Source organism: Schistocerca americana, chromosome 7 (assembly GCF_021461395.2).
Source record: "Schistocerca americana isolate TAMUIC-IGC-003095 chromosome 7, iqSchAmer2.1, whole genome shotgun sequence".
Classification (NCBI taxonomy): domain Eukaryota; kingdom Metazoa; phylum Arthropoda; class Insecta; order Orthoptera; family Acrididae; genus Schistocerca; species Schistocerca americana.
In genome coordinates this window covers 420,785,797-420,857,885 of record NC_060125.1, presented here as the reverse complement: position 1 = coordinate 420,857,885, position 72,089 = coordinate 420,785,797, and positions in this window count along the sequence as shown.

Here is a 72,089-nt window from a genome sequence, read left to right as displayed (position 1 = left end):
TAAACATCGAGAACAACTTATGTACAAACGTGATGAAAATCCCTTGTTCAATTTTTTGTGAGATCTAGCAAGACAGAAAGAAATGAGATGGGCAAATTTCTGTTGCCGTCAAAGAACCACAAAATGTTAATTTCTTGTCTAGCTAATCCCACACAGTTTGTCAGTTCTAAAAGCATAAAAATGTTTCTTATTTCTTTTTCCTTTAGTTTCTCCTCATCTAATTGCTGATGTAATGAGATAGAAAATGAGAAAAAAATAATTTCCTTTATAAAAAGGGAAACTACCTTGTGATCTTGTGAGAGACACTAATAGCCTAAGATCTAAAGAATATATCTGATACATCGATAGTTCCAGAAACTTTATAGCTGCTGAATATAACACCACAAAATGTGAAGGTCTTCCATTCATTAGTAATCTTCTTGTTAACTTGTCTATTGTTCGTGGGAGCTCAATCTGAGCAGATGTAAGTTAGTTAACCTCATAACTGTTTGCTGCATAAATATTATTTATATGTTTATAATCTGTGGAGTCCAGTATTAATCCGAGCCACCACCTTATCTTCTTGTAATTTATTCAATTTACTTTGTTTTTTGTACTATGTATCAGGGAAAAGCAGGCGAGGTTAGCGATGGATTGTTTGGATACGAACGACCAGGCACTGTTGGTGTTCTTTCGTTAATCGCTTTTCAGTTAAGGTCCAGAACCTCCCTGAGATACATCATGTGATCATTTCCCAGCTGTACACAATATTTTATAACGACATTTACTCTAGCCTCTTCGGTTTACATTTACGAACAATGAAACCTTCCAGCCTACACAATGTACTGAAATAATGTGAAGATGGGCTACAGCGAAATAACCTGTGAAATAAATCCAAAGAAACTTCTATGAGCTCTGTTGCGTCATGCTACATATTCATAAATTATCCACCCTCATTGTGGGTTGCCTCCATGTCGCGACTTAATATACTGAGTTGCATGACTTGCAGATTGCTAAACTAATGTCACACCTCTGACAAACCTATGCAGTAATCGTCTCATTGTGAGACAGGAGGTGCCGACACAGAGTGCTAGACCTTGGTACAAAATCTTTTCTGTCATCTATTCTCCCAACGAATAATATTTTGTATTGTTTATAACGGAATTTTTAATTGATATTTGCACAGCATATTGGACACACTTACCAGTTAAAGACACCTAAACTTGGATAAGTATAAAAGTTTGTATAGTTTCGAAGGCATTTATTGTGATGTAAATTGATGTTCCTAAATTTCGATGTAGAAAAAAAACGGCATTTAATCATTGAATGGTGAAGTAATGGAAATGGGGAGCAGGTTACGATGAATTGTGATCGTTACTGTTGTCCTGCAATGGCACCGCTGAATGCAATTAAGACTTCGCCCTTTAGTGTTGCAAGAATCCAGAGAGCATGTTACTCTGTACCGCATGTTGATGCAACACGAACTGCTGCCTAGACACCGAGGCAGTTACTTCATGTTTTCGCCACGCTGGGCAACCTGAACCGTGGAAACACTCACCCAGCAGACAGAGCGATCACGGCGTGAGTGGCCAGGTTACCTTATACCAAGGTCGAGGTTCTGATATGTATGACAGTGGAAGTAGCCAATGTCGTAGCAAAACAAGCACAGGCCAGTCCCGTATAAATATTCCTGACTTTCAGTTGGCAGTATCTCAGTCTGCTGACATCCAGTATTGAGCAGGGGCCTATGGGCAGCCTGCAGTCTTCGCAGCCACTGATCTACAAGTTCCCTAGCTCTACATTTCTTCTCATGTGGACTAGCCACAGCACTGTGCTCATGCAGAGTACAATGCTGTGGAATTGGGGCTCTACACCAGAGGGCTTCTTGGTGGCTGTAGTTCGAGACTGGGGACGCGCAGCCACTGATCCACTTCCATTTGTGTGGGCAAGCGTCCTGCTGACTGTCTGCTGCTGCTGGTTGCTCCTCCGCAAGCAGTCTACATCGATATCGTTCTCGCCATGGATGCTTACTTCAGAGGCTGTTAGTGGCCAACGGTCAGCGTGGATGTCACAGCAAGTCGGGCCTCTGAAGCTGGTGGCGTTGTGGCGTCGTCAGTGCTGACGCCACTGCTTCCCCCTCTTCCATCTGCTGCGGTTGCGAGCACGTGCTGATCAGCGTTTACCTCAGAAGGCGTCTTCTATCGGCGCACTGCGAATGCTCGCTATCTAGAGTGATGTCGCACCTACTAATGTATACTGATTAATAAATAAAAGGTGACACATGGAAGATTGATGGTTTTGAACAATTTATTACTGACAGAATGCTGGTTGTGAAGATCGTGGTCAGGTTTGTTCCTCTACTTACAAGACCATTTCAGTTACAATGGGTGCAGTGGGACTTGCAAAACAGTTTGTCCGTCTACGATAGTTTCATTAGAAATAGTGAGTCTCTTGCAGCTACGCAACGAACGTTTCGTGTAGAATTCAATCTCGGTTGACACGCATTTGTTCGAATTCGTTACACAATCCTTAGATGAGTGGAACACTTCAGATATTGGGGACGTAATTGATAAGACGCGTACAGGCCCAAATGCTGTGTAGCGATGCCAGTTTGAGGGAAGAGATAGCCGGAAGACCACAACAATCAGCTAGACATCATGCTAATAAGCTAGCAATCAACGGAGAATCTTGCATACATTAAAATTCCACATGTACAGGCTTCTTATTGTGCAACAACTAAAGCCAAATGATTTTGCTACGTTGTGAAAAAGCAATAGTCTGGAGTGCTCCTAACTCTTTCTACGTTATTATACCGAATTTATTCGAGAAAATGGGGCTGTTAATTCTGCTCGATACATTCATGTGCTTGAAACGTTTTTGAAACAAGTACTTAGAAGACGAATAATGGCTATAAAAAGTGTTTCGTTCCAGCAGGATGATGTTATGTAACATAACTGGAAAGCCTTAATGCCAGTTATTCGACACATGTTTCCTGGACAGGGTATCGTACGTTTTGGCTGTGTTCCTTGGCCTCACAGATCTACAGGCCTCTGGGTGTTACTCATCACCTGTGTCTATAACCACACACGAAATTAGGACCAGTTAAAGAAAGCAATCATTCAAGAAATTGCTGTCATCACTTCAGAGACGATTCATGTTTTGGGCGTGGGGATTTGGAAAAGAGACGTGAATCATGCACAGGAAATAACGGACGTACTTTCGAAGACATTACTTTTCACAAATATGTGTTACCTACATTAAAAGGCTATTAATGAGTTTTCATTTAATGTCAATGAAAAGCATTAATTATAAAACTGATCTAGTATTCATTATTTAAAAATCACCTGTCTCCCACTTGTCACATGTTGTATAATTAGTTTATGCTGTTTCAGTGATGTATCAAGTGTCTAGGAGGCTCCCACTCACTACACCCTTGCTTAACTCACGCTCTGGGTTGTTGAACCGCCGACACCCTGACCTCAATCTAGCAGGCACTCACTCACCACACCACTGCGGACTCAATTGTTGGACTGCCGACACCCTGACCTCAATCTAGCTGGCACTTCCGACCTCAATCTAGCTGGCATCCACTCACCACACCATCTATGACCACCAACATCCTGACGTCAATCTACCAGGCACCCACTCACCACACCAGTTCTGACTCACGCTCTGTGTTGGACCACCGACATCTCATTCTCAATCTAGCAGGCACTCTCTCACCACACCATTGCTGACTCACGCTCTTGGTTGTTGGACAACCGACCTCCTGACCTCAATCTAACAGGCACCCACTCACCACACCACTGCTGACTGGGTTGTTGGACTGCCGACATCCCGACCTCAGTCCAGGAGGTACCCACTCGCCACAACACTGCTGTCTCACGCTCTAGGTTTTTGGACCATCAACATCCCATTCTCAATGTAGCAGGCACCCTCTCACCACACCACTGCTGACTCGCGATCTGGGTTGTTGATCGGCCAAAATCCTGACGTTAACCTACCCATCTCCACCACCCACCATAAAGACGAGCCAGCCTGGTTGTTACATTACTTTCTCTGCGGAAAATCGTCATCCTTACCATAGTACATGTACATCATGACATGAGTGTTGTTACACAATGTCCTGAACGTTACAAGAAGAAAGTAATTTGAAAGTAATTGGATACTCATACGCTTTATATGTCTGGTTATCCTACAAGCTGTCCGACATGCTACAACAGTCAAAATTATAGTGCCTGGCCATGCTGGATCCTGAGCTGCTATTCTGTTTCCCAGTGATACATTCAAAGAGTGTTTAATTCGATGCAATGTCACGTAGAGGATCAAATGATAGAATGTATTGGTTTCTCTAAATCTGAATTTTTGTATGTAATTGAAATTTACTCTCATTTAACATCTTCATGATATTTAATTAGGTATCAGATACAGTACTAAACGAAGACCTCACACAAATAGTAACTATCTGATAATAAAAGTGTTGTTCTATTGTTCTGTAATCACTCCAGTATATCACTATCTTCTTTTCTATACACCTGTGCATTCTGAAAACCAGTGTGAAGTGAGTTATAAAGTGTACATTTTATTAGATGGTATACTGAAGTTCCTGTTTCATCCATTGCGGGAGTATAGGAATATGGAGGGCTTTGCGAGCTGTTGATATTTTGAACTCAATGTACTTACCGTATTAGCATAGAGGGGGCTAAAGGCTATTCATAGCGTCCCACATGAAATCCAGATTAACAGTTCTATGTCTAGTTTTGCTGCAATAAAGTACTTTACCGCTTTCGGATAGAAGTGTTCACAGAATGAGTACATCTAAACTTTCCGATCACGTTGCCTACAAAAACACCTGTATATTTTTCTTTTTCTCATTTTTTGGGAGGGGGGGGCAATTGTTTTTAACTTTAAACGAAAGGGTAAATTCAAAATAAGAACTGTTCTTGATAAAAAACAGCTTGTTCAGGGCATCAACAATAATGAGCCATTGACAGTTAGCGCTAAATTTAATTTATCGTTCATTCTTAGGTTTTTCATTATCTCACTGTCTCACGGAAATAAAATGAGTTCGCGATCGTTGTAATAATTGTGCCTCATTCCTTTAACCTAAAACGATAATCTCTGGTAATGAAAATAGATGTTAGAGTAATTTAATTATAATCCTTTTATCACATGGATCTATGAGTGATAAATGAAAATAGATGTTATAGTAATTTGATTAAAATCCTGTAAACCCGATGACTTGTGACGTTTAATAGTTAACGCACAGCGTATATGGTGCATCTTTCCTATAAAGCTTCGTGCTTCAGTCACTGCTCACAGAAATCTTCGGTATTGTTGGCTAACGCTTTCTTGAAAGTTCAAGAAAGGGATGCGTAAGGGTTTGGCTGTCGTCAGTTCATCTAATTTATCAAGTAAATTAACGCGAAATATGGACGAAATGTGATACACATTTCTTAGAGTATATGCAAGCCGAGGCTTTTTTACCCCATCATGCTGTCTTGCGTTGCGAGTCAGACAGACCGGCGACGTACCACACTGCCGTTGCGTGCGCTTCTTGCTCCTGGTCTAAATGTAGCAATTTCCAGTATATTTCATAAGAGTGTGACGTTTACGATAAAACAGTATTTTTATAGACAAAATCCACTTACTCACTTCCTTGCCAATGATTTGTGGGCTGTCGTATTACTTTGTTGTTGGTGTGGTCTTCAGTCCAGAGACTGGTTTTATGCAGCTCCCCATGCTACTCTATCCTGTGCAAGATTCTTCATCTCCCAGTACCTACTGCAACCTACATCCTTCTGAATCATTTTAGTGTATTCATCTCTTGGTCTCCCTCTACTGTTGCCCCTGAAACTATTGAAAAGGCTGCTGTCCCTCTTCAGGAACAACACGTTTGTCTGGCCTCTCAACAGATACCCCTCCGTTGTGGTTGCACCTACGGTACGGCTATCTGTATCGCTGAGGCACGCAAGCCTCCCCACCAACGGCAAGGTGCATGGTTATTGGGGGGGGGGGGGTGATTCTTAGTTTATAGTAACATAATTAGTTTCATTAGTGAAGAAGAGACCCAAAATTCGTATCTCACCCACTTTGCTCAGCATTTGCCTACGTGCTACTGAATCGAAAGCGTACTGGAACTGCTGAAAACCACAGTCAGTCCTAAAAGTATTTTCAGAATGTGGTGCATCGTAGCTCCTCAGTGTTTTGTGAAACTCCTATTGAACCAGCTATTATGAAGTACTGCATATGAACTACTAGTTTCAGTAGTGACAAATCATCATTCGGCCTGAGAGATTTTTATCACCTCACCACTCTGACGCAGGTTGCACAAATGGTATAATTCCTCATATAACTATCGGTAGTCCTCAAGTTATCCCTACTCAGAGATTTTAGTGTATTTCATTGAGTCCTGAATATTCCCTTATACGACTCAAATTTTCCGGAGCACCAGTGTAAAATGAGGAAAGACAATGAGTCGTGCTGCGGCTCGCGTTGGTGCTGTTTGTAGGTTTCCGCCCTATGTTGGAGACCAGACGGTATCGTTTAGTTGGCATGGTTGCGGTTGTTTGTCTTTTTCACGTGTTGACTGGCGCGACTCGGTTTCGCAAGCGTTGCCTGTCCGCTAGTGGCAGCAGCGGCGGTTATCGGTATGTAGTTACTGTTGCCCTATCTTTGAGGCGACGTCGTTTTTCCGGGTCGTGTGAATGGACCAGTTCCGTTGTGGACTTAACAGTAACCAGGTCCGCGCAGTGCCATTACACGCCGGGACCGCAAGACTGCCGGTCGGAAGGGCTGTGGTCACAAGGATGCACGACCTCGTCGTAAACCAGATCCAGTAAGCTTTAAGGTGAGTGCATATCAATCCAAATACAAAAACCTCCACCATTGTGACATATCGTGACTTGGCTTCGTGTTGCTGCTCGTGGTGTCGCCGAGGCGAAGAGAAGCGGAGTGCTTGGGGAAGGCGGATCTGATTAGCTTTCCTCGACTTGTTATTTCTATTTACTGCGTTCAACGTGTTATAATTTGTTAGGTTCAACCAGCGGTAATGTTTCTTGCCTGGTGGCCGCTAACTCCCCAGTTAACTGCCCTGGGGGTTTGTGTATGTAACAGCAGTGTACGTTTCCTCGCCTTGCCGCTGCTGTCCGGTAAGGCGTGTAGGTTTTGACAGCTTTCTTGGTTGTAGGCTGGTTCGTGATTCTTCTACTTTGGTGATAGTGATTACTTTCTCCTTCCGGGTGCTCTAAACATAGTATTCTGTGCACGTAGTGCAGACCGCCAGTTCCAGCTTTGGAGTATTGTTCCATCGTATTTGGTGCCGGACCTTCTCACAGGACGATTCCTGGAGCACCGTCTGTGGCCCCTTGGTTCTTGTAAGACGTGTGTGTTCTAAAAGGATGACTGATGGCCAATAGTTCAGTGTAACGCTCCTTCAGACCACGCCTTCTGTGGGTATAATCTGCCTCAGTACTCTTTAAGGAACTTATGTACTGGTCCTTGTGTTTTATTATTGTATTTTTTATTACAATACGTTGTATGCCTACATTAAAGGTTATATATGTCTAGGTAATGGTTCTGGTCGCCTTCTGGAATAAATCTAGCAGTATAGTGCTCAGTGGATGTTAAGGGTTATGTTAAAAAGTTTACCATCTTATTTGATCCGTTTGGTGATCAGTTGCTTGTTTTTTAATTAAGCTTTGCTTTTGTATTTGCTGTTTTACAGCTGGTTTCTAAATTTCTTATAATATTGCCGTTCCTGACATGTAAGGCCTTCAGCCGTGATAGTGGTCATTTGTCTTAAAATTCTTATTTGGTATTTGTATTTTAGCAGTAAACTTTAAAGCCTTATTTACTGCCATTCCTGGCGTCTGATGCCTTCTGCTGTGTTTGTGGCGACTTACCTTTAATATTTGAGTACCTTTAAATTGTAAATTGAATCGAGTTCTTAAACAATTCTTAATTTATTGCCATTCCTGGCGTATAAGGACTTCTGCCCAGATCACAGTGGCTTCCTTTTAAAACAGTATCTGCTGTATGTGTATTTAATGGTGATTTGCTGAATTGTAACTCTCTGAAAACACTATTATTTACACAGTTGTTTATTCATTCATTAATAACGAGTGGTATTTTTATTTATTGTCGAGTCTGGAATTACTGGTTTACAATAAATTGTGTGTTACTGTAAAAGGCAACCGACAGTAACTGATTACGGCCCTGTCCACATTCGTAATTGAATCATGCCTTCCCTTAACTACCAGCTTTCAAACAATATTATTCGCAATAGACATTATACTGCATTTAAAGGCCAAATGCCACTAAATTCTCATTAAAACCAAATTGCAGTGGAATATTACAGGCTATAAATTTGCAGGACTACTTCATAAAAAAAAGTTATTTGCCAAAATTTGTGCGGCTACGGTTTCTATCTTGATATTCTCTCTGGCTCCGCTCCGCCCCTGTAGTGTCTTTCTTTTCTGGTTTTATGTACCGCCATAAATCAGGCAGATAACGCCCTCTTGACAGAAACAGTTCTTTATTACAATCCGCGACTGTTGCCTCTTATCGAACTAATTCTTCCCTCTCTTTTTCTCTCCAAATTCTTCAGGCTGAATTAATTTTGTCTTTGTAGGGATTTTATTTTCTCCGATTTTCCACCATTTAACAGTCCGACAACCGTTTTAATATTAACTGCTACGCAGAGTTTCACGAACAATTTTGGGAGCATCACTACGATAACTGTTGTAAGGTTACTACCTTATTTTTCGGTATTCAGTGAAAGTAGCATTATTTCTATTTCTGTTCGATGTGTCATATTTCGTATTTGTACACTAAATGTTTTTCAAACAAAATTGTTTAAGAGTCGATATGTTACCGCGCAGAGGTTTTGATAAAATAATGTGATCTTAGGTGGTCTGTAGCATTGTCCTGGACAGGGTCATTCAGTGAGAAATAAGTGAAGGAGTCAGGTGTTGCTCACGCTACTGAGCGGTCTGCAAATACGTAGCAGAGCACAAACATACAAATGCATAGGATATTGAATTTTGGAAATATGACTTGCTTAACATTGCTTTGAAAAGTATGAAGACTTTCAGGTAATGTTGTCGCTGCATAGCTTGCTCGTGCGTAATTTACAATGATGTTGAGAAAGAAAATATTTAACAATGTACTCATTAACATATGTTTTTGGGTGGGGTCCGCCTTGAGCAAAACACAGTCTTGTTTTTTTGTCCCAGACAACAGGAAAACTACACAATATGGTAAGAAGCCATAATAATAAAAAACCCACTGATGATGCTGCAACTGCCGTGAAACATGCTGGGACAAAAAACTAAATTGTGTTTCGCTAAAGGCGGACCGCACCCAAAATCATATGTTATTGTTAAAGCAAAAACAGACAAAAGAGTTTCCACCGTAAGATGAATTTTCTCTTTATTGGTTCAGTTTAGTTTGGCTGATATCCCAGACGAGATCAAATAAAATTACTTGTTCTCGTGGCTTGTACTCAGAAATACAGATGCACTACCCCTTTACCATTCCAGTTATTAATCTCATGGAAGAGTCATATTTTTAATAAGAAGCTATTTTTGTAAATATGATTGTAGTTGTCAAGAAATGAATTTCATTACTCACAATGCAGTTTTGAAATGGGAGTGTCTTTCAATCATTTAGTAAGTCGAGTTTCTATTACTGCCTCCTCACGTAAGCTTTACTTTCTAATTTCGTGTCGCCGCACTGCACTGAGCGGAAGACAGTCATTCGAACCACGAACACCTGGAATGGGAAGCCCCAAGTTCAGTTTCAGGTAAGGCTCACTTGAAAGTGTTAACGGTTATGACAGGAAAAATATTAGCTGCTAATGACCAACCATGCGCATCAGGAGGCCGACAGAGAATGAGTGTCCTGGATGTGCAGATATCAGCCTCCTATGGGATGAATGTATCACACTTCACGGAATGGACAACGTCGACATTCAAATGATATTAGAAACAAACCATTAATTTGCACCATGAACACCGATTGAAAAATGCCGCGTCACAGTGATCACAAAGGTTCGCACCATCAAGATCGAAAGCGTAATCCTAGGCAGTTACAAACCGTGCACGACGTTCAGCTAGGTATCCACTCCTAAGGTATGCATGTAGAATCATATGAAGACTTTCAGGTAATGTTGTCGCTGCATAGCTTGCTCGTGCGTAATTTACAATGATGCTGAGAAAGAGAAATCATGGGAACTGATGGAATGTGATGGCATGGTATCGAATGCGAAACATCCTGTTCTGTAGATTACTGTGAAACTGGCTATCCTTTAAGGCGTAGCCGCAGGTAGTGCGATAACATGTTTTATAGGCACGGAAAAAACAAATAACAAGAGCCTGACTTTGCCTAGTGGTACCAGGGGGTATGCACTGCAATGTCACATACTTTTCAGGTGGGACTGTTTACTCTAGCGGAGTGTGAGTTTCATACACAGACCAGCTATTGACCAAAAGCACTACTCATGCAATAGGGGCAGTTCTCTTTCGTTTTCCCACTCTTGCTTGCAGTGACGTAAATATACCGTATTGCCCTTGCAATATCACGCACACTAGAAGGAATCGTAGGGGTAGAGCACCAACAACTTCTCTCAGCACAAAAAGTAACCTTCCAGCAAATTTTCATCCAGACTAACAGTCAACATAATAGTACACAATTGTGGTAATTTATTGACGTTAGTTGATATCGGTAACACGCTCATGGTACCTCTAATTTTCAGGGTTGCTTTAATATGCATTTGCTCTTCCAATCCCGACTCGTCGGAACAGGAAACCAGTTCCTTAGTTTGTTTATCTCATCTGCAAATTCTCGGGCAGATTCCGCAGTTTGCTGTGCATCGTCAAGTTGACACTGTGTTTGAAATTTGGTTATCTCACGTCTTCCATTTCCGTAGCACTGTTCTAAATTACACAACCATCCACTGCTTCCCTTGAAATCAATGTGACCTGTGTCACGTGTCATTTGATGTGGATAGCGTAGTAGGTCACTATCATTCACCGTATAAACTGTATCAAATTGTATTGCCACTCGCAAATACAAGGTCTGGTAACAAGTGCGCCTTATCGTACTTTGAATAGCTGTAGTTTTTCTTATGCACTACACGGTCATATTTCAATGGACTTATTCCAAATTTGTTCATAATTGTTTTCTTACTTTTCTGGTGATGATCTTCCATGTACGTAAGTATCTACATCTACAAAATGGTTCAAATGGTTCTGAGGACTATGGGACTTGACTTCTGAGGTCATCAGTCCCCTAGAACTTAGAACTACTTAAACTTAACTAACCGAAGGACATCACACACATCCATGCCCGAGGCAGGTTTCGAACCTGCGACCGTAGCGGTCGCGCGGTTCCAGACTGTAGTGCCTAGAACCGCTCGGCCACCCTGGCCGGCTCGACATCTACATCTACGTGATTACTCTTCTATTCACAATAAAGTGCCTGGCAGAGGGTTCAATGAAGCTGTCTCTCTACCTCTCCACTCTCGAACGGCACTTAAATTTTTGTCTGCGAGCCCCGATTTCTCTTATTTTATCATGATCATTTCTCCCTGTGTAGGTGGATGCCAACAAAATGTTTTCGCAATCGTAGGAGAAACTGGTTATTGAAATTTCATGAGAAGATCCCGTCGCAAGAAAAACGCCTTTTATTTAATGATTGCCACTCCAATACACGTATCATGTATGTAACACTATCTCCACTATTTCGTGATAATTCAAAACGAGCTGCCCTTCTTTGAACTTTTTCGATGTCATCCGTAAGTCCCTCCTGATGCCGATCCCACACCGCACAGCAGTAGGGCGGACAGGCGTGGTGTAAGCAGTCTCTTTAGGAGACCTGTTGCACCTTCTAAGTGTTCTGTCAATGAATCGCAGTCATCGGTTTGCTCCACCCAAAACATTATCTATGTTATCGTTGCACTTCAGGTTATTGCGACTGTAATCCCTAATTATTTAGTTGAATTTACAGCGTTCAGATTTGTGCAACTTATTGCGTAATCGAAATTTAGCGAAGTTCTTTTAGTACTCAATTTTCTTTATTCAGGGTCAACTGCCACTGTTCGCACCATACAAATATCTTATCTAAATCATTTTGAAAATCGCTTTGGTCATCTAATGACTTTACAAGACGGTAAATGAAAACATCATCTGCAAAAAATTAAGACGGCTACTCATACTGTCTACAACGTCGTTAATATAGATCAGGAACAACAAAGCACCTATAACACTTCCTTCGGGAACGCCGGATATTACTTCTGTTTTACTTGACCACTTTCTGTCTATTACTACGATCGATATGCAACAGATTTCTGTGCGTAACAATTGGATTAACGTTTCCAGTTTTATGGCACCATTCGATAAGGTTGTTAATACGATAATAGCGTATGGGGCCTGAAGGTGGAAATAGTGAGTTTCCCAATGTGGTAGCATTTGAGATGTAACATAAAATAAACCAAAACCCACGGCTGTTAATAAACTTTTTTGAATCAAGTAATCCTTCGATAGAGTTGAAGCCTGGGAGTTGACGTTAGATGATAGGGGAGAGTTTTGTGCGGCGAGAGTAGAGTACCTAGAAAAACGCGATGTTTTTCAAAAAATGTTCAAATGTGTGTGAATTCTTATGGGACTTAACTGCTAAGGTAATCAGTCCCTAAGCTTACACACTACTTAACCTAAATTATCCTAAGGATAAACACACACACACACACCAATGCCCGAGGGAGGACTCGAACCTCCGCCGGCACCAGCCGCACAGTCCATGACTGTAGCGCCTTAGACCGTTCGCCTAATCACGCGCGGCGCGATGTTTTTAGGTCGGTGCTTCAGTCAAGAGACTTGTTTTAGAATCACCTGAACAAATGCTCACAGAGTTTCCGCCTTTTTCTGCAGTTTTTGGTTTTGTCAGCAAAGAGGCTGCATTCTGCGCAGCATTGGTAAATATTTCACCTTCTACACATTTAAGTGCTGCATGATACACTGACACAAAAATCGCAACACAAAAAAATGTGTACACTAATAAAATGTGGTGAATACATTTATCCACTTAATTTGCTTCGGCTTCTCCTTGTGAACTTGGCATATGCATTTTCTAGTGCGCATACAAATTCCTTGAGTGCTTTGTTTTGTATTCGTATATCCTTACTGTAGTTTCTTCTGTAGTTCTTGTTTAAATTTATCTCTGTTCAGTTTTCTATTTCTGGTTTGTTTGCTTTTCCTACGTTTCCTCGTTTCTTTGGAATTTTAATTTTGTCCTCACCATTCTATGATCTGTGCTAAATTTTAATTGTGACAATATTTGGAGGTTCTTTAATATATTTTGTTTGTCCGTTAGAATGATATCTGTTTCGTTTTTCGTCTTGCTATCTGGCCAACGCCAAGTCCGTCTTTTGTTTTGATTATTCCTGAAGAAGGTGTTTGTTATTTTCAGTTTGTGTTCTTCAACAAATTGTACCATAATTTCTCCTGTCCTGCTCCTTGTTCCAAAGCCATGTGGTCCGACTAGGTTCAAATGGTTCAAATGGCTCTGAGCACTATGGGACTTAACATCTGTGGTCATCAGTCCCCTAGAACTTAGAACTACTTGAACCTAACTAACCTAAGGACATCACGCACATTCATGCCCGAGGCAGGATTCGAACCTGCGACCGTAGCAGTCGCGCGAATCCGGACTGAGCGCCTAGAACCGCTAGACCACCGCGGCCGACTCCGACTAGGTCTTCATCATCGTTACTGCGGGGGCGACTTTACTGTTGATATCTCCTATTGTTAGGTGTATTGGTGATTAATATCTCCCTTAGGTGTCATCTAGTTTGTCATAGAAATCTTCTAATTCTTCGTCGGTACTCGTTTCTGTTGAGGCGTATATTTGTATGATTGTTATTTGATGACTGTCTATGGTAAGTTTCAAAGCTGATATTCTGTCTGACACTCCCACTATTTGCTGTATGGATGATTTTAAGTCGCTTTGGATGATGACGCCTATGCCTCATTGTCCGGGCGGTGATCCCTTGGAATACAGCATATCGCCGTTTGATTTCTCTATGATGGCTTCCTCAGTTTTCCTTACTTCATATGGTCCGAATATACTGAATACAATTTCTTTTAGTGTACTTTCGAGTTCTTCTTCTTCTTCTTTTCTATCTCTCTCTCTATCTCTCTCTCTCTATCTCTCTCTCTCTCTCTATCTCTATCTCTCTCTCTCTCTCTATCTCTCTCTCTCTCTCTATCTCTCTCTCTCTCTCTATCTCTCTCTATCTCTCTCTCTCTCTCTCTATCTCTCTCTCTCTATCTCTCTCTATCTCTCTCTCTCTCTCTCTCTATCTCTCTCTATCTCTCTCTCTCTATCTCTCTCTCTCTCTCTATGGTTCCAAGCGTTTGTACGTTCAGTGTACCTACTATGATCTGGTTATTATTGCTCCTTGTTAGTATGGTTTATAACCTTCGATAAACGTCACTGCAGTATTTTGTGGGAGAAATGATCTGTCGATTCATGTCTGGTGATCTGGATGGCCAAATCATTCGTTCGAGTTTTCCAGAATGTTCTGAAATCGACTGTGAACGATAATGGCCCGGTGAGATGGCGCGTCGTTGTTTGGGACCGTCAAGTCCATGAATGACTAAATAGTCTCCAGACAGCCAAACATAACCATTTCCAGTCAGCGATCGGTTCAAGTAGTACGGAGGACGCAGTAAATTCCATGAAAGCACAGCCCATACCATTATGGAACTACCACTAGCTTGCACAGTGCCTTGATGACAAGTTCGGTCCATGTCTTCGCGGGGTATGCGCCACACTCGAACCCTACCATTAGCTCTTACCAATTGATATCGGGACTCATCTGACCAAGCAACGGTTTTCCAGTTGTCTAGGATCCAACCGATACAGTTACGATCCGTGGAGAGGTGCCGCTGACAATATCGTGCCGTAAGCAAAGGTACTCGCGTCTGGAGACTGCTGCCGTAGCCCATTAACGCCAAATTTAGCAGCACTGTCCTTGCGGATACGTTCGTAGTTGATTTCCCACGTTGGTTTCTGCAGTTATTTCCCGCAGTGTTGCTTGGCTGTTAACACTGACAACTTTATGCAAACGCCGCTGCTCTCTGTTCTTAAGTGTAGACCGTCGGCCATTGCGTTGTCCGTGGTGAGAGGTAATGCGTGAAATATGGTATTCTCGGCAAATCTTGACACTGTGGATCTCGGAATGTTGAATTCCCTAACGATTTCCGAAACGGAATTCCGCGTTCAAAGTCTTGTTATTTCCCATCGTGCGGCTGTAATGACGTCGTAGACCTTTTGATATGAATGACCTGAGCAGCAATGATAGCTCTGCCAATGCATTGTCCTTTTAATACTTTGTGTACTGGATGCTACCGCGATCTGGAAATGCGGAAGTCGCTGTCCCATGACTTTTATCACCGCAGCGTAAAAGAAAATTGATTTGTACCGTCATAGGGGCGCTGGTAGCGCCACTTATGCGGTTTTTGCGTAATAGGAATAGACCTCATCTTTAAAATAGAGAAATACGCCTACCAACTTCCATTTATGTCACACAATGTCCTTCTTAGAGCTGCGATTTCTTTTTCCGTCAGTGTATTTAAGCTATTTGGAATATGTTGTTAATTATTCAGCTACAGGATATTACGGGGAATAATTAAATAAATAAATAAATATATATATTTTAGTAGTAATTATGTAACATGCGGACATTCAAGCCATATTTCGTCGGTCGTGCTACACCTTGTAACGTAACACTGTAGAAGGTCTTTTACCATGGATCATGTGACACTTGCAGATAAACTGAGTTACTTAACAATTTCACCCGTCTCGAAAACGAAAATATTCGTTAGTTCAAATAATTTCTGTTTCAAAATCCATTTAATTTGTAACTGATTTCTGATAATACTTCTGCGTAATTAAATTTCGCTCAGTGATTATTGATGTGTAGTGAAGTAATAATGTAACATATAGGCTATGAAATGCAGTACTGACAAGGTTTTCTTGACTGATAATACTTCTGCTTAATTTTATTTCACCCTTGAATTATTGATGTGTAGAACAATAATAATGTACCAGATAGATTATTAAATAAAGTACTGAAAACATTTTCTCGACTGCACTGCTTTTAAATTTCAGTAGAACAATCGAATATTTGTTATTAGGTACAAAACCATGTACTTTGGAACATGTTTTCACATCTGCTTTTCTTGAATTTTTTTTGTTTCAGATTAACAGCAGCATATAAAAAGTGAATGCATCATTTAGAAATGGAAAAAGGATATATATTAAACTTTTATTACAGGTGTGAGTAGAAACGAAAATCTGAGAAGTGTTCCTAGGCACAACATTATGAACTGCTTACAGACGCCTTTGTAATGACGGACAGATTGATTAACTGACAGGAGCTGTGGGACCAAATCGGTCCCACAATTCCAAAGTTAATCGCAGAAGAGACGGGGTACGCTAAAAGTGGACAGAGCCAGTCAGGGAAGTCAAACTATAAAACGAGGAATGTAAAACACAGAGCAGAAGGCATAAAAGGTTAGACCAAATCGAAAAACTAGAAAAAAGCGGTCTTTCCACGGGGGATTTGTCATTGGACCGAGAAAATATGAAGAGGGGCCTCAACCACAACCACTCTGCTCCTGCTCCAGGAGTACAGAAAAAGCTTATATCTGGAAATAATAACTACTTTCACGGAGGAAACTGAGGACCAGTTCAACCATCCCTGATTCGTCTGATGATGTTAAAATTAAGGTTTTTGGAAGACTGTACTTAGTACAAAAGGCACAAAGAAGTGGACTTTCCACCAGTACATGAGATAACGTCAGACTGACTCCAGAACCACATTGCGGGGGTGGCAGGAAGAGAGCCGCGCGGCATTAGCCTAGCGGTCTGAAGCGCTGCAGTCACGGACTGTGCGGCTGGTCCCGGCAGCGGTTCGAGTCCTCCATCGAGCATGGGTGTGTGTGTTTGTCCTTAGGATAATTAAGATTCAGTAGTGTGTAAGCTTAGGGACTGATGACCTTAGCAGTTAAGTCCCATAAGATTTCACACACATTTGAACATTGTTTTTGGTTTTTTGTTTTTACAGGAGGAGACATTGTGTGATCCTGATATGACCAACAAGTAGACGGCATGACATAGTGGACTCCTCCTGAGAGGAGTGGAAGGAAGAGCGTCATACCAGCTAGTCTCTTTCAAATCAAGTGGCTCTGAGCACTATGGGACTTAACATCTTGGGTCATCAGTCCCCTACAACTTAGAACTACTTAAACCTAACTATCCTAAGGACATCGCACACATCCATGCCCGAGGCAGGATTCGAACCTGAGACCATAGCAGTCGCGCGGTTCCGGACTGAAGCACCTAGAACCACTCGGCCTCAAAGGCCGGCTGGATAGTCTCCATGATTGTGCAGAGTTTATTACTAAGAGCAGCAGCACACCAGATGTCATTCCACTGTCAGGCAAAGAGAGATTTGATACAGATCCGCTTACACGCAGCTGGAGTCATGAAAGGAAATGGGAGATAAGTATTTTCTTCTCAAGCCAAACAGTCACCCATTTATTTCCTGTGATAACCACATTACTTGCGACCCACAGAAAGACAACTGAGGAGGTGGCACAGCCAAGGGCAGAGATGAGGTCATGGATAGCAGAGACCAGAGGATGACGAGAGTAGCATTGGTCGATTGTCCGCAGGATGCTCATTGAGTCGGTACATAATGAAACACTGTGGGGGGAAGCTTGAGTAACAAAATGAAGGGCTAGTAATGGCTAGCAGCTCTCCTGTGAACACACTACATGATCTTGGCAATAAATGGTGTTCCAAGCCAGTAGGAGACGTGAAACCGTATCCCGTGTTTTATCTAACGTCTTAGAAGATGGTAGCTCTCTGGAACTCTGCAAGGATGGAACATACAAGACGCTGGAAGACCTTAGGGGTGATAGAGACCTTAGGAGGGTCCTAACCTGTGGACTACGCACCATCCAAGGGAGAATGTGAGAGGAAATACACGGGGCGCATTCCAGTGAGTGGAGATGGACATATTGACAGAGGGAAGTGAGACATTTCTACCAGCAGTCCTACCCATGGGTGATGATCAGGAGGGAGATGTCCCTCGCTTGCAAAGAGAGCAGGATGCACGGTATGGTCAGAGAATCCGTGAATGGAGATTGCGTAAGAAACCAGGAGTTGGCTCCATCACATTTGTAGAGGGGGAATCCCCGCTTCTGCGAAGAGGTAGTCAATGGGACTAGTGCTAAAGACACCAGTAGCCAGATGCACCCCACAATGGTGAATAGGGTCAAGTATTTGCAAAGCGGTAGTAGCTGCTGAGCCATAAACCTGACTACCATAACTTCATATGGACCGAACTAGAGGATGGCAAAGATCGAAAGGAGTAACATGGTCGGCACCCCAAGATGTGTGGGACAGAGAGCATTAAGCTTACGAATGCATGTAGTCTTCAGATGGCGAATAAGGGACAATCATAAAAAATATGGCCCAAGAAACGGGACTGTGCTACAACATCTAGGAGCTGGTCGCCTAAAAAGAGGTCTGGACTGGGGTGTACGGTGAGTCGACGACAAAAATGCATAACCCGAGTTTTGGAGATAGAGAACAGGAAGCGATGGGATACAGCACACACACAGAAGCCTGCCGCATGGCGTCTTGGAGCCGGCGCTCAGCAGACGCTACCGAGTGGGACTTGCATTAGATGCAAACATCGTCGACATACAACACTGTGGTAACCAGAAGCCCAACAGAGGTTACAAGCCCATTGATGGCGTTGAGGAAGAGTGTGATACTTAATACAGACCCCTGTGGGATACCGTTCTCCTGAATCCGAGAGGTGCTGAGTGAAGTGCCATCTCGAACCTGAAGTGCCGGTGGGATGATAACTCGCGTATAAAAATTGGAATGGGGTCACTAAAATGTGATGGCGCAAGAGCCATGTCATACACCTTATGTAGGTCAAAGAAGACCACAGCAAGGAGCTGTCAGTTAGTGAAAGCCTGTCGGATTGCAGTTCCCAATCCAAGTACATGGTCAGTTGGAGATCATCCTTCCTAGAAGCCACACTGATACGGGGACAAAAGGCCCAAAGAATCGAGTACCCAGCATAGCTGAAAGCTTAACATCCTCTCAAGCAGTGTATACAGTACTTATGTCAGGCTAATTGGGTGAGACATTGGGGTCTTTCCAGGCTTCAGAATGGGGATAACTATACTGTGTCGCCGTTGCAAAGGGGAGTCACCCATGAGCCAAATGTTGTTGAAGACCCTGAGTAGATATTGCCTCTATGTAATGTCCAGGTGTTAGATCATCTGGTTGTGGACGGAATTGGGACTTGCGGCCGAGGAATTCCCGTTCAGTGAAGGGTTCATCATAGGTTCACCTTGGTGAGGGTTGAAACAGGGCGTGGGGGCTCTATTCAACACAGTTCTTCTCCAAGAGAAAGGTAGCAGGATAGGAAGCGCATGCCGATGCTGTCAAAGTGTGTCGTGAAGTGTTCTGGAAGAACCAACGGATCAGTACACAGAGCACATTCGAGGATCCTGGACAGTTCACTGTCGCTGGCGGCCTAGATGGTTTCAGAGCTTGGACCAAACCTGCGATGAAGAGGCATACGTCCACAGGGAGAAAACAGTGCTCCGAGCATTCCTTTTCACGCTGCTTAATAAGGTAATAAGAGCGGACCTGTTGATAGGGGACACAGTAGGGCCAGAAGCATAAAGAATAGCTGCGACACTTCCTGCGTGACTGCATCAATGCAGTTCGAGAGAGAAGTGTTGAAGTGCACAGCAGATGTACACAAAGGCCAGTTGGCCCAGCAGAATGTCCAACAAGGGGACCTGCCTGACTGGTGGCGGCGGAGGAATGATAGAATCACCAGAAAGTCATCATTGTCTCGAAGATCATCGTGGGGTGGCCAATGAAAGGGAAGGCACGAGAGCAAGGGAGGAGACTGTGAGATTGATAGCAGCAAAGATACCATGAGCGGCACTGAAGAGGTTATGGGATGCGTCATTGAGGAGACACAAATCGAAGTGTGTAATAAGTTGCTCAAGTATAAGAACCTTATCTATCTAAGTGATACCCCCACAAAGGAGATGGTGTGCACTGAGGTCCTAAAGGAAGAGATGCAAGGGTGGGAGTTCCTGCATTAAGGTAGACTGGAAGGCAGACATTGCTAATGGTGAATGCCACATTCGTTTGCACTCCAACCACTACGGCTTCCAGGTTGGTATGAAGGTGGATCCCGTCATTAATGACATTGGAGCGAACCAAAATGCAGGCTCCTCCTGACGCTGTCTCGGGTCCGGCGTATTTCCGACAGAACGCCCGGTAACCACGAAACGTTGGAGATTGGTCATCAGAAACATGTGTTTCTTTAAGAGAAAGACAGAATGCTGACTGGTTACTTCTGGTAGATTACGATAATATCTGTTGCAATTCCAATGGATTATCGTGTGGTCAGAGTCCAGGCGAAAAATAAAGAAACTGAGGGGAGACCATGTCACTCGGTCAGTGGTCGTCACCATCGGGAATGGGGTAACATATATAAAAATTGGGTCTAATTCGGGATGAGGAGGTAGGGCAGAAAGTGTTATTAGTAAGAAAATAGGTGGCAGGGTTGTTGAGATCAGACAGAGAGCGAGTGGCTTTGGGGCCCTTGGAGTATGGGTCACATGTCCCATGGGTGAAAGCTTCCTATCCTGAGGACACCAGGGAAGGGTGATCTGAGAGGGAGAACCATCCCTAGCAGGAGTCAGAGAAGAGTATGTCTTCTCTGGCCAAGGAGGAGGAGGAGGTGGAGGAGGAGGAGAAGGAAGAGGAGCAGTTCCTGGAGGGGAAGGAACAGGGGCTGCCAATTGTGCGAAAAGGGTAGGGGGGAGGGATGTGAGTAAGGACGAAGGGGAGAAGGGGAAGACATAACTGAGGCAATAGTAGAGGAGAGATTTACAGTGTGGTCAACTTCTTCTGGACTTTGAAGTAGCTGAGACAGTCAACGATCTTTATTTCCTGAATTATTTTTTCCTTCATGTACACCGGACCGTCTGGTGAGTGGGGAGAATGGAGACCAGACCGGTTTACACAGTTATGTGGTGGGATGCAAGGGCTCCCATGTGAAGAGGGTAGGCACAGTCACCACAGATGGGAGTGGCATCACATCGTGAGGTCATGTGTCCGAACTTGAGGTAACGGAAGCAATGAATTGGAGGTGGAATGTATGGTTTCACGTCGCATCTGCACACCATCACCTTGACCTTCTCGTGTAACGCACCCCATCAAATGTCAGAATGAAACCACGTGTCTGCGTGATGGCCCTTGGCACCTTTCTGGACACACCAGATGGAATGAATGCCATGTTATTCTAGATTAGCCCTAAGTTCATCATCAGACTGGAGGAGAAGGTTCCTATGGAAACTTACACCCTGTGTCATATTGACTTGTGGGGAGCGATAGTCACAGTGATGTCTCATAAATGGTAGCAGGCACAGAGGGAGGGCGGCTGACTGGCAGAAGATGTCATTATGAGGAGAGAGCCAGATCTCATCATGCTTAATGATTCAGATTCACCGAAATTGTTCTCATTATGTTCAACAAAGAAAAGGGGTTTGGTAGCAAGAAATGTCTCCTTTTCAGTCCTGGTGCAGGCCATGAACAATGAAAGGGTTTCACTCAAGTGAGCAGGGCTTGCCCTCCTCCCAAGGGGTAGCCAAGGAGGGTAAGGCTGGGAAGACAGAAGCAGGAATTGAGACACAACTATGTCGAGGATGTGATGTGGATGTAGAAGATGTGCCGGATGTCTGCCCTGGTACCATATGCTCTGAACTGGGACTCACCTTGTGGGCGCCACCTGGCCACAGACTAGCAGGATGGCCGTTTGAAGGACTTCTGATGCCCTGAAAAGATGGGCATCCACTCCTAGGCTTGCATTAGGCATTCACAGCACAGATACCAGCAGTGTGATCCCTGTGATGTCAGGGGCTCATCTAGATGAGTACATAACAGCCCCACCACATGGACTAGCTACAGAGCTGGTGATATAGCAAGGAAGTGAAAGGATCATGGCAGGTAGGGAGTGGAATTGGGAAAAGGGAGAGGAAAGGGAGAGAATAGGGGAGAGGAAACCACACCAAAGACGCTGGGGAGGAAGTTGTTCCCCGCCTGGTTACACTACAGATTTCAAATTTAGAGGTTGAGGTCAAATCCCCGACGGGGACCAAAAAAGAAAAGCCAAAAGGCAGGAAAAGCAACCAATCAAAACCTCAAGCCGAAGCAAAGTCATGAGGATAGCGAGGCCGACATAAAGAACAACAAAGAGAGGGAAAGGAAGGGGCAAAAAGAAAGGAATAAGAACAGGGAAGGAGAAGTAAGGAGAAAGTAAAACAGCCTGGAAAGTAATAAAGGAAGCAATACCTCAGGGACCTGTGTACGCCACACATATACCCACAAAAGAGCTGTGGGCCATGGGGAGAAAAGTCTTTGTAGTATTGAATAACAGCTGAGAAGGCAAAAGTTGAAACACTCAGCTAGATCGGCTTTGTTTTTCAATATGTGCACTGTGATATTGGATGATGAATTAGAAATTATGCAGCTAATAATCGGAATAGTAGGGAAGTATACAGTAGCCCTCAGGTCTGCTTTCTTCAGGAGTGTGAGATACACGCATGTGGCCCAACGAATGTCTGTCCGTATGGGATGAGTGGATGAGTTGATTCCTCTCATATTCTTGATACTATTCCAGTATTGTTTGTACCTCGTGTAACCGACACCCATTTCAGTCTTTCATACACATATAGCGATGAACATCGTACCCCAATTTTTTCTGCGTTTCTGTCAGCTAATATAACTGTCACCTTTCTGTGCTGTCAAAAATATCCCACACATGCAGAGTTTTCAGTTCTTAGGTGTGCATGTCGCATTATCCGTAGAGAAATGACTGCATTTACAAAACCACTCACAACGCGCACGGAGCGCCACGACTCGTAGCAACAGTGACCGAACAGTGAGTGTCAACCTTGAACCGTGTCAGCTCATATCGATTGTACTCTGTAGATCGTATCTCTTGTTTGTTTTCCCTCTGGTCACTGGGTGGCGCTCTTGCGCTGCGTCTTTCAGTTTGAAATGTCTTCGAGGCGGTAGAGTGTGGAGTGGACAGTCATCGGGAGACATGGAGGAAAGAAGTCAGTTGGAGCAAAGGTCTGTTTCCACGCCCTGGTCATTGGTGTCTTAACTAATTCGCTCCAAGCGAACCGTTGCAACGGGAACGACTTTCATTATGATCAGCTGATTTCGGTGCTCTAAGAGAGCATCTCTTCCCTGTTGTCAGGCCATGTTGTGTGATCTAGTTTGGCGGCGTCAGCGGGTTCTGTTGTAACGCCTTCCCTTGCATGATTCTTCCCTGAGTTGTGAGTTTGTACTTTCCAGAAAGTTTGGATCCGCCGTAATGTGGCCTGATCACTTATAGGCCTGTCCACCTCTGTATTCGCTGAGCACCCTGTGTTGCTTTCCTGAAAAGTAACTTAGTTGTGATCCTCAGGTAAGACGATTGTGGTGAATACTTCTATTGTTTGGTTTTAAAAATGTTTTTCCTTGTCAAGTGATGCGCATTATTACTGTCACAGTCTGTGCAAGCGGTGGGAATATGACTCCGTTCGCAGATGGCTCTGGTACTGTTATAAACCACTATGACTGATGTTCTCTTTTAATTATGTTTTAGATTCTGATGTGTCCATATCTATTAGTGGACCAAGTACCCTGCCGAAGAGCTGTGGAATTTGCTGTGTTGCCAGCTTTGTGTGTTGTAAGGCGAGATTCCGTACCTGATTCTTGGAGTCTGATTGGGTTTGCGGGTCGTCTTGTACTGGTATCTCATATTACTAACAGAACCAGGACTTCAACGGGGAAGGGAATTTTGAACTGCTATTTAAAACTACTTGAACTATGTTTGTAGTTTGGGTTATGTTAATACACTTATTAAATTTCCTTTACTTCACGTCTATGGTCACAAATATTCTTTGTCATCAGACTACCGGTTTCGGTCTATAATGACAACAGATCTTAAGAGGGTCATTACAGACCGAAACCTGTAGTCTGATGACAAGAAGTATTTGTGACTATAGACGTGAACTAAAGGACATCTGTTCTATATTCGGGTCATTCTTCAATTCGCGACCATGTCGCAGCTTGGTTCTCGTCAGTGTTTAAATTGTGCTATTCTTGAAATTCTTAGTTTAATCAGTCAGTCGCCGTTTGTCGGGTTTTGTTGTACCTTATTCTGGATTGGTTGTCCGGACGGTTATTTGCTGAGTGTTATCGTATAATTGACCTTTAGCTGTTTCTAGGCATCTTCTTGTCGCATGACGCTTATTTTACGAGCGTGCTGTTGTCGCCTGATAGGTCAGGTACTGTTTCTGCAGTCTGTGCATGCAAGTGGCTTGGCCTGACAACGGTGAGCACACCGGCGGCACGGTATTACTGAGAAGCATTTGGGATTCACCGCCGGTGTTACCTTGTGTGAAGTAGCTCTTCAGCACTGCGACTACTGTTTAAATTTCTTGTTCTCTGGTTCGCGTGGACCTACATTATTTCAGAGTTCACGTATTTTGGCCTTTTGAAACCGCGATCTTTATGTATCAAGTTTTCCTTAGGTGAGCCATTTGCTGACCCTTGGGTCTCTTAAATTGGTCAGGTTTCTTAAAAGACCGTGATAAATTTTGATTTGTAATTTAAAACCATTCTTTTAGCTTGGACATTTAAATTTGTTTAAAAATTTTACCCATTACTAAATTGGTGCTAGTCGTTGTTGCAATTCACCTTTTAAAGGAATTGATTTAAATTTGTCAGTTCTCTTAGAGTACCACGTAAAATTTTGGTCTGCAATTTAAAATTATTCTTAGATGGCACACTTAAATGTGTTTAAACATTTTATGTTACTAAATTTGTACTAGTCATTGTTAATTTGATCTTCCAGAACTATGGTCTATAATTAAAAGCAATCTCTTAGTGATATTTAAACTGGTTTAAATATTTTACCTGTACTAAATTTGTGGTAGTTGCTTCATTTGATCTCCTAAAATTCTGTTTAAATTTTTCTAGTCTCTTAAGAGACCATGTTAAATCTTGGGATTGTAATTTAAAAACACTGTGTTAGCCTGGTATCATACTGCTACAGTTGTGTTTTCCTATTTTTTCAAATTGTTTAATAAATGTGAGTCACTTGGCAGATAATGAACGATGTCAAACTGGGACTAGGCCTTCCATCAATTTCTGTTAATCTGGCTTGCAGGAGCTCGACTGGTAGCAGAGCATGGTTTAGATCCAGGGACCCCTGGGTTATGGGCTCAGCACAGGGATGAATAGAGATCCAGAAAGCATGGGCGTGGACAATCACGGAAAGAGGGTGAGTGACAGCACGAGGTATTCACATACGAATGCAAGTAAGCACAGGCTGAAGTGAACAAGATCCTGAGATCCTGGTGTAGAGATGGAAAACACAGTGCGCATGTCAAACCAAGGATATTAAAGCTCAAGCGACACTGTCCAGTGTAAATGGCTCTCATCCCGCTCAGAGTGAAATCGTGAATCACTTTGACACATGACCATTAAAACTCCTTGTCAGACTTGCTCGAGTCTGAGGGGGGGGGGGGGGGGGGGAGGATACCAAATCCGAAAATGCCTGAACCTGTGCAAGAATAACTGAGCTGATGTGACACGAGCAACACAGGGTTGTTGACAGGCTGAAGTTCCACCAGAGGCTGTTGGTCGAGAACCTATGGGCAAGCGCTGCCTGATACTGCTATGACAGATGGAGATATCCATCTGCATCAGTCCACCCCCCCCCCCCCCCCCCTCCACCCCGGTAAACAGTTCTCCTGGGTGTTGTTTTCCATCTGGTGAGGCCGATAAACATACTGCAAGCAGTGTGCAACTCGTGGGAAACTCCGGTGATGCTCCTGGAGGCTGTGAATGAGGGTTGGGTGATCCTTCTCGCCTCTGTGAATGTCTCGTGTCATTGTCATAGACAGCTGCCCAAACGCAACAACAACGGCGTCCCCGTATGTCCAACCAAGATGACTTTCGTCTACTTGGCTATTTGTCCAAACGTGCATGTCCTGATCATGGTACCTTTCTGATACTGTGTCACAGGTCGCCAGCCAGGGGCACACAGCTCTGTTAACAATCTGTCAAAGATACTACGACCCAAGTAAATTGTAACATTCCCGTCGGAGGTTCAAGTCCTCCCTCGGACATCGGTGTGTTTGTCGTCCTTAGCATACGGTAGTTTAAGGTAGATTAAGTAGCGTGTAAGCCTAAGGACCGATGACCTCAGCAGTTCGGTCCCGTAGAACGTACCAGAAATTTCCAAATTTTTTCCAAAGTGTAACAGCAATTTATTTTCCTTTCTCGAATGGCTAAACATGTTTTCTTTACATTACTTGAATACAGAAAGACTTTAAATTCATTTGATTACTTTATGTGCATTTGTGATATTAACTGTGTTGCGAGGAACTGCTAAGTAAGTCGCAGGGATGAAAGCACGGCGTGTCAAATCGAGAGTAAAAGTTAAACAGCGATATACAGTAAAGAAGTGTGAGTCTGTCGGTGTGCGTGCGGCAGTATGATAAGATGCGCGCCGTCGATTTGAGGTTCAAAAACTTGCCGAGAGAATCAATCGTGGAACTTAACGGCTGACGATTCGGATTAATGTCGCAGTGTATAATGGAAGTTGAAATTATCGTAATGAACAGAATGATCGTACGATTTGAGTATTATTTAAAGTAGTTTCTCAACCGGTAGTGATGCTGCTTTCGCGAATAGACATATTGTCTTTGGTACCGTGTTACTGAAACTGTTTTTACATTGAACCGCATCGCTGAAGCAAAAGCTCTATAGATTTGTGTCTTCTTAACGAACAGCCGAATATTTAAAGCCGTAACTGTCATAGTGAAGATAACAACAGTTGTAAATCAGGTGCAAGAACGGTTTTACTGACTGAATTTTTAATAGTGGTAATCATCCGTAAATGTGACGAACAGTTATATTGCGGTTGGACATCATCACAAGCATTGTAAAAAATACTTACACGAGAACTAGGTGCGTGTAACGAGCAATAAACGTGTAGATGCTGAACCTGCGGATTGTCGCCACCAATACCGTTTACCCAGCCAGTGCCCTGTTCATTAAACGCCACTGTGGATGACTTTGTAACTTCGAAGAGACTTCATAAGCGTACTTCGCCCTGGAAATACGACAAACGGAGTTACTGTAATAACTTTATCTCCAAAATCGCAAGCCGCCGCCATCATCTCAATATGACTGCACGCCTCTCCAAGAACGACTAATGAAATTCATATGTTCAGATTGTAAATCGTTTGTTTTATTATAAACCTAAACTCTGCCTTTTCTTTTTCTTAATTTTCACTGCGTAAATAAAATTACTGGACATGAATTATTAACTTTTCAATTCAAACAGTATCTTTCTTTCAGATTAATGCTGCAAGAGTTGCAAGTCTTGTATTACGTATCTTTTTGGGGGAAGTGCTACAAACGACTGTGCAGTGTAAATTTCAAAGTGGGTTTGCATACTTTACAGCTTGATGCGGTCAAGCCCGTAAATCACAGCTTCCGCAGTTAGTTCAACTAGTTTCTGGGTTTGTTCACTATGGGTCTGCGCTTCGCGACGAGGCTAATTTGAATGTGACAGCTGTCAAACAACGCAGACTGTGTGTGCATCGTACTTACGGTCTTGTTACCACACTGTCACGAGTAATTACCTGGCGGTTGCTGATTAAAGTCATAAGTTAACAAATGTGTAGCTTCATCTTACAGTGTTTACGCGATCAGTGACAGAATTGTATTTGACTTACAAAATTTAGTGACAAGGTTGAATCATATGTACCACATCTACACAATCCGGAAGTAAAACGAGTTCCTCTGGGGCTAAATAATCAGACATCATCTCAGTTAGGTTATTTGTAATAAAACCACGTGTAAATACACGATCTATAATGTCGCGAAATACAGCCAGAGAACTGTTTTCTCCATAGTAAGACGCTAAAAAACGTAACAAGGTATCCTATTTAGGTATCGCTAAGATTTTCTTCAGTTGAGATTTGAATGTCCAGACCAAGTGGACGAACTACTGATGCGGTGGCCTGCTGCTGAATATAGTTTCGGTGGCAGAACGCTTCAATTTCCTCCGACGCAAACTGTCGACAACTGTCTGATATCAGAATGCGCAGCGCATCTTCGATAGTGAAGACAGCAGCTAAGACCAGACTTGTTGCGAGTAATGTCATGGAGGACAACCTGGCATCACACAGGAAATTTGACAAAGCTCCTACCATTAACAGCCACATGGCGCCTAAGAAGGGACCGGTGCAATGCACGTTTACTTGTTCCCACAGTTGCTCTGGAGCAGGCCATGGAGAAAACTTTTGTGGCAGACCTGCCTTGTTGTGGCCACACAGTTAACTGGCATGCATCACCTGTTCTGTGGTGGAGTTAGTTGTTTGGCCAAAGGGCATGTCGGTAGGCCAGCGGTCTCATTCACGATATTCTTAAAGAGTATGCATGTAACATGGGGACGTGTTGTCACAAAAACAATGATATAACAACGCTGTGGCTACGATCTTCTGTAGCTACGAGGGCAGTTCAATAAGTAATGCAACAAATTTTTTTTTCTGAAACAGGGGTTGTTTTATTCAGCATTGAAATACACCAGGTTATTCCCCAGTCTTTTAGCTACACAACACTATTTTTCAACGTAATCTCCATTCAATGCTACGGCCTTACACCACCTTGAAATGAGGGCCTGTATGCCTGCACGGTACCATTCCACTGGTCGATGTCGGAGCCAACGTCGTACTGCATCAATAACTTCTTCATCATCCGCGTAGTGCCTCCCACGGATTGCGTCCTTCATTGGGCCAAACATATGGAAATCCGACGGTGCGAGATCGGGGCTGTAGGGTGCATGAGGAAGAACAGTCCACTGAAGTTTTGTGAGCTCCTATCGGGTGCGAAGACTTGTGTGAGGTCTTGTGTTGTCATGAAGAAGGAGAAGTTCGTTCAGATTTTTGTGCCTACGAACACGCTGAAGTCGTTTCTTCAATTTCTGAAGAGTAGCTCAATACACTTCAGAGTTGATCGTTTGACCATGGGGAAGGACATCTAACAGAACAACCCTTCAGCGTCCCAGAAGACTGTAACCATGACTTTACCGGCTGAGGGTATGGCTTTAAACTTTTTCTTGGTAGGGGAGTGGGTGTGGCGCCACTCCATTGATTGCCGTTTTGTTTCAGGTTCGAAGTGATGAACCCATGTTTCATCGCCTGTAACAATCTTTGACAAGAAATTGTCACCCTCAGCCACATGACGAGCAAGCAAGTTCGCACAGATGGTTCTCCTTTGCTCTTTATGGTGTTCGGTTAGACAACGAGGGACCCAGCGTGAACAAACCTTTGAATATCCCAACTGGTGAACAATTGTGACAGCACTACCAACAGAGATGTCAAGTTGAGCACTGAGTTGTTTGATGGTGATCTGTCGATCATCTCGAACGAGTGTGTTCGCACGCTCCGCCATTGCAGGAGCCACAGCTGTGCACGGCCGGCCCGCACGCGGGAGATCAGACAGTCTTGCTTGACCTTACGGCGATGATGACACACGCTTTGCCCAACGACTCACCGTGATTTTGTCCACTGCCAGATCACCGCAGACATTCTGCAAGCGCCTATGAATATCTGAGATGCCCTGGTTTTCCGCCAAAAGAAACTCGATCACTGCCCGTTGTTTGCAACGCACATCCGTTACAGACGCCATTTTAACAGCTCCGTACAGCGCTGCCACCTGTCGGAAGTCAATGAAACTATACGAGACGAAGCGGGAATGTTTGAAAATATTCCACAAGAAATTTCCGGTTTTTTTAACCAAAATTGGCCGAGAAAAAAAATGTGTTGCATTACTTATTGAACTGCCCTCGTAGCAATGAGACATGATCAACAAAGCTGAGCCTATTGCGAAGTTCGAAGAACGAGTGGAGTGCTGGGTCTGACCCCGCAGGAAAATGTCTCAGCCATGCCTGTTTGACCTCTGCATTTGCACAGTGCAGAAGTGAATCAATGATTGTAGCTACCGTGACTTCCTATTGTGTCAAAAGAAATTCGTTGAAGGTTATGGTCCAGAGCAAACCAGCTTGCGTGCTGCATCACATCGGGGCCAAGTGACAACCATGACCAAGAGTTCACATCCGCCTAATTTATGTGGACCAGCAGTGAATGTCGTAAGATACGAGGCCTATTGCTGTGAACACTGTCCTGCCCTGTCTGGGAGTTTGGATCAGGAATCAAACAGGGAGGTAAGCGGTGCATGATCCATAACGCTTTTGGAACATAGCGCTGTACAAGTAAACACATGATACTTTTATACGCCATAAACGATCGCGAGTGCCTACTTCTGAATCTAATAAGGCTGCTCTGAGCTACTGGGGTTGCTGTAAGAGAGAACGCTGATGCCTTGTTGGTACGCAACTCTGGCCTGAGTAAAAGATTTACCTGCGGTGAAAGGGAGCTGAGCGGAGGTGTTGCTTCGGTTACTGGAAAGATGATTGCCATGTCTCCAATCACTCAAACTTCACTCCTTTCCTAAGAAAATGGTTCAAATGACTCTAAGCACTACAGAACTTAACATCTGAGGTCATCAGTCCCCTAGACTTAGAACTACTTAAACCTAACTAACCTAAGGACATCATACACATCCATGCCCGAGGCGGGATTCGAACCTGCGACAGTAGCAGCCGCGCGGTTCCGGACTGAAGCCCCTAGAATCGCTCGGCCACCGCGGCCAGCTCCTTTCTTAAGACATTGGTTCAACGTATGACAAAGATGAGCAGCCCATGGAACGAATTGCACATTGTAATTAGCTTCTCTAAAAACGACTGCAGGTCCTTAATATTCATAGCAACGGGCTACTTTCCTATTGCTGCAATATACCTTGCAGTTAGTACTATACAGTCATTACTTATTGCTTAGTATATGCATGAAGTTCTGCACGCAAGGATATGCAGTCGGATTTGAATTTCAGAGAATGCGTATGTCGTTAGCGTAGCTTGGACACTTCGTTGACTGTTTACTGAGCACTTTTATAAACTTCTAGATACATCTACTGATTTGCAGATTAATTTCATAGGAATTTATCATTAAGGAAGGGGTGGGGGTGGGGGGCAGATTTCCAAGAAATCCGTGCTTACAACAGTACACTGCTCATTAAGCGCGTTTTCTTTGCATTTTTTCATCTCGATGTAAATTTCACACTGCTCGTACATGACCATATTCCAAAGAAAAGGCATTCGCTGAGCAGTGCACATCTAAAATCGTCATTTTCTGGGACATCTGCCGCCTGTTTTTGATGAAGTCCTTTAAAGTAAATCCGCATATTCGTAACTATACCTAGAAGTTTGTAAACATGTTTCGAAGCAGTCCACGATGCGTCAAAACTACTCTAACGACTTCTGCAGTTCTGTGTAGAGGTCTACACTCGACTTGGTTGCCGTGCCCACTGCAACTATTTTACACTTTTATTAAATGAGGAAAGCTGTTTTTAGTCTTTTATGTGTGAAACTTAAAATTAAGAATTTTTGAATATATCAAGACATAGATCCTGTTTAACTCAAATAATATTTCTAATTTAATGAATTAGATGATATTTATATTCTTGAAACATCTATATTCCTCACCAAATAATTGGGCACACAACATTTTAAATCCATCTGCCTGGTATTTTATCTTTTGACGTTGTTTCTCTACAGTATACTGTAGGTTTTACACCTTATTTTTGCTTGTCTTCTCAGCTGCTATTGCATACAATGTTTACTTATCTATAATATTTAGCGCGGGATTAGCCGAACGGTCTGAGGCGCTGCAGTCATGGACTGTGCGGCTGATCCCTGCGGAGGTTCGAGTCCTCCCTCGGGCATGGGTGTGTGTGTTTGTCCTTAGGATAATATAGGTTAAATAGTGTGTAAGCTTAGGGACTGATGACCTTAGCAGTTAAGTCTGTAACGGAACTGAAATGATGGTGGGCTGACAGTAATTTGGAGCCCGCGCGTCGGAAACGGGCGCGCTGGTGTGAGACTGCCAGGGAGTGCACCCTGATGCCATCTATTGGCGAAAATGGGAATTAGCGCTGTCTCAGACAATGCACAGAGCTCTCGGAGTCAAATGTATTCCTTTTCTTGGTAATTATAAGCTATTACTGTATGATTTAATGTTATAAAGCGCTAGTAGTAAATTATTATGACTGGTATGAACTCCAGGGTAATAAATATAAATATTCTTAGATACAAAATGATTTCGGTGAAAAGGTGGTAGGGGAACGCCCCCACTCTTGGTGATACGAGCATAGCTAGAGGTAGCTGGAGACACAGGGACTGAACAATGGAATGGCCTGGGGAGTGTTGACGTGAGCGGACGTGCATAACTGTGCTCATGCAAAAGTGACTGTGCAACAGCGAAAAGGAGAATATCGTCGCCGTTTACGGAGTAGAACGCGACGAATGGTTGTCGAAGCCGTCTCTATGCCACTGGGGCTGATTGTAAGAGTTCCTGCGCCCAGATTTTATGGCGGACGCGCAGTAGCTTATACGAGTGCTACAGCTCGTAGTTCCAGCCGCCATTAAGGGCACGAGGCGTGAAGAGGAAGAGCTGCGTTAGCCACATGCATCTCACCACCAGCACCGACACGTCTACCCAAGGCAAGACTGCTTGAAATTGTTAAGTCGAACTTTGTATACATGTAAAAGGAGAATACCAGTTTTCTTTTGTGCAAGTGCAGAAGACAGAATATAGTAATGAGTAAAATTACGACGCATGTTGTTCATTGTAAAGTGTAGTAACCTGAAACATAGTGTAGTGAAATCAGACTGAGGCCACCATCGCCTCTTCCATTTACAATTCTTTTGGGTGTAGAATACTTTAGCGTATAAGAATTTTGAAAAGAGCAATGGTCATACCAGAATGAGTCGCCTATTCATAGTTACTTAAATTTTTCTGAGTAACCTTTCAAATAAAGTCACTTAACTAATTCTATAGCAATTGTCCAAAGAGTAATATCCCAAAATCATTAAATAAGTTGAAGGATAGGATTTTGTTAACCTAAGTTGCATAAATTGTCTTGGTAGTAAATTACCAAGCCAACTCACAGAAATTGAGAGAGTATTTGCTTTGTAGAATCACCTAGAATGATCAGAAATAGTAATATTCAGAATTAAGTTTAAATTCAACTTAAGCCGTTTCACTTTGAAACGAGCCAAAAAATTGATTTATTCTTTTGCTCCTTCAGAGCTGGCGACCGTAGTTATAAGTATTTTTCAGGAGGATTCGACGGTAAGTCTGCTGCTCTTGTCGTGCTGATAGGATTATCTACTGCTGCTAGCAGTGGTGATTGGATACATAAGCTCACTACCAAGTTAAGTGGGTCAGGTAGGCAGTGTTACCGTGTGAACTGTAGGGCACTGTAGGCCGTGGATCGAACCCGTTCAATCATCACAGCTCTTTGAGAAATAGTCCGGTTAGGAGTGTACTAATCCAATAGGTAAATACTGGCGAGTAACGGTCAGAAATGTATACGCAAGTGAATTTAGCAAGGTCTATGTAGCACCTAGTTAATGTGGTGTAATGGCGAGGGTAGGAGTGGAGTAAAAGTGAGCTGAGCTTGTGGCAGCTGTGCTGTCTTCAAAGATTAATAACGCCAGAATTCACTACTAACTCTTACCATTAGGGCTGAGCTATTTACGGTTAAAATACGTAGCAGTAAGCGCAAAGGCGTGACAGCTACAAGTCCGTATTGGCTTTATACATACGGAAGTAGGAAGCGGGTCATTCTGTCAGTGGAGGGGTTAAAACAACGGAGTCACTTGAGAACATACCCCATTTACTGATGGAAAGATTCGGCGGTTCGGTCGCAAGTCCCATAAGATTTCACACACATTTGAACATTTTTTTATAATATTTACGGCAGTTTCTCGATCCACTTGAAAACGGCCCAACATAAAGGCCGAAATCACTAGTGAATTCAATAAAGTTCTGAACAAGAACAGGAGTAGTGTTTCATTAATTGAAGAAACAGTTGAGGAATGAGCATACCCTCAGAACGGACAGGTTGCTTTACTTTCATCCAAACCAAGCTGTGCCCAACCCAAGAGGCGAAAGGAATCTTACTTGTGTATTTCCTCGCCCGTCTTCCCGCTGTTGTACGCTACTTAACAATTTATTCCGTACGCTTTGACTGCAGTCTTAAGAGTAGGGTTTGGCTGTTCTTTAACCGAGTATTGCAAAACGAGGCCCAACATTCTATATATGTATTTTCAATCACTGTAGTCCAGAAAATTGAGCATTTTATTTGGCCTTTTTTCCCTTTTCTGCGTATTTCGGGCTTATTTTTCTTCGATCTGAACGTTTTTCTCTGCAACTTCATACACTTTCAGCTAGTGCTGGCTATTCTCTGTCAGAACAATCATCAGGCACCTCTGATACTAGTTTTCTATAGTAAACAGAATCTTCTCTGAAAGTGAGATCCTTCGCTATTAAGAATCTGAACATATCTATCATACCCAGGTATAAGAATTTTAATTACATTTTCCAGGATGTGTTTTGCGGGTTCTCTGAATTCACTTTAAATGGCCGAAATAGTTCATTCAGAATATCCCTAGTACGAGGTTTCTTTTTCATGTTATGTTAATCTAGAAAGTGCATGTTTGAAAGAAGAACCTTTTCTCTTATACTAGGCTTTCTTTGCAATATGTTGCATACCATCAGAATATGGTTTTTAATGCGCACTGTGCCATATATTTTTCCTACAGATTTCCCTAAACTTTGGAACCCTATATCGTGCTAAATGGCCTTAGGTCCTTACCAAACACTTCCACAAGAAAAAAAAATAAGACTTGGAGTGAGAAAACTGGTGATCAAATCAAATTACAAACATGTCGTAACATACTCGACGTTCCCAAATGAGTGTTTAGTAACTTTTTACACAATTTGCTTTGCGAAACACCTCTCAATTTATTTGCAGCTACCTCATAAACACAGGAAAATTTCGCCCATGCTGGACATGGGCTCTGTTCCGTGACTGGTACATATTTCCCAATTCTTAATTTCTGCTCAGTCTCCTTTAGGTATAGTTTGTTCCTTCTGCTGCTCTGTCCGTTAAGATGCCAACGGCCTTGCCGCAGTGGTAATATTGGTTCCAGTCATATCACCGCAGATAAGCGCTGTCGGGCTGGGCTAGCACTTGGATGGGTGAGCGTCAGTTCTGAGACAGATATACATGGCTGTTCTGTAGTCAAGCTGGATGGACAGCGCTATCTGTTGTCATGTGCAGCAAGCTGAACGGATCCCCTGAAGCTTTCCAAGCTTGTGGAAACTTCACTTTTGTGTTTCTGTTGCAGCTGGTTCAGCTGCTTTAATGTTTGTGGCGGAGATAAGGGCAGCCAGGCTGGAAGAAGAATTTGTACACCTCTGCCTACAACTACACCTACGTGCTAACCCCTGCAAGAAGCTATGCACGCCACTTTCGGCTGCCCGGACGCTTATGATGTTGTTAAAAGTGGGCCGCTACCATGTGCGTATGGGTGATGACACTAGTAGTGCGTTAGTAATAGCAACACTTCCTGAAATTTTACCGTCTTTTAGGTGTCGTAATTTCTGTACCACCTCATACGTACTACTGCTACTCAACAGCAACAAAGCTCTCTGATCTACAGCCTCAGTGAAGCCTATCAGCTGGCAGTACAGCTTAAATGGCGTAAATAATCTTTCCACTTTTCTGTGGTCACAACACCAGCAACTGAGCCTGCAGTCACCATCATAATCTGGGCCAATTACGTTCGCGAGTCGGGGGCGTAGACAGCGACACTTGAGGTATTGCATTTTTTTCTGTTGGGGCTGCTGTTGTTTCAACCTCTGTTGCAAATGTTCTTGTTATCGTTTTGGCCGTTTCAGCTGGTCCTTCTGCTTCTACACTTGTTGCCTCCAACACTCCACACACACTTGATCCAAGATGCCCAGAACATAAAACACTTAATGCAAAATTGAAAGTACATGCCAGAGCAAGTTTATGTCCCCTCATGCTATATCTTGCTAAGCGAGCAGATTCCGCAAGCACGGACGGGAAAACATGAGGTGAAGAAAACGCGACAGCGCGAAGTATTCTCACGCGAACGCAAGCGAGCGGAAGCTGAAGTAAACAACAGTCCGAGGTAGAGATAACAAGAGACTTGCTGTGGCCTCCCACTGCAGTCATCGTAGTGCCTAATGTATCGGCATCCCACTTCACGTCCAACCAACGCGGAATGCCTGCATCACAGGGAGTATAATCACCAGGAAAACCTACGCCGTCTGTGTTGTCAACACAAATATTTACAGACGGCCACAACACAACACAGCACCAGGTCTCCACCAACGGCCGCCGTGGACCACTACCCGTTTGCGGAGTCTGCAGAACAGCTTCACCTGATGTCGCAGCTAACCGGGGAACTACTTTGCTACGCCAGGCACGTGATCGCAATTAGTTCCGGCAGATACATCCGCTAGATGGGGGTTTATCGGGCGGCGCATCGGCCGCATAGGGCAGTTCGATGCACCGCTTGGAAGTCTACAGAGCTGCCAACCCGGCAGCCATGGCCTGAAGCCTCTACTCTCTGGCCGATCTTTCGCGGGTGGACTTGGTATAATAGATGAACATCTTGACATTGCAGAATTATTGGATTGTGATCTCTCTCCATGAAGAGTCGGGTCTTTTCTACAGTAATTTGTATTTGTCTATTGGTGACGATCCGCAGTTGGCATCGGGTATGTTGTTCTTTTGGAGATGGTATTATTGTTTCATTTGGTAAGTCCCATAAATTGTTTTCAGACTTGTGTTTTCCACACTTCACCATTGACAGCAGAATTGCCGTAGCCAAGCCAGGGAAGATACGACTCTGGCGACACTTCCCAATGTTTGCGACCCTAGTGGCGCTTGCAGTCGACTTGCAGAACACTAAGACTCTCGACTACCAACATTCCTCGTCAGAGGTGATAAAGTGCAAACTGATGAAACCTAAATCTGGAGAAACCGTATAGCAAAACTGCTAAAGCGCTTAGATTTGCCTACTTTTACCACGTGAATAGTTGCCAAATTTGTGGTTGAGAAGTTAACAAGTGTACAGATTTGCACATTTGGTATTGTGTTTTGGCTCATCACTTAGGCAAGAAGGATTCGTTGCAAAAAACAAGGTAATTAGAATTGTATGCTGGGCTCACACTCGTGCATCTTGCAGTCATCGTTTCAAGCAGCTGGGTATATTAACCAGAGGCTTATTCAATTACGAAATTTGTTATCAATAATCCATGTGAATCTGAGAGTAACACCTGTATACATAAGTACAACGCCATAACGGAAAATGACATGCATTATCATTTAAATGTATCAAATGGGGAGGTCCGGAAATCAGCAAGTTTACATTTTTTGGATATTTGCTATTGTGTAGTGACTCATTACTTGCGCAAAGAGTATCCACGCACAAAAGAAGGTAATTAGAATCATGTGCTGGATTCACGCATGCACATCTTGGAAGCATCACTTTAAGCAGAGGCTTATTCCGCCACGAACTTTGTTATTACCAATCCATGGGAATCTAAAAGTAACAGTTATATTCACAAGTGAAACGCCAGGAGGAAAAATGATACACTTTACCCTTTTAATGTATCTAACTTTTCCGCAGAGATGGGTAACGAATCCAGCTATAAACTCTACCCATTGAAATAAAATAACGAACACCAAAAGTGCTTCCAAACATGTATTGAAGATATTGAAACGCCCGTTATATCACGCAGGAATAACAGGTAATTAGGATTGTGGAAAGGGCCAAGGAAGTTGTGGTCAGATTCATTTCACAATTGTAATTTATTACCATTTAATTCACAAATACACTTTTGAAATAATTAAATTTGCTTCCTGGCTGAAGCCTCCAAACAGATGCTTTAGAATTAGTTCAATTTTGAAAAGACATGACACACACACTTAAATTTACGATTAAGATAAATCGTATACATATGTGAGATCAGCATGCGGAGCGGCTGAAGGTCGCTGGATTAAATCTTCAAAATTCCAAATATACTTTGATGAATACTGAAAGTAAAAGGCCACAATGTTTTAAGATGCTAACAGGGCTGACGGCCCACAAGGTGCACAGAAAGAGGTAAACAAACGCAATAAGATGGCTGAATGCCGCTAGTTAAATTCTGCAAATTAAGGGAATATATATTGCAACAATCAGTAAAACAATACATTAAGTTTAAACATTTCCTTTTTGCAACACCAACGGCGAAAGATCCACAATAACTCGTAAAATCTTTCCGAGGAAATTACAATAACCCTGCCAGAGCAGATGGCGATAATATTTGGACTTGAAGGAAACTCTGAAAACATGTTTCCAGGGCTGAAGGTCCACAACTAACCTTGCCAAATTAAAAATTTAAAATACAGGTAAATTACAACAACATTAACACTGCCAGAAGGATAATTAAGAGAACGGCACTCAGGAGTCTCCAGTCTATCGGTCTGCCCTCGTTCACTTAGGCGAGGCAGGTGGTGATTCCAACTACACTTTATTCATGCGAACCCAACCAGTGGACAGCCACGGACCGACACAACGACTTGCTTGCCATCAATCAGTACATGAGAACTCAAACACAAAAGGTTACAAACTTGGTAATCCACATTAAAGTAGGTATTAGCTGTCAAAATTACACACCATGTTGGACAGCTACAACAGGTGAGGAAAGGACGCTGCCTGAAATTACGTTAGTGGCCAGGGCAGGTAACCGGAACGCTAACGGCCACAAAGCAGAAAATTTTATTTGTGCACTCGAATTATAGTCGACCAAAATACTTAATTGCACCGCATGGCAGCTAAATTTCAGCAATAGAAACATTCGGTGTTGCTCACAGGAAAACCTCCCCAACAGCAAACCACCGATACAAACCACCACAACATGAGTGGACGTGGCTTGGGTAGTTAAAGCCACTACTCAACTTTGGCGTCCTGGGTCGTTGAACCACGAAGCTCGTAGCGATCGGACAGCTCCACACACGCTCCGACACTGCGCAGGGACCGCCAATGGACCCAGCCGACTGCACCACACGGAGATAAATTCCCTGGTCCGCAGCAACCGACCAACTCTCTCAGAATGTCGACAACATCTAAAATAGTCGCCAGTGGAACTAACGCCAAATGCACACACATCCTGATAAACACTTGCACGAAGACCTGAACGATACCCAACAGTAACTAAGCACATACGAATACAGATCGGGGGTCGATGCGCACGCGCGCGCCCACACACACACACACACACACACACACACACACACACACACACACACACACACGACTCATGAACTATTGGCGAGCCAAAACGCGTCGTCTGGTAGGACGACCGACCGACTATCCCCAAAGACCGTGGCCCGACTCAAGTGATGCGTGGCGGCAATGGTCGGAGGAGCCATATCGACGCAGACGTCACTGCTGCTCCAAACCGACTGTACTAGTGCCGCATTGCAACTCCCCGATTGGCAGGTCCGGACTGCGCTCCAGACACGTTCCAACTGACTGGCAGTCCCTAACTCGCGACCAGAACTCGCGACCGGAACTCTCTTATGACAGACAACGACCGGGAAGTAATAGCAGTCGAGCAAAGATACTACAAGAGAGAGGATATATCGATACGTACTGCTAACTTCCCTCACGGTCAGGCAAAGCAGCAACTCAGTGGCAGTAGTAATTTAAATTAACTTAGTGAGGTGGAAGTACGTCAAAAACAGGGTGTAAATACTTGGTGACGGGAACACGAGCCACACACGTCTCAGATATTCCTCCTTAAACTTCTATACTACAGATGAATTCGTTTGTGACCCGAATGAAAGATGTAGAACTCTTCTAATATGGAGTCATGTAAAGTTAATCAGATATTAGTTCTTAATATTAGCTCTATTTCCAAAGATACAGAATAATATAATGCCAGTGAAACCCAAAGCTGAACAATTACGAAAATGACAAAGTTAAGAGCTCCATGGATGAGAATGATCTCACTTTGCTAGTCTACTGTAATCATGTCGTGGGCCATCTCGAAGCAATCTTTAGCAATAATCAGGCAGCACAAAACAGTCGAGCGACCCTAATCTCTTTCTTCCAGTTCTGACATGTCTCTTGGTGGTACCGTTCACCATGCTCGTTACTCACTACATCGCAGTCTTCCGGAAATAATTTAAATGCGAACGAAGCAGCGGCATTATGAGTGACATGTTGCAGCTAGTGATGGGACAACCGACTGCTTTTCACGACCAATTGAACAGTCGATTCTTTTTTCGTTCAGTCGTTTTTTTTTTCAATCGAATGAAACAACCGAATGAAACAACTCTCTGCGGACATGTAAGCTGAATGAATGTTTTCACTCACTGATAGGATTTAAATGGATTCACTCAATGCGAGTTAACCGACTGAAACAAGTTTGCGTCGCTTGCGGCCCTATATGAATGTTTTCACTCGCTCACCGTGTTTGAGCGTTGTTATTTACATACCTTTTCTGCTTTTTTGATTATACATGAACCACGTCGAGGATTGTTTACAAACAAATAGAGTATCTCGTTTAAAGGAGCCGTGAATAAAGCATACATTTCTAAATATAAAGTATTTTCAAAATGTATTATTTACTTACTTAAATACGAATTTTTTTACTTATGGCATTAAATATAACGTTTGGTTAGTTCTTAAACCTTAATGCCTGGTGCTACATGTAAATTTATGTATATATAAATGAACAACTACTTTTTAACACATTTTTATTAGGTCGATTTCCTGTCTGGTCGTTTGCTACGAATTTTGAAGCTGATATTAAACTAACTTGCCCGTAAGCTAAACATTTGAAACTTTCAACATAGCTCACAACTGGGCGACACTGCACTATTAATTTGCTATCGAGTCTGGTCTGTTGCGGAAGGAGCTTTGTTCCTCGATCTGTTTTTGTGGCTATGAGCACTATGGGATTTAACATCTATGGTCATCAGTCCCCTAGAACTTAGAACTACTTAAACCTAACTAACCTAAAGACATCACCCAACACCCTCTGTTTTTGTGTTTGGTACAATTATTGCAACTGGTTTTCAACCAACTTCCAGATAAACTAAGGACTTGAAACTTTCAATTTAGCTCAGAACTGGTTGACAATGCAATATTAACTCGCTTTCTTATATGGTGTGTGGCAGAGAGCATATAGTGTACCATGTTGCAAGACATCCCAGATATGCTCAATAATGTTCATATCCGGGGAGCTTACTGTCCAGCAGAAGTGTTTAAGCTCAGAAGGGGGGCCACACTGTAGCAACTATAATACGTGTGGGGTGTCGCATTACCCTGCTGGAAGTGCCCAAATCCGTCGAAAGGCACAATCGACATGAATGGATGCAGGTGATCAGACAGGCTGCTTACGTACGTGTCACTCCAATTACACGCTCCCCACACCATTACCAGCTTGAACAGTCCCCTGCTGACATTCAGGGTCCATGGATTCATGAGCTTGTCTCCATACCCGTACACGTCCATCCGCTCGATACAATTTGAAACGAGACTCGTCCGACCAGGCAACATGTTTCCAGTCATCAACAGTCCTATGTCGGTATCAACGGGTCCAGGCGAGGCGTAAAGCTTTGTGTCCTGCAGTTATCAAGGTAACTTGAGTGGGCCTTCGGCTCCGAAAGCCCATATCGATGATGTTTCATTGAATGTTTCACACGCTTACACTTGTTGATGGCCCAGCATTGAAATCTGAACCAATAAGCGGAAGCGTTGCACTTTTGTCACGTTGAACGATTCTCTTCAGTCGTCGTTGGTCCCATTCTTGAAGGATCTATTTCCAGCCGCAGCGATGTCGGAGATTTGATGTTTTACCGGATTCCTGATATTCACGGTACACCCGTAAAATGGTCGTACGGGAACATCCTCACTTCAACGCTACCTCGGAGATGCCATTTCCCATCTTCTTTACTGATACGAAGAGAAGCCGCTGGAAATGGGGATCGAATGTACCTCGACGCCGCCTCGCCCAACAGACAACTACATATTTTTTAGATGCCATTTGCCTTTCAGTCATTAAGTTGCATTAAAACTGAATTTATTTACGTTCATATTCCTTACCGTACATGATTACTACGTTTGGACAAGGAGGCCTCTATAATGCGCGTTTACAAATCCTTTTTATTCTTGTGTGTAATTTATATCCGCTGATAGATAGGAAGCGTGTTCCGGCTGTTGTTGCCAGCACAGAAAACCCCCTCTCACGCCCCCTTCCTTGCGGTGCATTGTGGGCATCGCCCAACTTACCGTCGACAGACTGTGTGTGTCTGGAAAAGTAGTTCTTTTTGACCCAGATGTCTGGAGTTGGCAATTTAAGTGAAAGCAGGCTTAACCCAACGATAAGTCAGCTTAATTATTTACGTGTTAACCGCTCCTGGATCAACTTACCCACAACAATACAGGGTGTCCCACCCTAAATAACTGTTTGTCCAGATACAAATTACAAAATGTTTCAAGCAAATGTTCTTTAGCCATCAGGGGGACGTCAATCAGCATGGCTGCCTTCGTTGTATCTTTGATTTTTAAAAGATATGAACAGCAGTATGACTTTTTTACATGGTACCCTGTATTTTTTATTCGGTAACTCATTTTCTCTCCTAAAGACCTATTCAAAAATGTATCACAGTGTACCATTCACTGAAACAACGTTGTTAATTACATAACACAACATTGACTTCAAGCCCGGGATCACAAACTCGTCCACTTGCTGGAGTTGTCGGAAAACAAATGAAATCCGAGTGCTAGCAAAACACAAAATTGACTTTTTCTCTCATGTACCATGGCCCAGGAGAAAAAACTTTCGAAGGTGCTCAAAATGGTGACCCTGGAAACAGATACACTGGTGCACTCGTTGAGTAAGAGAATTAATTTCTGCTTCTAGTGTTGCCTGCTGAAGAGAATTTCAAGTGAGCACGATACGTTCCTGCATGTCCTCTGGAGTTGTAGGAATATCGCGATAAGCAACGTCTTTAATGCATCCTCAAAGAAAAAAGTCCAGAGGATTGAAATCAGGAGACCTAGGAGGCCAAGTAACTGTTCCTCCTCGACCAATCCATCTCGCAGGATACCTTCGGTTCAGAACACGATGTGCACGCAAGGCATTATGTGCTGGACGTCCATCGTGCTGATACCACATAAGCATTCTGGTTCCTAGCGGCACCTCATCCAGAAGAGGAGGAAGAATTCGTATGTGGAAGTTGGCATACGATGTACCGTTTAGACTACCATTGATGAATTAAGGGCCAATAATTTTAGTACCAAGCTTCCCATTGACGCTGTTGTTCCATCTGTAAGTCATCGTGGGCTGTCGCTGGACCAACAATGCATGTTCCTTGTATTTACCTGGCCTTTGTTTGAGAAGGAATATTCATCGGTAAATAGAACATTGGAGAAGAAGTTCATGCTGGCGAGGATTTGCTGCTGTGCCCTCTGACAGAACTGTACACGATTCTGGAAACGTTTCCCACACAATTCTTGATGTAGGTGTACATGGTAAGGATGGAACCGGTGACGTATAAGAATACGATGCACACTGGTTTTAGGAATGCCAATCTCTTGTTACATGTGGATTCATAGCAATGTAAGCGAGAACAGTAATTTCGGCAGCTTCGTCTGTGCGAGTGCTACGACGATTGCGTTGTCGTGGGTTGAAACTTCCCGTTTCCTGAAGCGTCGCAACAAGACGAGAAAACATTCGTCGGGAAGGTTGTTTCTTGTCAGGATATCACCCTCTGTACAGTTCCGCTGTCTGCGTAGCATTTCGCCTGCCTTCAACAACAACAACAACAACAACAACAATAAAAGAAACGTTATGTCGATGCGGTTTGTAGGAAGGACAGCCTTAAATGTATGCCTACTCTATACAACAGTATTTAGAAGGACTAAACTACTGTACTAAATGTACCCGTACATAAGAAAACATTATTGCAATCAATGTTCTGCTAACTTACATTCCCCGTAAATGGTAGCATTTCTACCTTCTGTTCATTGGTGTATACTCTACTCATAGAACTCTTCAACGATGTTTGGCGGAATGATGGGTGTGCATTCTACTTATGTTTACATTTGTCCTCTGTCAACGTTAGCACGTGCATGTGTTCCATTACCCCGAGTACCTCCACTAAGCGCTGGGAGCGTCAACGTCCATGTTGTGTTGTGTAATTAATAACATTGTGTTTCAGTGAATGGCACAGTGTGATACATTTATCAGTAGGTCTTTAGGAGAGGAAATGAATTGCCGAATAAAAAATACAAGGTGCCATATAAAAGAGCCATACCGCTGTTCATATCTTTGTAAAAAACAAAGCTACAACGAAGGCAGTCATGCTGATTGATGCCCCCTTAACGACTAAAGAACATTTGCTTGAAACATTTTGTAATTTGCATCTGGACAATCAGTTATTTAGGGTGGTGAAGAAATATGGGACACCCTATATATGAGTTTTAAATGATGAAAAGTAGAATTAATCAGCATATATTTAAATGAACATTTATTACGCTTATTTTAGCTTTGGCGTAGCCCCTAAGATACGTTTTCATTTGGGGGTATAATGTAGCATTGGTTTTGTTCAACTAATGAAAGTACTGCAGGCTGGTTTCACTCAGAAGAATGAACAGATAACTAAAGCACTAGTGTTCTTTAATCTGAAAGAATGCATACGTAGCTGAACCGACAGAAAAGCTACTGACAGTGTTTACTGGAAAAAGAAGAACGATAATTGTGTCAATACGCATAGCTACAACGGTGTCGCCGCGCGGGTTTAGCCGAGCGGTCTTAGGCGCTGCAGTCTTGGACTGTGCGGCTGGTCGCGGCGGAGGTTCGAGTCCTCCCTCGGGCATGGGTGTGTGTGTGTTTGTCCTTAGGATAATTTAGGTTAAGTAGTGTGTAAGCTTAGGGACTGATGACCTTATCAGTTAAGTCCCATACGATTTGACACACATTTGAACATTACAACGGTGTCGAAAGTTTTCATTCGGTTACTCCCAGATACCGTATTCATTTAAAAGAATGAACAAATACGTACAACTACAACCGAATGAGCAAGGACGTGGCCGAAGGGGGTTCCGGGGGGGTGGGAGGTCGAGACCCCTCCACCACTTTCAACCAAATGAAATTACGCATGACCCATCAGTTCAGTTTTTACTTGCAACTGAATTTTATGTAAGATGTGCCGGCGTTTCTTGATTTTGTGCTAGATGCTGTATGCGGCTGTGATAGTTTCTAGTTATCGGTAAGTTTGTAACAAGAAAGAAAAAGAAACCAGATCCGGATTCGTCCATCAGCGTTACTGTAAGTTAAAAATATGTACCCACTACAGTAACAGCCTAATTACCTGCCTGTAGCAGTTGAATGTTAGCAGTGGAGTCTATTCGGAGACTGGTAGAACTGTGGGGTTGCAATACCACAGTAATTCACAAGGCAGTGAAGCGGTAAACATCATTAGAAGTAATATTACATTAAAATCAGTGCATCAAAAAGGATTTGCTAGTGTTGCCCAAAACTAGCGTCTACCAAGAAAATTATCGCCGAACGGCGACTGTTTTATTTCTTTAATAAATGCTTAAAATGCTATCACCAGTAGCCAAATGGCAAAATACCGCTCAATGTGATCACGAGGTCAATTATTCTGCCCTAAGCTGCCCCAGATGGCAATCATGTGTGCGGGTGGTGTGCTTGCTTGTGTGTATTAATGGTGAGTCTTTCCCTGTTTCTTTTCTGCTGATGAAGGCTGTGACCGAAAGCTTTGTGTAAGTGTCTTTTAATTGTGCCTGTTTGCATCTTAACGTGTCTTCTTCACCATAAGAAACAATCGTACATAGCTGATACTCGTACGTGGATTTCGTATTTTTTGGATCCAGAGAACTGGAGAAGATATTTTAAAGAATTGCTACGCAACCCAGTAGACATCTACGACATCGAAAACAGGGCAGAAAATAACCAGAACGTACAACTCTTAGTCGATCGAGTCTGATTGAGGTGAAAGAGGCAAGAAAAAGACTGAAAACTGAGAAGGTTCCAGGCATAGACATGAGCTCATCAAAGAAGGGAGAGTCAAGACACATCAAAGAAGGGAAAGACGAGACAGATCAGTGGTTAGCCTAATTGATAAATGAGGTGTGAAGGAAAGAATTAATGCCTAAGGAATGGAAAACTGCTGCCTTATGTTCCATATGCAAGAAGGGAGAAAAAATGTTGATACAGAACTACTCTACACATGCTATAAAAATATCAGGCATTATTCTGAACAGGCACAACCCATACACTGAATGAATATTAGACAGCACAAGCGGGGTTCAGGAAGGGTAAGTCAACAACCGGCCTACTATCCACACAAAGACAAAAACTAGATAAGAAATTCTGTGTTTATAGACTTCAACAAAGCAAATGACAGCATAGTGAGATACAAGATGTGGAGAATAATGGCAGAGTGTCGGATACCGGACAATCTGATGAAGCTAACTAAAATGTGTATGATGGAAGCAAGGTGTAGAGTGAAAGTAACAGGGGAGTTCTCAGAAAGGGTTGAGGTAAAAACAGGAATGAGACAGGGAGATATTATACCACCAACCACGTTCAAAATGGCAGGACAGGGGTCACCATAGGGAGAAAGATGAATGTCCTAGCTTTCATGGATCATATTGTGGTGATATGAAAGAACATGGAAGACACGTAGGAAAGGGCGACTGTACTAATGGAAGAAGCTAAGAAAGTAAGTCTAAGTATAGATGAAAGTAGAACGAAGTTCATGGTAATAGCAAGAAGTGCTCAGTTAGGACCAAACCATCTAAGAGTAAGAAACTTAACAATACAGAAAACAGATAAATTCACGAACCTTAGTGTCAACATTAACCAACAAAACCTTTTGGAACAAGAGATCGTAATGAGAATTGAATCCGGGGGAAATGTGTAGGAGCTATAGATAACATTATAAGATCTAACTTACTATCGACGCAGGCAAAAATAATAATACATCAGACCAATAGTGTGCTACATAAGCGAGACATGGATTCTGACCAAAAGAAAACAAGAAAAACTCGTCATTTCTGAAGAAAAAATTCCTTAGAAAAATATATGCACAAGTGAAGGAAAATTAATAACGGAGAATAAGGAAAAACAGAGAATTAAGCCAATTATACACACTACCAGACATCGTAGTCAGAGCGAAAACTAAAATACTCAGGAGCTACTACATGTGAGGAGGAGAAGGAAGAAGATGGCAATAAAGGCAGTAACGGACGGAAAAACCGAAGGAAGGAGACCACTTGTTTGGCCAAGTATGAGGTGGAAGGATAATATCATGATAGACATGCAGATACTGCGCCTGGACGATGAAGATGCAGGTGACAGGAATATGTGGAAGGCTGGAAAGAGTGAGGCCAAGGACTGGCTGCAGTTTGTGTGGCAAATATGACTGAGTAAGTAACTATATGGTTTAATTGCAAGCAGTTAGTTACAGTTTCACAACGAAAATTTTGAAATTGCTTATTCTGTTAGAAATGGAGCAACTGCTTTTCGAATTTGTAATACGTAAAGTAAGTAGCGCAAGGATAAAATGTGTTTCGAAATGCATATTTCAAGGAGTAGCTATTTCTAAAAGTTTTATATTACCTTCGCTATGTTCCTGAAAGAAGTGTCTTGAAATACAACATTAAAAAAAATTTAAAGGAAAAGAACATCCTACTCAATCTCAGCCAACTACAGTAGTAAACGCTTGAAGAGATGTACATCTTGTTTACGACGGTACATTTCTCACGAAACGATGGCGAGCAGAGGAATTAGAGATTTCAACGAAGCTTGATTATCGTTCTTTGCGCACACCGTTCCGGAAGATGGAGACTATAGTGTCTACGCGTTGTATCATCAGCCACAAACCGTTGTCTTGCAGAGTGTGAAGTAGCGAGAAGATATGCATTAAGGTGAAAATACCTTAAAGTTAGATAATTCCCATTATTAATAGAAGTCTGCATGTTAACTTTACAAAATATCTGTGGCAGACAACGAAAATCTATTAATATTTAATTTACGTCTGAAGTAATTTTAAATCCTCAGGTTTTCTGTGTGTTATGTTTAAAGTGATTCGGACAGAGAACGGGCCAGTGTTGTGTCTGACGGATTAATCCAAGGTTCTGGCGTAATAGCTATTATCGGAGTCAGGATGTCTCTGAATCAGAAACTTCTCATATGAGAGTGGTTACACGTAAGAAAATCCCCCTCATTGTGGAGTCAAAATGGAAATACAGACAGTATAAAACACTAGAATGGATTGGAGTTAAGACGTCAGATTTTATAATAAATGCGATACATTGCAATGAACAATCCCTGTAATGCTCAGAAGACATACTGTCTAGTTAAAATCCATTTGATATTTATGTTTCTAGTAGAATTCACTTCGGAGGATTATTGTATCTACGGCGCACGTTGATTCCAGTCCATATAGAGCGGCCTGTTAACCTAATCAGAGGTCATCTAAAATGCCTCAGAGATTCAGGGACAGCTTTCATGGCCGCTGAATAATTCCAGCTGTCCATAGCAGTGTCGAAGCCCGCAAATAGAGGTACCGCTGCGGCCCAAAGGGAATGTGATATGTGCGCGGACCGTGTTGCACCCCCCAGAATGCACAGACATCTTTCACATTTATAAGCTGTTATACACTCCGTGCAGTTCAAGAGAAACCGCAGACGAAAGTCTTCTAGTTCTATAGCACAAAACTAGCTGAATAGCTGCCGAAAGAAGGAAGAAAGATTGGAGTTTACCGTTCCGTCGACGGTGAGGTCATTAGAGACAGACAGAAGCCTGGATTGGGGAGGGATGGGGAAGCAAATCAATCGTGTCATTCATAACGATACTATTTCACATTTCCGTTCAGTGCTTTTGCGATACCACATATCTAAATCTCATTGTATGAATGAGGTTTTAAACAGGCATCCTTATGAGTCCAGTCTCTTAACAGCTGCACCACTTCCCTCGCTAACAAACACTATTGGAAAAACGTACTCAGAGGCGCATGGTTCGGGTTCACTGCTTGTTGGCTTCAAATATTTCGGATTTTTTACTTCTTGGGACGGGCTGGACGGTAATTCATGATCGCAGTCTGGCAGGGAATTTCATTCTGTAACCGCCCGGTGAAGCTTGAACGTTTCCGTGGCTCGGAATCTAATACTATGTCTTGAAGCTCTGTGACAAGTATCACGGGAGAAAGCTCTTGACGACGCAGCTTTATCCGTGATACGGAAGGGTTCAAATTTTCACCGACTTCCAAGCGTTTGCCAGTGGTTGATTTTATTAGACCTACTTAACAGGTTCTACTTAAACTACCTCCTGATGTTGCAGAGGGGCCATGAGGGAGGCATATCGTGTGTTTACTGTGGCATAACTACCCAAGTGTAACATCACAGCGGTTGAGACGACTGGTTAACGTTAAGCTAGAGCTGATCTGAATACAGTTATTTCCCCTGCAGACCAAGGGCAATGCTACCGTTGTTTTGGACAAGCAGAATTACGTTCAAAAGACTCAGCCTTTACTTTCTGATTCAGCGTACTGCAAGATCGGTGATGGCCCCCCCCAAAAATTGTTGAAGGAAAGACGAACAGTCCTCTCAAGAAAAGTTCCTTATCGCAGGAGACAGTCAAGAGTCAATTCAGTAGAGTTCCCCTGGGTGATATGGCCTCCCTAAGACCCCCAATTGTGAGTAACATTGGTCCTCCGACTCGGTTGAGCCCATAGTAGGTCAGTGTGAACACCACATTAGTAACTCGGCGGATTTCTTACGCCGCCAGCAGCTGTGGCCGAGCGGTTCTAGCGCTTCAGTCTGGAACCGCGTGATTGCTACGGTCGCAGGTTCGAATCCTGCCTCTGGTATGGATGTGTGTGATGTCATTAGGTCTGTTAGGTTTAAAAAGTTTAAGTTCTAGGGGACTGATGACCTCCGATGTTAAATCCCATAGTGCTCAGAGCCATTTGAACCATTCCTTACGTCGATTAGAGGGAATGCGTTTGAATGACTGTGATATTCTAATATTGTTGATGTGACTTCTCTCTTCTCCGTCGTTGCTCTGCTCGATCCGTTATGGTTGACTAAGTTAAAGTATGGTGATGAATTAACGATCCTATTCCAACATGTGTTAATTTCCACTCACTTTTATTCAATGATCAGTACTACCAGCAGGCATGTAGTTGCGATACGAAGCTCTTTGTCATTTGTTGTTGCCAATTTCTTTATGGCAGATTTTGAGGAACGTGCCTTGGAGTCTGCTACTTTGAAACCTGCGTGCCTCTTTCTCAGATCTGTACACTGTACGTCTTTTGGTTGGTCTCATCGCAAAGAGAATTTGAAGAACTTTTTGTAACACCTGAATTCAATCTATTCGAATATCCATTCACGATAGAGGTGGAAAAAGATTCCCTTCCTTGTTGCGTTAATGAGGATGAACGTGGATGGCACATTGAGACATGCCGTTTGTTGGAAGACTACTGACACTGACTTGTTTGTGCAGGCTCATAGCTGACACCATCCGGTTCAACGTGAAGGGTACTCGTACCTTGGTTCTCAGGGCCCGTGTCATCACGGACGCTGAGAGTTTGTCATCTGAGTTTGCCCATCTAAGAGTATTAATGGTGACAAAGAGATTAGATGAGCGTTGCACTGTCGACCAACTGTGCACTTGGTGAGTGATGACGAGTGATGACAATACTCAAGTAACACCAAAGTATACGGCCTTTTAATCTTACGCAGAGAGGATTTCTAACAGGATTGGTCGTATCTTGTGGAAATATGATGTGAACTGAGTTTCTCTCCAAGATCAGGGTTCTTTTAGGTCCGTAAAGGATGATTTTGGTTTCGCGTAAGTCGTGGCACGTCATATATTGAGTAGACTGTTACGACTGTTGTGACGTGCGGTTCTAGGCGCTACAGTCTGGAACCGAGCGACCGCTACGGTCGCAGGTTCGAATCCTGCCTCGGGCATGGATGTGTGTGATGTCCTTAGGTTAGTTAGGTTTAATTAGTTCTAAGTTCTAGGCGACTGATGACCTCAGAAGGTAAGTCGCATAGTGCTCAGGGCCATTTGAACCATTTGAACGACTGTTGTGAAATGGTGTACCGAGCATCAGCGGCAAACATGATTACAACAGACGAGCAATTCTGCCATTGCAGAACACTGTCTTTGCATCGGTTATCCTACAGAATATAACAACAGGGTAGCTCTGGCACGCACTTCCAGCTACTGGTTCAAAATGGTTCAAATTGCTCTGAGCACTATGGGACTTAACATCTGTGGTCATCAGTCCCCCAGAACTTAGAACTACTTAAACCTAACTAGCCTAAGGACGTCACACACATCCATGCCCAAGGCAGGATTCGAACCTGCGACCGTAGCGGTCACGCGGTTCCAGACAAACTCCTAGAACCGCACGGCCACACCGGCCGGCCCAGCTACTGGGATAGTGTTATTAAGGAGGCTGATAAAATTAAATTATCAAGTAACCTTATGAACAGAGATGGTTTTTGTCTGAATTAGTCATGAAATCCTGTGCTCTCACTTGTCAAAAAGCAGAGGGATGGGGTTTATGCTACCTCAGCCGTTGATTACTAACTCCACAATCATCAACTTCTGACGTCGATCATCTTTGGTTTGTTCTGGCGCTAGTGTTTACGTGTGTGTGTGTGTGTGTGTGTGTGTTCTCCTTACGGAGATTCTCTGAAAACCGGTAGGTCTTAGGTAACCGTTACCACTTTCAGTATAATTAAGAAGGACTGACGCCATCTCGTTCGCTTTTTATATTTGTTACAGGTCATCATGAGCTCCATATCTAAAGACTGCCAACCGGTGTTAAAGAGCAAGGAGATGATTCAGTTTGTTTTAACAGAGTCTTTATCTGAATCTTTACTGAGGACTCCAAAGAACTCCTGAAAATAAAAGTAATGACCGTTAGCCAGTCATGGCTGACTTTAGAATGAAGGGCTTTTGACTCAAGTGTGAAATGTTCCTTAGTCATACCCTTTACCCACTCATAGCACTTCTCTGAGAAGTTCTACCTCGTGCAATATTGTTAATGTTAGCGGGGGAATGCGTGAAGGTAGCAGAAAGTGAAACAAAAAAATATAGAATTCGAGCGTTCTTGCGCTTGTGGGACAGCAACTCATTTTAGATTGTGAGGCAAAAAGAGACAGCGAGAGTTGCAACTCGAATTTATGTCTATTTAGTCGGTAAACGGTTACGAGCTCTACTGATTATTACTTTACATATCGGGAATTTCGTCATCTTCAGGCGACCCTGTTGTAGTTTTTATGCAGACTCTAAAACGACTGACCAGCGTTTTCTGAATTTTGTGTTTGCTGAAATTCGGCACAGAGATGCACTCTGTCACCCTATCTCTTTTTCAAATTTAAATCAAGTATCGTACTGATGATCCGAAGTAATCCTTGTTAAGCCTTGTTTTTTATCGTACGAAAGTTCATCTCATGTACATATCTGGTGTCTCTCTGTGCGGATTATCACTGGTGTTTGACCGTCCGTTTCTCTCCTTTAACGGGTGCTTTGTGTTATAGCATCGGTACACGCCACCAGCTGTGCTTGAAAAAACGTTTTCTTCAAGATCGCCTTAGCAAGCTTACGTGTGCTATGCCGAATGCTGAAAGTGCCACCTCCCCCTCACCCCTCTCGCCCTTCGTCCTTCCTTGGCCTACCTCTCCCCTCTTTCCCCTCCGCAAGACGTGCATAACGCCGCTGATAATCCCTTCCTCCATCACCCTGCCAGAGAGAAGCGTCATTAAAGTTTGTCGACGTCACACATGCACATCTCTGCTCCCCCTCCGGACGAACCATGTGCTCTCCTCCCGTCAGTCAGAAGTTTGTTTACAAACAGTACGTTCGTTTCTGTCGTGCAGGACCACATTCTAGCTGTGAAACTCATCGTATTTTATGAACTGATTATAAACTCACTGCATTCTTTCCCTTCTTTTATGTGAAGTGTTATGAATAGGGTGAGGACGTTGTTAGCTGTTTTGTCACTGTGGACACACATTTTAACTATCTTTTCTAGAGTTTTGCCTCGTGTTTCTCCATGCGTATAACTGTCTTTTACAAGCTTATTTTATGCCAATGGAGGTCCCCTGATCATCTGAAAACTGTAAACTCTAAGAACAGTCGATATGACATATTTTTCTTGAAATTTGCCATCTTGGAGGAAAAAATAAGGCAATAACCGATTCTCAGTTTCAATTGATAACCCAACAAGTGCTGTCTCTGGCCTTGTCATTCTGAATTTCTAGTGGTAATTTTAGTTATACAGGACAGTTTGTTAATAACTATTCTAACATGTTTGCCTAGTGAAATGTCCATCCAAAACATCAGTAAATGTGAGTACATATGTGAATGATTCCTCAACGAAAATAGCAATAAATAAAGTAGGCACATAAGCGTATGGTCCCATCCAGTGTTCGATAACGAATATTACTTGGAACCGGTCACCGACTAAATAAAAACTCAATTTTTCTTGCAACTCTGGCTGCCTCTTTTAGCATCTGAAACGGAGTTATCTAACGGCCAATAGGCTCCATTCACAACATTAAGCATTCATAACATTCAGCATATATGTATTGTGATGCAGCGCACTTGATGTACATCAGGGAAAAACAGTCTTAAGAAACAGAGGCTACTGCACAACAGACGTAAAACAACGCAGAGGGCTACGGAAAAAGAGATGTTGCATAAAACTAGCTTGGCTCTCAAGGGACGAACCCCTGAAGCCTTGAGTGACTAACAGCAGAAAATTGTCGAAACATCATTTACAAAACCCAAATAAACTCTGTTGGTATGTAAAGCAGATAGTGGTACCAGGCTGGTGTCTAGCCGCCCATGTCTGGTCACTCATGGCCAAGACAGGAAATTACAGGTAGCAGAGCAAAAGCAGGAATGCTTAAATCCGTTTTGAAATATTTCGTTACGAGAGGAAATCAACAATTATTGTTCCCATTGTTGCTCCAATTACATTGTCGTACCACAGAAAAGATACTGAAATAGATGGTAGTGTTAATCGAGAAAGAGCTGAAAACGTTAAAATTTGAAAAAACTTCAGCGCCCGATGCTGTCTCTATCAGATTCTATACTAAATCGTCGGGTGTGTTATCCCTCTTTTAACCATAATCTACCATAAATCCTTCGAACAAGAAACCTTGCCAGTAGTTCGAGTAGAGCACAGGCCACAACTGTCTACAAATGTGTAGTGAAAGTGATGCAGCCATCGTACAGTAATCTTTACATTCATTTGGCGCCTGCCGATTTGTGCGCTCGATCTAGTCAGTAGAGCCTGGGAGAACTTATCGATCGGAGAGCGAGCGAGCGCGTCGTGCGCAATCGGGTGCAGAAGTGTAATAATTGTAGATTAATTTGGTATATGCTGAGAGAATATTCAATCGTATCGAGCGTGGGCGCAATTACTATCTCAAACGGAAATCTACTCTGTAGGAATCAGAATGGGTTTCGAAAAAGACGATCGTGTGAAACCGAGCTTGTGTTTCTCGTTCACGAGACTCAGAGGGCCATAGACATTGGTTCACAGGTAAATGCCGCGTTTCTTGACTTCCGCAAGGCGTCTGATACAGTTCCCCACAATCGTTTAATGAACAAAGTAAAAGCATATGGACTATCAGACCATGTGTGATTGGATTGAATAATTCCTAGATCACAGAACGCAGCATGTCATTCTCAATGGAGAGAAGTCTTCCGAAGTAGGAATGATTTCAGGTGTGCCGCAGGGGAGTGTCGTAGGACCGTTGCTATTCACAATATATGTAAATGACCTTGTGGATAATATCGGAAGTTTACTGAGATTTTTTTCGTATGATGCTGCAGTATATCGAGAGATTGCAACAATGGAAAGTGGTACTGAAATGCAGGAGGATCAGGAACGAATTTATTTATGGTGCAGGGAATGGCAATTGAATCTCAATGTAGACAAGTGTAATGTGCTGAGAATAGATACAAAGAAAGATCCTTTATCATTTAGCTACAATATAGCAGGTCAGCAACTGGAAGCAGTTAATTCCATAAATTATCTGGTAGTAGCCATTAGGAGTGATTTAAAATGGAACGACCATATAAAATTAATCATCGTTAAAGCAGATGCCAGACTGATTCATTGGAAGAAACCTAAGGAAATGCAGTCCGAAAACAAAGGAAGTAGGTTATAGTACACTTGTTCGTCCACTACTTGAATACGGCTCACCGGTGTGGCATCTGTACCAGATAGAGTTCATCGAAGAGATAGAGAAGATCCAACGGAGAGCAGCGCGCTTCGTTACAGGATTATTTAGTAATGACAAAAGCATTACGGATATGACAGATAAACTCCAGTTGAAGACTCTGCAAGAGAGACGCTCAGTAGCTCGGTACGGGCTTTTGTTGAAGTTTCGAGAACATACCTTCACCGAGGAGTCAAGCAGTATATTGCTCCCTCCTACGTATATCTTGCGAAGAGACTGAGGATAAAATCAGAGATATTAGAGCCCACACAGAGGCACACCGACTATCTTTCTTTCCACTAACAATACGAGACTAGAATAGAAGGGACAACCGATATAGGTACTCAAGGTACCCTACGTCACACACCGTCAAGTGGCTTGCGGAGTATGGATGTAGATGTCGATGTAGAGCTGTGGTACTTTGCTCTGAATGATCGTTAGTCACCATAGTGCCTTTTCTCTGAAACTGAACTACACTGTGTTGACGTAAGTCGTGGGATAGAAATGTTCGCCGGCCGGTGTGGCCGAGAACCCGGTTCTAGGCGCTTTAGTCTGGGACCGCGCGACTACTACGACTGCAGGTTCGAATCCTGCCTGGGGCATGGATGTGTGGATGTCCTTAGGTTAGTTAGGTTTAAGTAGTTCTAAGTTCTAGGGGACTGATGACCTCAGATGTTAAGTCCCATAGTGCTCAGAGCCATTTGAACCATAGCAATGTTAACATATACAAATGTCGGTAGTATCGCTTATACAAGGAGTAAAATTGTGGTGCATCTGCGGAGCTGTCATTTCTACTTAGGTGATTCACGTCTAAAGGTCTCTGACGTGATTATCGACACACGACTGGAATTAACAGACTGAACGCTAGGCGCATGGGACATTCCATTTGGGTAACCACTAGGGAATTCAGTACTCCGAGATTCACAGTGTCAAGAGTGGGTCGAGAATATCAAATTTTAAGCCGTACCTCTCACAGTGGACGACGCCGTGGCTGAAGACCTTATCTTACGACCGAGAGCAGTTGCGTTTGCGTAGACTTGTAAGAGCTAACTGAAAAGCAACACTGCCAGAAATAACCGCAGAAATTAATGTGGGACGTATCACGAATGTATCCGTTGGGAAAGTGCAGCGAAATTTGGCGTTAATGGGCTATGGCAGCGGACAACCGACGCGAATGCCTTTGCTAACAGTATGACATGGCATGTAGTGGCTCTCTGGGCTCTTGAAGATATCGGTTGAACCCTGCACAACTGGAAAATCGTGGTCTGGTGAGATGAGTCCCGATTTCAGACGTTAGCAGCTGATGGTACAGACTCCACGAAACCATGGACATCAGTTGTCAACAAGGCACTGTGCATGCTGGTGGTGGCTCCGTAATGGTTTGGGCTGTGTTTACATGGAATAAACTGTGTTCTCTTCGCAGCCGTCCATGGACTTAATGCTAACAAAAAAAGAGATGGAATTTTTATGCGTGATGTCAATGGGGCAACATTTGTTCACGACTGGTCTGAAGAAAATTCTGGACAGTTGAGTGAATGATTTGCCGACCCAGATCGATGAATCCCATCGAACTGAATCCTGCGACGCAACAGTTTCATACAATGGATGGCTAAAGAGCAAGCATCCCTCAACATTTCTGTAAGGGAGTTCCAATTCGAGTTACGGAACTATACCGGGAAAAATGTGGTCAGACACAATATTAGGAGGTATCCCATGACTTTCTTCACCTCATTGTATAATAAATTCAGCACTGATTACAACTGTTTTTAATTTCAAAAAACCTTTATCAATAACCTTTACGTCTATTTAAGAAATGGCAAGAGTAGTGTACGTAGTATAGGTAGTACATTCGTTAGTGTGACATTTGTATTTTGGGAGTAAGCCATTCAACAGATGTTTCTGGATATTCCAAGTCAGATACCAAAGGAAAACGACCACCGAATATTCAGAACCAATGTCTAACAACTAGCAAAAGGTGGAAACTTACACGTATCATGAAATGTGATGACAGCAGCACGGAGTAGCTCTCATTCCCGAAAGAGATGCCAAAATACGTGGCAAGCAGACAGAAAGAGACGATGAGAGAAAGAGAAAGGGTAGGGTGTAATGGCAGCAGGTGTGTGGTTGAGAGAGAAGGTTGCGGCGGGTTGAGGCTGGGTAGGAACAGAGAGAGGCAGACAGACTCAGTGAGAGAGAGAGCAGGTGAGGAAACCTAATTAAAGCCGACAGTAATAATGCTGTCCATTCTTCTTCGTTATAGAATGACGTTAAGTACATTAACAGAAATGTCACTTCATAACAGTAGTATCTGACGCTCCAGTGTAGCCACTGTATTTCACATCGTTAGCTCAAATAAGCATAACCCAATATTCACTGCGCCATACATTTATCTATCGCGCATGGCTCCAAACGATCACACGGCTGTGCTTTACAGGCCAAAGAGTAACACGGCGCCGATTTTATCGTAACAACGTGTACTGCTCATTGCACTAATTACCTAATAACCATTTCCCGCTAACTATAACCAAAGAGAAATGATATTTCGGATTGGTCCCTTGATAATGGACTCTATGAAATATTCGATGTCGTAATTCGAATATTTTATAGTCGTCCATAAATACGAGCGTGACAAATTATTTTGGTGTCTGTGTCCGAAGCCCATGAAGCTAAAACAGGGTCTTTAGCTTACGCTCGATGAGTTCAGCATTTTGGTTTTTCCTTCGTTGGAGACCATAGTCAGGTAGAATTATTTGAATGAAATGTCAGCTGTTTTATTACTTGTCTTAATATTAAATTATTTCACAATTTCTTTAGTTCATTCCGGGGTTGCTGCAGCAATAATACATATAAACAGGCAGTCTTTGTTGAAATGTCAAACTTATTTTTTTATTGTTATTATTTCCCAATGGCGCCTTTCACCTTTATTTAGACATCTTTGGATTGACCTTCCGAAGAAATAAAAGACATCGTAACAGTGGTGTGACCTCATTTACTGAGATATGATTACCAAGAAGATGGAAACTATCTTACTGATATTTGGTGGCGGTCGGTAGATGGGATACCGGGCATAAAAAGTACTAGCAGGTAAATGCCCCTTCTCAAAGCTCTAAAAACACTACGCGGTAACAAAAAAATGGAATAAAATACACTATTAGAATTTCGCATTACAGCCCTCATTTTTTGAGTCCTTAGTCCTCTGACTTGTTTGATGCGTTCCTCTGCGAATTATTCTCCTGCTGTGCTTCAAACGTACATTCTCAGAAATTTCTTCCTCAAAATAAGGAACTAGGTTCTAAATACAAGTAGACTTCTCTTGACTAGGAATTCCCTTTTTGATTTATATGTCCTCTTTGCTCAGTTGGTCAAGGGCTATTTTCCTGCCCAGCTTGCAGATTTCCTTAACTCCATCTATCTCGTGCCCTTTCTGTTATGGTTCCCGCTATTCTCATTTGTGCTACTTCTCATTACTTTCGTCTTTCTTCCATCTAATTTCAATCCATATTCTCTACTCAATAGACAGTTCACTCCGTTCAACAGACCCTGCAATTTTTCTTCAGTTTTACAGAGGATAGCATTGTCATCAGCAAACTTATCAATGTTATCCTTTCACCCTGAATTTTTATCCCACTCTTCAACATTTCCTTTAATTCCAACATTGCTTCTTTGTTAAGTAGACTGAACAACAGAAGCGAAAGACTGCACCCCTGACTTACTCTTTTTAATTCGAGCACTCCGTTCTTGATCCGCGAGTCTTATTTTTTCCTCTTGGTCCTTGTACATATCGTGTAATACCCATCTTTTCTTTTACCTTAGCAACTACTTTTCTCATAATTTTTAACATCTTGCACCATTTTACACTGTCGAGCGCTTTTTGCGGACGTAGTGAACGTCTTGGTTATCCTTCCGTCTTGATTCTATTATCAACCGAAATCTGGAACTGCCTCTCTGGTGCCTTTACCTTTTCGAAGCCCTCAATTTTCTTTACCATTCTTCTTTATATTATTCTTCACAGTGACTTGGGTGAATGAGCTGTTAAGCTGATTATCCAGTAATTCTCGCTCTTGTCTGCTCTTGCTATCTTAGGAGTCGTGTGTGTGATGTTTTTCCGATAGTCTGATGCTGTAACACCAGTCTCATACACTCTGCACACCAACGTGATGCTGATGGCCTCGGCGTTGAGCACCCGTAAGCACCAACCAACATGAACCGTAGTTTTGTTGCCCCTTCCCTAATGATCTTAGAAGTACCAATGGAATTTCATCTATTCCTTCTGCCTCATTTGTTCTTAAATCACCCAAAATTCTTTTAAATTCTGGTTCTAATAATATATCCCCTGCCTTCCATGACGACTCCTGTTTCTTCTTCTATCACACCATCAGACAAGTCTACCCTCTCGCAGACGCCTTCAGGGTACTCTTTCTCTCTGTCTGCTTTTAATTCAGCCGGAAGCTGTTTCGACATTTCCTTATGCTGAGTGCGTTTTACCAACAATCATTTCTTTTTCTACTTGTTTACTTTTTTCATGCAGTGATTTTGCCTCAGCTTCACTGCACCTCACATTAATTTCGTTCCTAAGCGACTTTTATTTCTATAGTCCTGAATTTCTCTGATAATTTTTGTGCTTCCTTCTTTCGTCGATCACCTGAAATATTTCCTGGCAATTACCTTCTTTGTACCTACGTATATCTTTTCAACTTGTGTGACTGCCCTTTCTGTAGATGTCCATTCCTCTTCAAGTGAACTGGCCACTGAACTATTCCTTAACGCAGCATCTATAACCTCAGAGAACGACAATCGTGTATCATTCCTTAGTATTTCCGTAACCTATTTCCTGAGCGTTGAATTTTCCTGACTACTCTCTTAAATTTGAGCCTACTCTTCGTCATTATTGAACTGTGATCTGAGTCTATATCTCCTCCTGAACCTTTCTTTTCTTTCCATCATCGCTTCTTCGATGTATAGGTTCAGCAGTAGGGGCGAAAGTCTACATCCCTACCTTAAACTTTTTTTTATTCGAGCATTTCGTTCTTCATTGTCCACTCTTATTATTCCCTCTTGGTTCGTTTACATATTGTATATTGTCTGTATCTCTCTATAACTTACTCATATTTTTCTCAGAATTTCGAACATCTTGCATCGTTTAAACTGAGCTGCTCGGGGGAACACAATGGTAAGCGCCATCGCCGTGTATTTTGCGGTAGATGGCTGATGACACCACTTGTGGAATGCACAATGCAGTAAACTTACTAGTAGTTCCAGATTCACTCAACAGATGTCAGGGAGGAGCTTAATGGTAAGCGCCACTGTCCGTCAGTTGCGGAAACATAATGGTAAGTGACAGAGAGAATGGCGGCAAGTAAAAACATCTGAGATTATGGCAACAGTGAACATGGCAGAAGACGAGGAATATACTTCCAATGATACTAATATCTTCGAGAGGGATCCAGAATACATTCCTAACGATTCAGATGACTCAGAGGTATGTTATTATGTAAATATACTGTTTTAGTACGTTTCACGAACATAATGGTAAGTGCATGTACATACCATTATGTTCCTGAAGTACAATCTCCGAATATCCATCATCTTTATTCATCAGCGAGACATTGTCATGACATTTGGCATGAAATAAACGTCAGGAAACGTGGAAGGCAAGGACCAGTTCCTACGCTTCGACTTAAAAACAATGGGCCAAGGCCTATTGAAAAGAAGAAAGTTGCTGACGTCCTGTCGCTCCTAAATTACATACCTCCTGACCACATTGAATTTTCCCTGTCACTAAAGCCAACAGGTTTAGATGAAAGAGACATTAGTAATGAGAGCGATGAATGATTTTGCAGTTTCAGTAAAGTGTTGAAGACTTATTGTAAAATTTAATATGTAATGTTCTATCACTATGTGTTGTTAATGGTGTATGGTAATATAATAATTTTTGTATATTTGAATTGTTTTAGTCACTTCTGATTTTTATTTATGTCTGTATACTAGAAGGTAGATGTTAGAATCACTACAGGATAAAAGGACTGTTCAAAAAAAATTATTCAGATTTGCCGATCAATTGAAACGCTAGATGCGCTTTATCTCGAAACTGTGATTTTGGCGCTTGCCATTTTGATCCCCCGAGCAGCTCAATTTTCGAACGCTTTTTCATAGTCGACACATACTGTGAACGTGTCTTGATTTTTCTTTAGTCTTGTTTCAGTTATCAACCGATACGTCAAAATTGCCTTTCGGATGCCTTTACCTTTCCTAAAGCCAAACTGATCGCCATTTAGCACATCCTCAGTTTTCTTTTCCATTCTTCTGTATATCATCCTTGTTAGCAACTTGGATGCATTAGTTGTTAAGCTGATTGTGCGATAATTCTCGAAATTGTCAACCCTTGAAGTCATCGGCATTGTATGGATGACATTTTTCCGAAAGTCAGATGGTATGTCACCAGACTCATATATTCTACACACAAACGTGAAGAGTCGTTTTGCTGCCACTTCCCCCACCGATTCTAAAAATTCTGATTGGAAACAGCGCATAAAGGGAGATGAAAATCTAATAATCATGGTGGGCTGCAATGTAGTTGTAGGGGAATGACTAGAAGAAAAGTTTACATGAGAATATGGGCTTGTGACAAGGAATGAAAGAGGGGGGAGGATAATTGAGCTCTGTAATAAATTTCAGCTAGCAAAAGCGAATACTCTCTTCAAGAATCACAAGAGGAGGCGGTATACTTGGAAAAGTGATACGGGAAGAATTCAGCTAGATTACATCAGGGTCAGACAGATTCCGAAATCAGATACTGGATTGTAAGACGTACCCAGGGGCTGATATAGACTCAGATCAAAGTACAGTAGTGATGAAGAGGAGGCTGAAGTTCAAGAGATTAGTAAGGAAGAAGCAGTATCAAAGAAGAGGGACATGGAAGTACGGAGGGATGAGGAAATACGTTTGAAGTCCTCTAAGGCTATAGATACAGCAATAAGGAATTGTTTAATGGGCAGTACAGTTGAACAGGAAATCACGTCCCTAAAAAGAGCAGCACAGAAGTTGGGAAGAAAAATATACACTCCTGGAAATGGAAAAAAGAACACATTGACACCGGTGTGTCAGACCCACCATACTTGCTCCGGACACTGCGAGAGGGCTGTACAAGCAATGATCACACGCACGGCACAGCGGACACACCAGGAACCGCGGTGTTGGCCGTCGAATGGCGCTAGCTGCGCAGCATTTGTGCACCGCCGCCGTCAGTGTCAGCCAGTTTGCCGTGGCATACGGAGCTCCATCGCAGTCTTTAACACTGGTAGCATGCCGCGACAGCGTGGACGTGAACCGTATGTGCAGTTGACGGACTTTGAGCGAGGGCGTATAGTGGGCATGCGGGAGGCCGGGTGGACGTACCGCCGAATTGCTCAACACGTGGGGCGTGAGGTCTCCACAGTACATCGATGTTATCGCCAGTGGTCGGCGGAAGGTGCACGTGCCCGTCGACCTGGGACCGGACCGCAGCGACGCACGGATGCGTAATGGGGCCCCTTAGGGAAATGGCAGCAAGAGAGGGGAAGAAAACCAATGTGCACTCCGTGTGCATACCGGGGGGAGTCATTCCAGATGTGGAAAGGGTCCTTCCGGATGCCATGAAGGGTACAGGGTGCACCCATCTGCAGGTGGTCGCTCATGTCGGCACCAATGATGTGTGTCGCTATGGATCGGAGGAAATCCTCTCTGGCTTCCGGCGGCTATCTGATTTGGTGAAGACTGCCAGTCTCGCTAGCGGGATGAAAGCAGAGCTCACCATCTGCAGCATCGTCGACAGGACTGACTGCGGACCTTTGGTACAGAGCCGAGTGGAGGGTCTGAATCAGAGGCTGAGACGGTTCTGCGACCGTGTGGGCTGCAGATTCCTCGACTTGCGCCATAGGGTGGTGGGGTTTCGGGTTCCGCTGGATAGGTCAGGAGTCCACTACACTAATAGGAATATAAAAAAAGGGAGGAAGGTTTATCTGTTTAGCAAGAGTAATAGAAGGCAGATTTCAGACTACCTAACAGATCAAAACGAAAGTCCACTACACAAGCGGCTACACGGGTAGCAGGGGTTGTGTGGCGTGGGCTGGGCGGTTTTTTAGGTTAGATGGCCTTGGGCAAGTACAGAAAGGGCAACAGCCTCAACGGGTGCGGGGCAAAGTCAGGACATGCGGGGACCAAGCAGCAATCGGTATTGTAATTGTCAACTGTCGAAGCTGCGTTGGTAAAGTACCGGAACTTCAAGCGCTGATAGAAAGCACCGAAGCTGAAATCGTTATAGGTACAGAAAGCTGGCTTAAGCCAGAGATAAATTCTGCCGAAATTTTTACAAAGGTACACACGGTGTTTAGAAAGGATAGATTGCATGCAACCGGTGGTGGAGTGTTCATCGCTGTTAGTAGTAGTTTATCCTGTAGTGAAGTAGAAGTGGATAGTTCCTGTGAATTATTATGGGTGGAGGTTACACTAAACAACCGAACTAGGTTAATAATTGGCTCCTTTTACCGACCTCCCGACTCAGCAGCATTAGTGGCAGAACAACTGAGAGAAAATTTGGAATACATTTCACATAAATTTTCTCAGCATGTTATAGTCTTAGGTGGAGATTTCAATTTACCAGATATAGACTGGGACACTCAGATGTTTAGGACGGGTGGTAGGGACAGAGCATCGAGTGACATTATACTGAGTGCACTATCCGAAAATTACCTCGAGCAATTAAACAGAGAACCGACTCGTGGAGATAACATCTTGGACCTACTGATAACAAACAGACCCGAACTTTTCGAATCTGTATGTACAGAACAGGGAATCAGTGATCATAAGGCCGTTGCAGCATCCCTGAATATGGAAGTTAATAGGAATATAAAAAAAGGGAGGAAGGTTTATCTGTTTAGCAAGAGTAATAGAAGGCAGATTTCAGACTACCTAACAGATCAAAACGAAAATTTCTGTTCCGACACTGACAATGTTGAGTGTTTATGGAAAAAGTTCAAGGCAATCGTAAAATGCGTTTTAGACAGGTACGTGCCGAGTAAAACTGTGAGGGACGGGAAAAACCCACCGTGGTACAACAACAAAGTTAGGAAACTACTGCGAAAGCAAAGAGAGCTCCACTCCAAGTTTAAACGCAGCCAAAACCTCTCAGACAAACTGAAGCTAAACGATGTCAAAGTTAGCGTAAGGAGGGCTATGCGTGAAGCGTTCATTGAATTCGAAAGTAAAATTCTATGTACCGACTTGACAGAAAATCCTAGGAAGTTCTGGTCTTACGTTAAATCAGTAAGTGGCTCGAAACAGCATATCCAGACACTACGGGATGATGATGGCATTGAAACAGAGGATGACACGCGTAAAGCTGAAATACTAAACACCTTTTTCCAAAGCTGTTTCACAGAGGAAGACCGCACTGCAGTTCCTTCTCTAAATCCTCGCACAAACGAAAAAATGGCTGACATAGAAATAAGTGTCCAAGGAATAGAAAAGCAACTGGAATCACTCAATAGAGGAAAGTCCTCTGGACCTGACGGGATACCAATTCGATTCTACACAGAGTACGCGAAAGAACTTGCCCCCCTTCTAACAGCCGTGTACCGCAAGTCTCTAGAGGAACGGAGGGTTACAAATGATTGGAAAAGAGCACAGATAGTCCCAGTCTTCAAGAAGGGTCGTCGAGCAGATGCGCAAAACTATAGACCTATATCTCTTACGTCGATCTCTTGTAGAATTTTAGAACATGTTTTTTGCTCGCGTATCATGTCATTTCTGGAAACCCAGAATCTACTATGTAGGAATCAACATGGATTCCGGAAACAGCGATCGTGTGAGACCCAACTCGCCTTATTTGTTCATGAGACCCAGAAAATATTAGATACAGGCTCCCAGGTAGATGCTATTTTTCTTGACTTCCGGAAGGCGTTCGATACAGTTCCGCACTGTCGCCTGATAAACAAAGTAAGAGCCTACGGAATATCAGACCAGCTGTGTGGCTGGATTGAAGAGTTTTTAGCAAACAGAACACAGCATGTTGTTATCAATGGAGAGACGTCTACAGACGTTAAAGTAACCTCTGGCGTGCCACAGGGGAGTGTTATGGGACCATTGCTTTCACAATATATATAAATGACTTAGTAGATAGTGTCGGAAGTTCCATGCGGCTTTTCGCGGATGATGCTGTAGTATACAGAGAAGTTGCTGCATTAGAAAATTGTAGCGAAATACAGGAAGATCTGCAACGGATAGGCACTTGGTGCAGGGAGTGGCAACTGACCCTTAACATAGACAAATGTAATGTATTGCGAATACATAGAAAGAAGGATCCTTTATTGTATGATTATATGATAGCGGAACAAACACTGGTAGCAGTTACTTCTGTAAAATATCTGGGAGTATGCGTACGGAACGATTTGAAGTGGAATGATCATATAAAACTAATTGTTGGTAAGGCGGGTACCAGGTTGAGATTCATTGGGAGAGTGCTTAGAAAATGTAGTCCATCAACAAAGGAGGTGGCTTACAAAACACTCGTTCGACCTATACTTGAGTATTGCTCATCAGTGTGGGATCCGTACCAGGTCGGGTTGACGGAGGAGATAGAGAAGATCCAAAGAAGAGCGGCGCGTTTCGTCACTGGGTTATTTGGTAACCGTGATAGCGTTACGGAGATGTTTAATAAACTCAAGTGCCAGACTCTGCAAGAGAGGCGCTCTGCATCGCGGTGTAGCTTGCTCGCCAGGTTTCGAGAGGGTGCGTTTCTGGATGAGGTATCGAATATATTGCTTCCCCCTACTTATACTTCCCGAGGAGATCACGAATGTAAAATTAGAGAGATTAGAGCGCGCACGGAGGCTTTCAGACAGTCGTTCTTCCCGCGAACCATACGCGACTGGAACAGGAAACGGAGGTAATGACAGTGGCACGTAAAGTGCCCTCCGCCACACACCGTTGGGTGGCTTGCGGAGTATCAATGTAGATGTAGAAGAACGTAGGATCCTACGCAGTGCCGTAGGGGACCGCACCGACACTTCCCAGCAAATTAGGGACACTGTTGCTCCTGGGGTATCGGCGAGGACCATTCGCAACCGTCTCCATGAAGCTGGGCTACGGTCCCGCACACCGTTAGGCCGTCTTCCGCTCACGCCCCAACATCGTGCAGCCCACCTCCAGTGGTGTCGCGACAGGCGTGAATGGAGGGACGAATGGAGACGTGTCGTCTTCAGCGATGAGAGTCGCTTCTGCCTTGGTGCCAATGATGGTCGTAGGCGTGTTTGGCGCCGTGCAGGTGAGCGCCACAATCAGGACTGCATACGACCGAGGCACACAGGGCCAACACCCGGCATCATGGTGTGGGGAGCGATCTCCTACACTGGCCGTACACCACTGGTGATCGTCGAGGGGACACTGAATAGTGCACGGTACATCCAAACCGTCATCGAACCCATCGTTCTCCATTCCTAGACCGGCACGGGAACTTGCTGTTCCAACAGGACAATGCACGTCCGCATGTATCCCGTCCCACCCAACGTGCTCTAGAAGGTGTAAGTCAACTACCCTGGCCAGCAAGATCTCCGGATCTGTCCCCCATTGAGAATGTTTGGGACTGGATGAAGCGTCGTCTCACGCGGTCTGCACGTCCAGCACGAACGCTGGTCCAACTGAGGCGCCAGGTGGAAATGGCATGGCAAGCCGTTCCACAGGACTACATCCAGCATCTCTACGATCATCTCCATGGGAGAATAGCAGCCTGCATTGCTGCGAAAGGTGGATATACACTGTACTAGTGCCGACATTGTGCATGCTCTGTTGCCTGTGTCTATGTGCCTGTGGTTCTGTCAGTGTGATCATGTGATGTATCTGACCCCAGGAATGTGTCAATAAAGTTTCCCCTTCTTGGGACAATGAATTCACGGTGTTCTTATTTCAATTTCCAGGAGTGTAGGTACATAGAAGGTAACTGCGAAGAAACCATGGATAACAGTAGAAATACTTTCGTTGATTTATGAAAGACAAAAGTACAAAAATTTTCAGGAAAATTCAGGAATACAGACATACAATTCGCTGAGAAATAAACCTTGTCTTACACCTTTTTTAATCCGTGAATTTCGTTTTTGGACTTCCATTCTTACTGTTCGTTCTTGATTCTTGTACATACTGTGTGTCACCCACATTTCCGTGAAGCATTTAAAAACTCTTGTCCCATTATACATTGTCGAACGCTTTTTCTTCTCTACAAATCCTATGAACATGTCTACTTTTTCCACTCTTGCTTCCATTCTCAATCACAACATCAGAACTGCCCGTCTGGTGCCTTTACCTTTCCGAAAGTCGAAAAGGACGTCTTCTAACAGATCCTCAATTTTATTAGCCACTCTTCTGTATATATTCTTGCCAGCAGCTTGAATGCGTGAGCTGTTATGATGATTGTGCTGTATATCTCGCATTTGTCAGTTCTTACAATCTTCGGAATTTTGTGGATGATTTGTCGCCGGAAGTCTGATGGCAGATCGCCTATCTCATACATTCCGCACACCAAGTTGATCTGTCGTTTTGTTGCCACTTCCCTCAACGATATGAGAAATTCCAACGGAATTTTATCTATCCCTTCCACCTTATTTGATCTTAGGTCTTACAAAGCTTTTCGAAATTCTGATTCTAATACTGGAGCCCCCATCTTCTTCCCACCGACACCTGTTCCTTCTATCACATCATCAGCCCTCCCCCTCACAGAGGCGTCCAGTGTACTTGTTCCATCTATCCGCTCTCTCCACTGAATTTAACGGTGGAAATTCCATTGCACTTTTAATGTTACCGCCGCTGCTTTTCAATTCACCGGAGTCTGTATGCTAAGGCAATCCTTCCAACGATCATTTTTTCGTTTTGTTCATATTTTTCATGTAGCCATTTGTCTTAGCTTCACTGCACTTAAATTCATTTCATTCTTAAGTGACTTGTATTTCTGTATTCTTGAATTTCCCCGAACATTTTTGTAGTTCCTTCTTTCGTCCATCAATTGAGGTGTTACTTCTGTTACCCATGGTTCCTTGGCACTTACCTTCCTTATACCTACGTTTTTCTTTCCGACGTCTGTGATTTCCTTCTTTAGAGACATCCATTTCTCTTCAACCGAACTGCCTACTGAGCTATTTATTACCGCAGTATTTATAACCTCATAGAACTTCAAACGTATCTCTTCATTCTTTATCATCTCCATATCCGACTTCTTTGTGTATTGATTGTTCGTAACTAGTCCCTTAAACTTCAGCATACTCTTGTTAATTACCAAATTGTAGTTTCAGATTTTATCTGCCCCTGGGTACGCTTTACAATCCAATATGTGATTTCAGAAACTCCGCCTGACCATGATCTAATTTATCTGAAACCATCTCTTGTGATACTTGAACAGAGTATTTGCTATTACTAGCTGCAAATTTTTGCAGACCTCAAGTAGTCTTTCTCCTATCTCATTCCTACAACCAAGCGCATATTCTCTCGTAAATCTTTCTTCTACTTCCTCTCGTACAATCGCATTCCAATGCTCCACGTCCATTAGATTTTCAGCTCTCTTTACGTGCTGAATTACCAGTTCAGTATTCTCATATACTTTCTCTCCATCTTCACCTTCTGCTTGCGTTGCGTCGTCGGCATGTACAACTGAACTATTGTTATCGGTACTGGTTTGCAGTCAATTCCGACGAGAACAACCCTATCGATGAACTGATCATAGTAGCACACTCTCTGCGATACCTTCCTATTCATAACGGATCCTTCTCCCGTTACGCCATTTTATGATGTTGTTGATAGTAACCTATTCTCGTCTGATCAGAAATCTTTGTCTTCTTTCCATTTCACTCCACTGAAGACTTCTATATCTAGACTGAACCTTATCATTTCCGATCATCTAGTTTCCCTACCACATACCTGTGAACTACTTCTACATCCTCGTACCTTCGTTAACAGCCTGCAATGCGGCACCGTGTCAAATGCTTTCCGGAAGTCCATAAATATGGAATATGTCTGTTGCCCTTCATCCATAGTTGGCAGCATATAATGTGAGACAGAGATTTCGAAACCAGGTTTTAAATTATAAGACGTTTCCAGGGGCATATGTGGACTGACCACAATTTATTGATTTTGAACTGCAGATTGAAACTGAAGAAATTGCAAAAAGCCACTAATTTAAGAATATGACACCTTGATAAACTGAAAGAACTAGACGTTGTAGACAGTTTCAGAAGAGGAACTAGGAAACGATTGACAAGAACGGGGAAAGAAATGCAGTAGAAGAAGAATGGGCAGCTTTAAAAGATGAAATACTGAAGGAAGCAGAAGATCAAATAGGGAAAAACACGAGTACTAGGAGAAATCCTTTGGTAATATAAGAGATTGAATTTAATCGATGAAAGGAGAAAATACGAAAATGCAATAAATGAAGCAGGCGAAAGGGAATACTAACGTCTAAAAAATGAGATAGATAGGAAGTGCCGAATGGCTGAGAAGGAATGACTAGAGAAATAATCAAAGGATGTAGAAGCACATATCATTAGCGGTAAGATAGATGCTGACTACAGGAAAATTAAAGAGATCTTAAGAGAACAGTGAATAATCTATATGGATATCAAGAAATCAGATTGAAAACAAGCCCTAAGCAAATGTGGGACAGTAGGATGGAAGGAGTATGTAGAAGTGCTATACGAAGATGAGAAGGAAGATGTGATATTGCGTGGAGAATATGATATATCATTGAAAGACTTAAGTCGAAACAAGGCTCCGGGAGTAGACAATATTCCGTAAGACCTACTCATAGCCTTGGGTGAGCCAGCCTTAAAAATTTTCCATTTGGTGAGCAAGATGTGTGAGACAGGCGAAATGCCCCAGACTTCAAGAAGAATATAATAATACCGATTTCAAACAAAGCAAGTGCTGACGGGTGTGAAAATTGCTGAACTATCAGTTTAATAACTAACACGAATCCTTTACAGAAGAATGAGAAAAGGGTAGAAGTCGACCTCGGGTAAGATCAGTTTGGATTGAAAAGGAATGTAAGAACATGCGATGCAATGCTGGCCCCACGACTTTTCATAGAAGGTAGGTTAAGGAGAGGAAAACCTACGTTTATAGCATTTATAGACTTAGAGAAAGCCTTTGACAATGTTGAGTGGAATACTCTCTTTCAAATTCTGAAGATGGCAGGCGTAAAATACAGGGAGCAAAATAATATTTACAGTTTGTACAGACACCAGATGGCAGTTATAAGAGTTGATGGGCACGAAAGGAAGCACTGGTTGAGAAGAGAGTTAGACAAGATTGTAGCCTATCCCCGGTGTCATTCAATCTGTGTACTGAGCAAGCAGTAAACGAAACAAAAGAAAAATTTGGAGTAGGAATTAAAATTCAGGGAGAAGAAATAAAAACTTTAATGTTTGCCGATGACACGGAAATTTTGGTCAGAGACAACAAAGGGCTTGGAAGAGCAATTGAATGGAATGGGCACTGTCTTGAAAGGAGGATATAATATGAACATCAACAAAAGCAAAACGAGGATATTGGAATGTAGTCGACTTAAATCAGGTGATGCTGAGGGAATTACATTAGGAAATGAGACACTTAAAGTAGTAAACGAGTTTTGCTATTTGGGGAGCAGAATAACTTGTGTTGGTCGAAGTAGGGAGGATATTAAATGTAGACTGGTAGCGGCAAAAAATCGTGTCTGAAGAAGAGAAATTTGTTAACATCCAGTACAGATTTGTCAGGAAGTCCTTTCTGGGAGTATTTGTAAGGAGTGTAGCCATGTGTGAAAGTGGAACATTGGCGATAAACAGTTTGGACGAGAAGAGAATGGAAGTTTTTGAAATGTGATTCTACAGAAGAAAGATTAGATGTAAGGATTGCGTTACTAATGAGGACGCTCTGAATAGAGCTGCTGAGAAGAGAACTCTGTGGCTCAACCTGACTAGAAGAAGGGATAAGTTTGTAAGACACATCCTGAGGCATCATGGGATTACCAATTAATACTGGAGGGAATTGTTGGGGGTAAAAATCGTAGAGGGAGACCAAGAGTTGAATAAATTGAGCAGATTCAGGAGGATGTAGGTTGCAGTAGATACTCGAAGATCAAAAGGCCTGCGCAGAATAGAATAGCACTGAGAGCTGCATCAAACCAGTCTTTGAACTCAAGACGACAGCAACAAAAACGATGTGAGAAAACAGCAAGCTGATTTACTCAAGAGCGATTCTTTCTAAAATCATGCTGATTCGTAGACAGAGGCCTCTCAGTCTCAAGAAAATTTATTATATTGTAACAGAGAATGTTCAAGGATTTTGTAGGATACCGAAGTTAGGTATAGCGGTCTTTCAGTTATGGTGCCTAGAGAAACTTGGGGAACATCACTGACGACGACTTTTACACGTCTTTAGATAGGAGTTTCCTATCTCCAAGATTGTGTGTTGCCAAGCTCATAATGTTAGAGATTTACTTGCGCAGCACCTGATGGGTACATCTATTCGTATTATTTTACAAGAAATATTATTATTATTATTATTATTATTATTATTATTAAGCATTACAATCCATGAAGGCTTTTTGCTGCAGAATGGACAATGTTGAACCACTTTGCTCTGTCTT